Genomic DNA, 72089 nt, shown 5'->3' with positions numbered 1-72089 from the left:
CTAGGCCCGAAACGTCAGCTTTCCTGCTCCTAAGATGCTGCTTGGCCTGCTGTGTTCATCCAGCTCTACACCTTGTTATCTCAGATTCTCCAACATCTGCAGTTCCTACTGCCTCTTCCATTAGACCTTCTTTGCAGCCTGCTCCCATTACAGGCAACACCCACAACTGAGCCCTGCTGTTACCAGGATTGTTGGAAGTGCTGGCCTATCAGGTTAGCCAGCAGCTCCAGAGGGTTTGATCTCCCCTCACTGAGGGACAGAAGTCTAACTCTCCAGCATCTCAGCCCATCTGCAGCATATTTGGTTGTGGGGCAGGCTTCATTTTGGCCCATTGGCTCATTGCCGCTCTTTTCTTCCACAGTCCCTGTATTTTTAAATGTTATGAGTTTTCTGGTGTTGATTTATTCCTGCAGCCAGAGTAAAGTGAGGTGTGCCTATTAGGTGGTGACTGTCAAGTAAAAGAAAACTAGATCTGTCATAGAGGAATAGGAAATGAGAACAATCTTACTGTCTTGATCTGAGAGAAAGTTATTTCATCTGAAGGACAATAATTGTAATCAAATTTGTGCCTCTATTTTAGTTTATAAAAAGTAACATGTATTATGTTTAATGTGCGGCGATCATTTTTTAAACAATATCTTACATAATAAAATTATTGAATTAATTACGAGGGAAAGCCTATTGTAAGGAGTGGTATAAATAGATAAAAGAGACATGGTGGTGTATATGGCAGAGATATGGGCAATAAATTAGATCATAAACTCTCTACAGTATGGAAATGGGCCCTTTGGCCCAACAAGTCCACACAGACCCACAGAGCATCCCACCCAGACCCATTCCTCCATAACCCACCTAATCTACACATCCCTGAACTCTATGGGCAATTTGAAACGGCCAATTCACCTAGTCTGCACATCTTTACCCAAGTTGGATTTCAGAATTAAAAAAAGGGAATGTGGTTAGACAGCTGTTGGGTTGAGTTATTCTCCAGCTAAAGTACAGAACAGGTTTTTAATGGTTCAAAAAAGTTACCATTTACTTCTCATCAGATGGAGAATTGGATTTTGAGGACATTAGGTTAATAAATCTTTTTTTGAATTTTGCTTCCTTTCACAGTTGTCAGTGTATGGAGGACTTGTAGAAGTGTAGAGAGTAAACCATGAATAAATTAATGTTAAAAAGCTGTTAAAATGTTGTTGTTATAAGCTATTAATGTGTCAGAAAGTTATTCCATTCAAGCCATTAATGTGGCAGAAGGTTATCCCATTCAAAAGCAAAGGGGTTTACATACAAATTCCCCGGGAGAAGTAGGGGGTGTTTGATTATTTTTAGGTAGAAAGGAATAAAGCATAGAAAATCATCATTCATCTGAAGAGTTTTATTTCTTTTCAGAACAGAGTGCTTGTGATGCAAGCAGGAGTACAAAAAAGGGGATGTTAGCCATGAGTCCTCGAAAAACAAACATGATGAAAGCTTCTGCAAGTAGGTAAATAGGATTTTAAGATTTAGCTATACATTTGGCTAAGACAACTGAGGGTCCACTTAAAAACAAACAAGAGAATTTAATAGGGAATTTGTCAATGTTTTACTGCATAAGAAAAAGTATTAGAGATCCGGGTGACTAAGGAGTATGAGAAGCTGAAGGAAATTGCAACAAGGTTGTACTGGAGAAGTTAATTGGGCTGAAAATTAATAAGTCCCCAGGACCTCATTTACTGCATGGTTAGTAAGGAATATTGTCAGTGTGGAACTGCAGCCAAGACAAAGCTTTGAGTGAGTTACTGACTCTGCTGCTGGAAATTTGGCTTAAAGTCGAAATTTGGTGCAATGTTGGACAGATGTTTTAATTAGGGTTTACTGCACAAACTGAATCCTCTAGGGCAAGATCCTAAGTGGGTATGGATAATAGCCATGTCGAGAAGCCTACCTTTTGAGTGATGTCACAAGCTACAGCTAGACAGGTACAGGGAAAGAAGCTTACTACTGAGCAGAATTAATGATTGTTTCTAGTCTTTAAAGTTGGCGTTTTCCCCCAGGATAAGAATCCAAAACTAGAGGGCCTAGGTTTAAGATGAGGTGGGGGGGGGGGGGGTGCAGTGTGGGGTGTACAACATTTAAAAGGGACCTGAGGGGTGATTTTTTTCACTAAGAGAGTGGTGCATGTATGGAATTAACTGCCAGACAAAGTGGTAGAGGCTGGTACAACAACAACATTTAAAAGGCATCTGCATGGGTGTATGACTAGGAAGGATTTAGAGGGATATGGGCCAAATACTGGAAAGTTAATTTAAGATATTTGGTTGACATGGACAAGTTGGATCAAAAGCTCTGTTTCCATGCTGCATATCTCCATGACTATGACTGAAGTTATGCAGTGATACCATAGAGAACAAATAGAAGAAAGAAGACAGTGGATAGGAGAGAAATTGTGCAAAAGTTCAAAACTTTTATAAGATAGATTGCTGTTCATAATCCTTATCAAACATTCCATTCCATAGTGGGTAAACAGTAAATTTGGACAAAGAGTAGCCCAAAGCTATGGTTCAGGTAGAAACCAATTACTGTTGAGGGTAGAAGGAAGTGAAAATCAGAACAGTTGACAATTCACTACTGCCCACTTTACATGATTGCTTAAAGCCAAAACTAATAGCCAATAAATTCTATCCATATGTATTTCAGGAAGATTTTGGCACATCATACAAAGTGTCTTATGATGTACAAACGAATGAAATTGGAATCAGAATTAGATCATTAGGTTCCTCAAGCCTGCTCCACCAATCAATAAGTTCATGGCTGGTCTGTTTGTGTTTTTGAATTCCACATTCCCAACTACCCCAAGAACCCTTGATTCTCCTGCCTTACAAGAATATACCCACCTCTGTCTTAAACATTTTTGATTCTCTGCTTCCACTACCTTCTGAGCCAGAGAATTCCATAGTCCTAATTTCAACATAGTGAAGATGTAAAAAGCAGAACCATCTTAATAGAAACAATAGATCTTCTAATATAAATGAAGAAAGATTGTTTTTACCTTCTTTCTGGCATTGTATGTTTTAGGGCAGGTGCCACCTCCAGAAAGCCTTTTTCTTTCACACCAACCAATGAAAAATTGGAGAACATTTAGGCCAATCTTCGCATCAGTACTCCTTGCATCCGCAGATACTAAAACACTAAAAGATATCAACAGGACCTGTTCTGGCAACTCTGCGTGTATTCATGATATCCTAGTTACTAATGATACAAAAGTTGGATTGCAGACTAAAAATTACTACATGAAATATGAGAAATCTGCAGTGACTTTTGGTGAGTACATTATCTTATAAGTAGGTGTTATATGATGAATAAATGCTGTCACTGGCAAGATCTTTACAAAATATTCTGAACATGATTCATTTTAGACACCTTTGGCTGGCTTTTATTTTTGGAATGTATTTCAAAGTGGCAGTGAACCACTTAAGGGTTGACTGCCTGAATATGTTTATCAATTAAAATGGAATGAATAAGTAGTGAGACTATTAAAACATTTTGAAATATGAAAGCTGGTTTAATTGCATGATGTCTAGTTTAGTTCATTCAATAGGGATTTGCTATGGCTTGCACAGTATTAGAATAGCTTTCCCTTTCTAAACTATACAACATTTAAAATAAGTAAATTGTGAAATTGAAACATTAGCCATAAGCAGTGAGAAATGGACCAAGAGTAACAACGTTATTCAATTTACACATGTGATCGTTAACAAAGAGTTAAATGTTTAGAATAATGTCATTCCTTTGTGTTGTGTTTAATTGCTACTGTATCTGTTTGTTTTAGGAAACATGCCTCCAACATTTATTGGCCCATTCATAATTCAGGTTAAAGTTAATACTACAACAAAGGTTCAATTTACAGCTAAAGACCTCAACAAAGATAAAATCAATTTTGCGCTTGTACCACCCATACCTCAAGGAGCAACAATAAGCCCAGGTTGGTAATTATTCATGAAAATCTTTGCGACTCAGAACTCAAATCATTTTAATTATGTGGAAATGAGCTCCTAACTTCTCTCTCCCTTTTCCCTGTTGGTCCATTACTACTTACTGCCTTTCATTCGGTCTTTATCCCCATTTCCTATTGCTTAGCTAAAGCTCATTATTCCTAACTTCTTATCTTCAGCCACCAACTCAGTTTTCAAACTCCTTTCAATAACTCCACTGACGATCTCTATCTTTCTTAGCATTCTCCAGACAACCCATTGAGTTACTTCCCCACTACTGCTGCCATCTTAATGCAGCAAACCTAATTTTCCATTTTCTTCTCTCAAAGACCTTCAAGCTCAGAGTGCACACCAGCAATTGAGCTTACCATCCTTTATACTTTCCTACCCCTTACTGCCCTCTCAAAACCTGCAAGATCAGCAATCTTCATTCCTTTGTATTTGCCACTGCAATAACTATCCATGAACACGGTCCTTGCAACACACATCCTTATTGTAGACTATTGCATTGACACATGACAATGAGTGAGCTCAGTTAGTAACAAGTTACTAATAGTATGCTGTTCCAATAAATACAATTCCACTTATATAAAAGAAAATTTAAAAAATAGAATTTAGTCTCTTGAAATTATAGCCAAATTACTTGTCTTCCAGAATGTTCTGTGCCTTTTCCATCGAATCTGTCAGGATTGCTTTCTCTGTGAATTTTTCTGCCAAAAATCTTAGCTATGAGTGCCATGGTACTGTTGTGAATAGGTGGTGCTTCCTCTTACAGCTGAGAGCTATTATCTCTAGCAGTTAGCATTTTTCTCTCTTATCTTTGCTTAAATGCTCCTTCTTTTATATTTTTGATGACATTTCAATTTCTTACAACAGGATTGGTCCTATATTGTGAATACCATCAGATTTAAATTTAATTGTTTTTTTGGTTTATAAGTGCTTGGTTCAAATTGATTTACTAAATTCTAAACTTGTTGGCTTGGTATCAAAATAAAAGTGCAGTTTGGCTTGCTAAGTGTACTGCCTTTTGATACAAATATTTCAATTTGAGTGCTCTCTGTACTTGCAGGCCTTCAAGCTGCACAAAGACATTTCCTAAAATCTCTTAGCATGGAAAAAGCACACCATATTTTAAATGGACCATGCAATGTTTTCCACTCTAGCATTTTACAAATACCAAATTCTAACTTCCTGCCTCCCATTCCACAAGTACTCTACCCAACTTCACAACACATCTCCCCTTAGGAAAAAATGAACTGTCGTTATGAAAAGATGGCTTAATTTTTTTCTTTTAAACCCTTAACTCCATTATATTACTAGATCCATCAGTCATTAATCTAGAGTTACACATTTCACACTAATTCTATATGCATATAACATTGAACACAACCGTTTCTATCTTATATTGACATTTTTCTTTTAAACCCATGACAAAGCATTGGCAATAATATTTTCACAACCTGCAATATGTGCAATCTGTAAATTAAATGTTTGTAACATAAGACTCCAACAAAATGTAAAAGGATTGTGATCCTTATGCACAACTGCCTCTAATGCATTGTTTGCAATGTAAACATTAACATGTTGTAAGGCCAGTACCAAACTGAATAACTGTTTTTCAACAGTTAACCCTCTCTTCTAGTGTATTTTGATTCTTTTTGAAAAATAATGGATTGGCCTCTCAATTCCACAATTATCCTCTTGTAACAGCACAGCTCCAACATCAAATATATCGATGGTGATTTTAAAAGGTGTCAGGAAATTTGGCAATGGCTAAAACTAGTGCACTAGTTAACACTGCTTTTAAATTCTCAAGGTCTCCATTTGCATCTTAAGATTTTATCCTTAAGCATTCTGGAATACATTCTGATTCATTATCTGAGTTGGCTTTATGATATAAGTCCTTTACTGTCTAACATTTTTTGTAACTCCATTAATCTTTCAGAAGTAAACACCTTTGTCTGATCTGCTACATGTTTAGTTTATCCTTTACCATTTCATCAAGCGGAGAGCCAGCTAACTGGACCTCAACTCCTTCATCAGAGATAATGGGAACTGCAGATGCTGGAGAATCTCAACTCCTTCATCTTTCTGTTTTGTTTTCCCTTCTTGTTTTAACTTATGACTGTGGGATCTTGTCACCACACTGTCTGGAAAAATTCCAGGGTATTTTCCTTTTAACTCCAAAGTTTCCTCATTTTCTTTTGTCTTCTCCGCTACAGTGGGCATCACTCCCACCTGTGATCCAGCTATACTGTTTCTAAACTGTATTCCTGGAATAGCTAATTTTTCAGTCACTCCCACTATTGCTTCCCTAGTCTTGATTGGACTTTCTAGCCTAATCTTACACAGGGGAACACTAATTCTCTCTCCCTTTATTCCACAGATTATCACACTCTTGGGCAATATTTCAGAAGAAATACAAATGTTTTCATCTCTTACTTCTGTATCTTGCAATAGGTTAACTTCATCACCTACTCCCACTGTTCTACCTGAGGAAACCCTACCACACAAGTGGAGTCTTTGAAAAGATAGGGTGCTATCTTACTATCCAGCCCGTGACAGGTTGTGCACTCTCTGCAGCTCCTCAATTTCTCTTGGGATTTCCTTCACTACTTCAACTAATTCCAGTGGTTTGGCCTCTTTTATCACATCCTATTTCCCAGTGCCTTTCTTAATACACCGGCACTGGGACTTTGTGTGTCCCACCTTATTGCAGTGAAAACACCTGAGGTCTTTCACCTCTTTTCTCCCCTCTTGGGTTTCTTTTTCCACATGAGATAAACTGTTCCCATGGTGGTCTACATTTTTGTTTTTCATTTATGGATCTCCCTCTTTCCTAATTTCTATCCCTCACGGAATGAAATTGCTGTTGGAAACTAGATGTTGATTTATGCACTAATACATATTCATCCACCATCTCAGCAGCTCTTCTCACTGTTTTAACTTTCTGTTCCTCAACATGAGTTCTTATCATTCCAGGAAGTGAGTTTTTGAACTCCCCAAGCAGAATAATCTCTCTCAGATCCTCATATGTCTTTTCTACCTTTAATGCTCTCACCCATCTATCGAAGTTGCTCTGTTTAATTCTTTCAAGCTCAATATAAATCTGACCTGGTTCCTTTCTTATATTTCTGAACCGTTGTCTATATATGTCTGGCACCAACTTGTAGGCATTCAAAATAGTCTGCTTTATTTCTTCGTACTCACTTGACACCTCTTCTGACAGTACTGCAAACACCTCACCAGCCCTACCTACCAACCTGGTGTGAATTAACATTACCCACATAGTCTCTGGCCTGTTCATCTGCTTAGCCAGTTTCTCAAAGGAAATTAAAAAGGCTTCTACATCTTATTCATTGAACTTTAGTAATATTTTGACACATTTGTATATATCCCTACCAGGCCTTTGGCTCCAATGCGTTTGCTCTCCTCCTCATTAAGTCTATTTTCCACCTTCATCTCCATCCTTTTAAATTGACTTTCCTGTTTAGTATGCAACTTCCAAAGTTCAAACTTTCAACTTTTTCCTTTTCTTCTCTCTCTTTTTCTTTTTGTCTTTCCTCTGCTTGTAACCATAATTCAAGCAGTTTCAGTTCCCTTTTTGGTTCAAGCTGTTTCATCTGAAAATGAACTCTAGCCATTTCATAAGGTTCAGAAGGCCTTTCCAGCAAATTTAAAGATTGATCTCTTGCTGTAATTACCTCTACATTTCTCACAGGCAAAAACAACCCCAACTCCAGCTTGTCTGCCAATTCCAGCAGCTTTTCCTTGCTCACCTTTTGTAAAACCCCCAAAGTCACTTCTTCGACCCCCAGAAAACTCTTAGTGACTGAAAGAGCCATTACCTTACTTTTGAGTTAACCAACAACAAGCAACCAAAAGTAAACAGATTTTCCACTTCTCACCTCAAAAAACTAAAACCAAAACACCCAAGGAGGAGCATCTTGCCCTATAATCTGTAAAACAAAGTGCAAAAAAGTGGTGTAACCTGCCTTTCAACAGCTTCTGGGGGTAAAATAAAATAAATCTCTGAAACTCAGTTTACAATCAACAATTAACAATTTATCTATCTGAACCTAACAGTGAACAAATTGATTACATTATTAACAAACTGAATATATCCCTTCTAACTACTAACTAATGCTCCTCTTGCCCAATGTGGGAGCTCAGGGATGCAGCTGATGTCCCTGACTCCTACACGCACAAGAAGTGAGTCCAGCTGCAGCTCTTGTTAGACCGCATGACGGCTCTGGAGCTGCGGATAGACTCACTTTGGAGCATCTGCGATGCTGAGGAAGTCGTGGATAGCATGTTCAGCAAATTGGTCACACCGCAGATTAGGATTGCTGAGGGAGAAAGGGAATGGGTGACCAAAAGACAGAAAAAGAGCAGGAAGGCAGTGCAGGTGTCCCCTGCAGTCATCTTCCTCCAAAACAAGTATACTGTTTTGGATACTGTTGGGGGAGATGGCTCACCAGGGGCAGGCAGCAGTAGCCAGGTTCGTGGCACCGTGGCTGGCTCTGCTGCACAGAAGGTGGGAAAAAGACTGGAAGGGCTATAGCCACAGGGAACTCGATTGTAAGGGGAGTACATAGGTGGTTCTGTGGTTGAAAACGAGACTCCCAGATGGTATGTTGCCTCCCAGGTGCACGGGTCAGGTATCTCTCAGATTGACTGCAGGACATTCTAAAGGGGGAGGGCGAACAGCCAGCTGTCGTGGTGCATTTAGGCGCTGATGTTACAGGTAAAAAAACGGGATGAGGTCCTACAAGCAGAATTTAGGGAGTTAGGAGCCAAGTTAAAATGTAGGACTTCAGAGGCAGTAATCTCACGATTGCTACCAGTGCCATGTGCTAGTCAGAGTGGAAAGGAAAGAATAGGCAGGATAAATGAGTGGCTTGAGAGATAGTGCAGGAGAGAGGGGTTCAGATTGTTGTGACATTGGGACCAGTTCTGAGAGAGGTGGGACTATTACAAATCGGACGGTCTACATCTGGGCCGGACTGGAACCAATGTCCTAGGGGGTGCTTTTGCTCATGCAGCTGGGGAGGGTTTAAACTAATGTGGCAGGGGGATGGGAACCAAATGAGGAGGTTAGTGGACAGTAAGGAGCTAGTAACTAAAGCCTGTAAGGAATTAGATAATGAAGTCAGTGTGACTAAGGGAAAGCGGAGGCAGAGAGCAGATGATGAACGCAAACGGACAGGTGGTCTGAGGTGCATTTGTTTTAATGCGAGAAGTGTAGTAGGTAAGGCAGATGAACTTAGGGCTTGGATTAGTACCTGGGAGTGTGATGTTATTGCTATTACTGAGACTTGGTTGAAGGCAGGGCAAGATTGGCAACTAAATATCCCAGGATATAGATGCTTCAGGTAGGATAGAGAGGGAAGTAAAAGGGGTGGAGGAGTTGCATCACTGGTCACAGCTATGTTGAAGGAGGGCATTATGGAGGACTTGAGCAGTGAGGAAATATGGGCAGAGCTCAGAAATAGAAAGGGTGCAGTAACAATGTTGGCTATAAATGTAGCTTGATGCAGAAAAATTGGGAATTGCAGATTTTGGGAAAAAGAACAGTCAACAGAGTTATACTGTTAAAGATAATTAATAATTTAAATGGAATATTGAAATGAAAGCATCATTTTTTGCACTTCTTGAGCAAACGTTTACCTCCCAGGATCATGTTTTGGAAATTTAATTTAAACGTGATGTAAGTCTCCTTTTGCATTAATAGTGCAGTGATAATTTCTGTATACTGATCACCTATTTTTGTATATTTAATGGTTCTTATAAACATATAGCTACAGGCCTTCTGACCTGGACACCAAAAACCATCAAGCCAGTTCAATTAACTGTTCAAGTCCATGATGACTTAAGCGGATCATTTCTGAATCCCACTGTCCAGATGTGCAACTGTATGGCTGGAGGCGAATGTGATTATGATACAATACTACAGGCACATTTTCTGGGGAAATTTCAGGTTAGTCACTTTGCAGGCACCATCTGACAGGTGAGTATGGCTACATTTCTAGAAAAGGCGATTAAATAATATATTACACTGTTGAAAAGGAATTGATTATTGGTTGGAGCTAAGTTATAAGCACTGAATAGGATGTAATTTTGTACACTTGCCTTTTCCCTTTATTAAAATTCACGATGTAATCTAATGTATTGTGCTATATCACTCCTACAACTGTTGTTGTTTGTTCATTACATGTTTGTTGGTTATTTAATATATAAAAATATTGTTTGAAATACAATACTGGTGTTATTTTCTTTATATTTTGTTATTTGCACTCTAACATGTATGGGGAAGCAATTTGATTACTCTTATTTTTGGATGCTGGGCTTGAAGTCATGGGTTCTAAAGAAGAGATATATCAGGCTCGAAACATTAACTCTGTATCCCTCTCCACAAATGCACTCAGACCTGCTGAGTTTCGCCAGTACTTTCTGTTTACATATGGCATTCATGTTGCTTATCTCAATGATTTCAATGTGCAAGTCTGTACTGAACATATTGCTGACTGGGTGACTGTTCCACAGTAATTCAAATCGCATGTGTGACGAATACATGTTTCAGCTAGCCTGTTTCTCTTAAAAGCAACCAGCCCCTTTTACAAGAGAAATGCAATCATTATATTGCATACTGGTGATATGTGGAAACATTGGCTACCAAGTGAAGCACAGAAAATGAGGCATGAGGAAAGAGAAAAGGCTTCCTAATTCTACAACATGCCATTGACTGCATGGATACAGCTTTGAGGGAGCTGCACATCAACTTTGCCTTATACTGGAACCGAAAGGGTTTTCATTCCTTCATTAGTAGCTAGTGTGCAACCATAGCATAACTGACTGAAGGACCCTTTATGTGAATGTTCAGAGCATTCGAAATGAGGTGGATGAGTTGACGATGCAAATCATGGCAAATGGGTATGATTTAGTGGCCATTACAGAGACATGGTTACAGGATGGTCATGATTTGGAGTTAAATATCCAGGGGTATCAAACTGTTCAGAAGGACAGACAGGAAGGTTAGGGAGCTGGTGTTGCTCTGATCTTTAAGGATGATATCAGGGCAGTAGTGAGAGATGATATAGGTTCTACTGAACAAAACGCTGAATCCATTTGGGTGGAAATTAGGAATAGCAGGGAGAAATAGTCACTGATAGGTGTGGTCTACAGGCCACCAAATAATGACATCGTGGTGGGGCAGGCAATAAAACAGAAATAGCTAATGCATGTAAAAATAATACAGCGATTATCATGGGGGATTTTAATCTACATATCGATTGGTCAAATCATGTCGGTCATGGCAGTCTTGAGGGGCTCATAGAATGTATCTGCGATAATTTCCTTGAACGATATGTAATGGAACCTACGAGGGAGCAAGCTATCCTAGTCCTGTGTAATGAGACAGGAATAATAAATAATCTCACAGTTAGAGATCCTCTCGGAAGGAGTGATCATAGAATCGTCGAATTTAAAATACAGATGGAGCGTGAGAAGGTTAAATTCAGTACCTATGTCCTGTGCTTAAACAAAGGAGACTATGAAGGAATGAGGGAGGAGTTAGCTAAGGTAGAAAGGGAGCAAAAACTTTATGGTGGGTCAATTGAGGAACAGTGGAGGACTTTCAAAACGACTTTTCAATGTTCAGAAGTATATTCCAGTGATAAGGAAGAACTGTGGGAAAAGAGAGAGCCAACCATGGATGTCTAAGGAAATAAAGCAAAGTATCAGTAGCAAAGAGTAATGGGAAACTAGTAGACTGGGAAATCTCTAAAGGCCAACAGAAGGCCTCAAAAAATGTTATAAAGAAAAGTAAGATAGATTATGAAAGTAAACTAGCTCAGAATATAAAAACAGTCAGCAAAAGTTTCTATAAATATGTAATTCATAAAAGAGTGGCGAAGGTAAACATTGATCCTTTGGAGGATGAGAAGGCCAATTTATTAACTGAGAATGAGGAAATAGTCAAGATATTAAACAGTTATTTCACATCGGTCTTCACAGTGGAAGACACAAATAACATGCTGAAAACTAATGACAAGAAGGTTATAGCAGGATAGGACCTAGAAACTATCATTATCACTAAGGAGGTAAGCTAACGGGGCTAAAGGTAGGCCCTGATGAAATGCATCCCCGGGTACTGAAAGAGATGATGGGGAAGTAGCAAATGCACTAGTAATTATTTACCAAAATTCACTGGACTCTGGGGTGGTTCCCACAGATTGGAAAACAGTCAATTTGACACCACTGTTTAAAGAAGGAAGCAGACAAAAAGCAGGTAACTCTAGGCCAGTTATTTTAACATCGGTAGTGAGGAATATGCTTGAATCTATTATTAAAGAAGAAATAGCAAGACATCTGGATATAAATTGTCCCATTGGGAACACCCAGCATGGATTCATGAGGGTAAGTCATCTTTAACTAATTTAGTGGAATTCTTTGAGGGCGTTACTTACATGGTGGACAATGGGGAACCTGTCGATGTGGAGTATCTGGATTTCCAGAAGGCATTTGACAAGGTGCCACACTAAAGGCTGCTACATAAGGTAAAGTTGCATGTTATTACAGGTAATGTATTGGCATGGATAAAGAATTGGTTGACCAGTAGAAAGCAAAGAGTAGGGGTAAATAGGTGATTTTCTGGTTGGCGGTCAGTGGCTAGTGGTGTGCCTCAGGGATCAGTGTTGGGACGTAAATTGCTTATAATTTACATTTGCTTTGGAGTTAGGGACTAAGTGTGGTGTGTCAAAATTTGCAGATGACACTAAGGTGAGTGGTAGAGCAAAGTGTGCAGAAGACAAGGGAGTGGGTAAAGGTCTGGCAGATGGAGTACAATGTTGATAAGTGTGAGGTCATCCATTTTGGTAGGAATAACAACAAAATGGACTAAATTTAATTGGTAAGAAATGGCAGCACGCTGCTGTGCAGAGCGACTTGGGGCCCTTGTACATGAATCACTGAAGGTGGGATTGCAGGTGCAGCAGGTAATTAAAAAGACAAATGGAATTTTGTCTGCCATTGCTCGAGGGATGGAATTTAACAACAGGGAGGCTATGCTGCAGCTGTATAGGGTCCTGGTGAGGCCACACCTTGAGTACTGTGTGCAGTTTTGTTCTCCTTACTCGAGAAGAGATATACTAGCACTGGAGGGGTGCAGAGGAGATTCACTGGGTTGATTCCAGAGTTGAGAGAGTTGGATTATGAGGAGAAACTGAGTAGACTGGGATTATACTCATTGGAATTCAGAAGAATGAAGGGAGATCTTATAGAAACATATAAGATTACGAAGGGAATAGATAAAGTGGAGGCAGGGAGGTCGTTTCCGCTAGCAGGTGAAACTAGGACTAGAGGGCATCTCCTCAAAGTAGAGGGAAGCAGATGTAGGACTGAGGTCAGGAGGAACTTGTTCACCCAAAGGGCTGTGAATCTGTGGAATTCCCTGCCCAGTGAACTGGTTGAAGCTACCTCGCTGAATGTTTTTAAGGCAAGGCTAGATAAATTTTTGAACAGTAAAGGAATTAAGCGTTATGGTGAGTGGGCGGGTAAGTGGAGCTGAGTCTCAAAAAGATCAGCCGTGATCTTATTAAATGGCGGGGCAGGCTTGAGGGGCCAGATGGCCTACTCCTGCCCTCGGTCTGATGTTCTTATAGGCAGGCAACAATACAGGTCAGTGACTGGTATCCTGACAGTAATCAGTTTGGTTGCATTCCGCAGCATTTGCATTGAGCTGAGATGAGAAACTTTAAGTGGGAGAAGTTGGTTTCAAATCAACCTTCATCCACCAATGTTTATTCATATTAAGAACACATAGCCAGCATTGCTCTCCTTTCATTGCAGATTGTCGGATGTATTTGCTCAGAGCTGTTTTCCGGAGAGTTCTGCTCAGCGTATCAAGATCACTGTAAAGGGCAGCCTTGTTTCCCAGAGCTGAAATGCACAAATCAAATCAGTCCACAGCTCTTTCAATGTGACACATGTCCACCTGCAACCATTGCAAATGGGAAAGAAGGATACAAATGTTTTTTACATGGTGAGAATTGATTAAGAAAGCCTTTTACATTTAATTCATTGGATTAAAGTGAAGATATCTTAATGGAGCAAAGGTTAAATAGAAATAAAATAACATGGCCAATAATGATCCATCTCATCAAACTTATTTTACAGATCAACTTTGACCTAACATGGCACTTCCACGACTCCTATTTCTTTCTAACCTTATATCTGCACGTCTCCTATTTTCTGACTTTCTTAAGCTGCTTCTTTCTCTTGGCTTTTTTTTGTCTGTTCATTTTTGCCAAACTCTCAAATTTCCCCTGCTGTCTGTAATAAGATAAATCTGCAATTTTAGCATTCATTGTTCAAAAAGCCAGGAATGATTTCCGAGTTGATCTCTGATGCTTTTTCTCTCTCTTCTTACTACCTGTGCTGGCAGGCTTTTTCTCCATTTCCTATCTTCATAACATCTGTCTACCACTCACACTTAAAGCAAGATAAAATGGCATATTAATAATACTTGACATGGTTAATTGCGTATATGGCATTTCACTATCTCATTGTTAGCTAGAAATGCATTTGTTAAATGTAAGAAAACAGTTGTGAATTAAGTTAGTTGCCTTTTTTTGAAAGGAATGTTCTGTTAACAGTACAATTTACCACGGCACAAAGGAAAGAAAGAGACAGTCACCCAAAGTTATTGTTGACATTAGAACCAATGACACAGATAGATGTAGGTTTAAAGTTGAACAGAGGGTTAGGGTTAGCCACTAGGCATTAGAATGTAAAAGAAGGCCTCAAGTATTAATCTGTGGATTGATCTCTTTTTCTTATATTGGCACGTTAAGGAGAAGAAGTTTAGGAAGGTCAACCCTTGGCTGCAAGCAGGGAAGAGACTAGACACTTGGAAATTAGCGAATGTTCTAGTATAAACAAAGGTTCACAAAGTCACATTGAATGAAATTGACAGCACCATTACAGAGATCCTAAGTAAATCAACAGAGAAATAATGAAACTAATCTGGCAGGGGAAGGATGAGGCAAGTCTAACCAACAAGAGAATTATCAATAAAGATGTTGGATTATAAACAGAAGGTTTCACTGAAACAAATAATAAGAAAATACGATCAAAAGAGAAAGGGAAAGAAATTGGCCTCAAGAAAGTGAGAGATTAAAGCACTGCTGTGGAACTGACAAGGGCACAATCTTCCAAACATACAACCTTGGCCACCTTGAAGGATAAGTACAGCAGATGTATGAAAGCATCACAACCTGCAAGTGCCCACTGAAGCCGCACACCATCCTAATTCTAATTCATTGTTGCTGTGTTAAAATCCTGGAATTCCCTTCTGAACACCACTCTGGCTGTTGTAGCTACACTGCGTGTACTGCAAAAGTTCAAAGGTAATAAGTGTTGGTCTTGCCAACAAAACCCACATCACATGAACAAATAAGAAAAAGATATAAAAAAATTACACAATGGATTAGTTGAGTTAAATTAGGAGCATGATATGGTGGCTATAATATCAATAGGAGTTCAGTCTGGATAGGGGCCATGTTTAATATTCCCAGTTAGATAGTTTAAAAAGAAATAAAATGCCACATAATCGGCTTGCCAGCAAAATTAAACTCCATGAAATAAAAGAGACAGTGGCAACATGAATTGAATATGAAGTGGACTGGAATAAGGTATGCAGTGGGATTCCCCGAGTATTAATGCAGCTTTTTTGATATCTATTAATAATCCAGACTGAGCTGTAAACTTGAAATTTTGTGAACTGTGTTGAGTATGGTAATAAACTTCAGGAGTACAAAAATAGGCTCATGAAAAGGGTGTGCACATTCCTGATGAATTTAATGCAGAAAAAGCGAAATCATATACTTGATAAGAATGAGAAGAGACAATATAAAACAAAAAGTACATTTCTACACTCTAAAGGAAGGCTGGAACAGAGACCTGGGGTGTTTGTGCACAAATCAATGAAGGTGACTTGCAGGTTGGGAAAGTAACTACTGAACTGAAAGGATCCTGAGCTGTATATACAGAAACAGAGAGTACAAAAGCTTGGAAATCATGATGAACCTGTATATAACATTGGTTTGGCCTTGACTGGATTATTGTGGCCAATTTTGGGTACCATAATTTAGGAAGGATGTGAATTATTTAAACAGAGTCCAGAAAAAATCCTTAGAATGGTTCCAGGGTTCAGGAACTTCAGATACAAGGATAAATTGCAGAAATTGTTGTTATTCTTCTTAGAGAACAGAAGACTGATAGGAGATTGATGAAATTTTTGAAAATAATGAAGGATATAGACTAAATAGACGGGGAGAACATTCCCATTGGCAGATTGGCGGAAGGCACTTATGCTAAATAGTAAAATAGCTACAACAATATTAAGGTAAACTTTTATTACACTGCAATAATTAGTCTCTGGAATACATTGCCTGAGAGTGTGGTGCAGATAGATTCAATTGCAACTTTCAAAAGGAAACTGGGTAAAGCCTGAATGGGAAAAGTTTACAGGTCTATAAGGAAAAGCCTGGGGAGGGGGGATTGACAACATTGTTTTGCAGAGAGCTGGCAGAGACATGATGAACCAAATGACTCTTTCTGTGTGGTAATCCTTGATGATTCAATAACGAGGGGAAAAGTTAAACTGAAGTGTTAATGTCAGCAAAGGACATGATTCATAGCTAAATGCTTATCTGGAAATGTGCATGTGTAGATAGTGGCAAGCATCATTGTAGAGAGATCAGAAGTGAGGATCAAACACAATTTTCATCTTTCAAACCAATTATAGTGCTACTACCTCAAATGAGCTGAAGTTAACCACTTAAGGACAATCTAGTAGTTTTTGGACTTTGCTGGTCTGTATGTCTGAAACAAACTTCTATAAATATTATTTATAAATTCAAATCACAGCCCAACATTCATAGTTAGCATTGACACTGAAGTCTATGTTCAAGGATAGATTTCATTAATTTTCACTCCCAACATGAAGTTTCAGCCATTAGGAATGCATGTCAAGGAATGGGTCAGCAGGACTACAGAATTTATGCTCACAATGCACGGAAAATCTGTGATATCAGGGACTGAATTTCAATTTAGTACTCTTGGTTGTGACACTTAGTCTATGAATTTGTAAAGTTAGCTGATATGACTGATTTTTTTTGTCCACTTGGAGCATACTGAAAGCAGATAAGGTGTGCAGTAAAATCAATGTCTTGTATTGTGTTCTTTATCAGAAAGATGTTTATCAACATTATTGAATGATACAGCTACTTTAATTCATTGAATAACATCTGATTTTATTTTTCTGGATTAATCTTTTTTTTTCTTTTCAGATAAATGCCTTCCACCATTTCCTTTTCCCTGCCACGAATTGGCTAACTGCATCAGCACCGGTCACAGCTACCTCTGTCATTGCAAAGAAGGATTCATAGGTGATGGAAGAAACTGCACAGGTAAGCGCCAGAGCTCAAATTCACCTGGTCATCTTTTGGAGACATTCTGCAATCTACCAAATAGATCTTTTATGTGACTGGGTGAGCAGACATTTTCACATAACAATAGAAGCTGACAAAACTGAGGGCTGACCCTTTTCAATTGATGAGACCAATGTAGAACAATTGGGGAAAAAAAATTGTACCTTGGTCAGATAATCACAGAAGATGCTAAATGAAACACTGAAACTATACAAAGAATTGAGGTAGCAAGAAATGCTTTCAACAATTTAATTCCAGCAACAAAGAGGATAAGCATGTACATAAGAAAGTGTTTGCTCAAATGCTATGTCTTGTCAAAATTTCTGACTGTTGTTGGTTGACAGCCTAAATAATTGCAGATCTTACATCATTAATATGTAGCTTCCTATTTAACTACCTGCCATGATTGATCAAGACAGTAAGAAGTCTCAGCATGGAGGTCTGAGTGGGGATCTGGCAACTCCAGCTTGCTTCTTCCTCTGAAGGACCTCCATCTTGGTACCAGCATCTCAGGGCACGCTGTATGGCTAATGACTGCATGCATGCCACTTCAATGGACTCTGGCACTGGTTTTATCCAGCTCCTCCACATTGTCACAGCACATATCCAGTTCACAAAGTATGTTTCTGCACTTTAAAGCTGCACCTCAGGACCTACCGGTAACTTTCTTTGCAACTTTGCTGCCAGGCCACTTTAGTTCCAGTTCACGGATTGGAAAAGGATGCATTTCAAGTTGTTCATTTTCTTCTTTAACATTCTCTCAGCTTGAGCCCAGCTGGATGCTCACAGCATCCCTGCCTTGCCTTCTTCTTCTTTGAAGAAGAGTCTAGGCCCGAAACATCAACTTTCCTGCTCCTCTGATGCTGCTTGGCCTCCTGTGTTCATCCAGCTCTACACCTTGTTATCTCTCTTTTTGTTCTTTGTTCCCTTAGCCAGAGATATCAAGCTCACAGTACTTCAGTCTGGCGTTCAGCGTTGACACCAAGCCAGGGAGTTTGTCCTGGTTGTCAGCAGTCGTCTATCAAATCAAGGGAGACAACCTTAATTCAGGGGTTCCATAATGTGTCCTGAGGACAGCCCTGCAATATGTCCAAGCTCCTGATAGCCAGTCAGGTGCTTGGGCATTCAGGGTCAGGATCTTGTCCTTGTAAGGGGTAAGAAGTTGAATTTTGGGCAGGTCACTACATGCCCTGGCTCTTTCTGCCCTTACTGTGGGTTATTTACCCCAGAAACAAAAGGGAGGGTGTATTAAAGGGTGTGAAAGTGGCTGGCACAGCTGTTAGCGCTGGTGCAGGTGGGAGTGAACTGGTGAGTTATCCTGAAAAATTCAGTAGGCAGCACAGAAGCAATCATCTGGCAGTTCGGGTCAGGTTAGGTTTAGGGTACGGATGGGTGGGAGTGAGTGATGGAAGATGTTATATTGTAATAGTGAGAATGGTAGATCATGAGCCTTGGTGGGAGCTGGATTTGGTAGCAGAGGTAGAGTATGAGGTAGCAGACAGCAGATAGTGGGACTTGCCATGGTGAATCTGTGAAGATCATTGACTTTCACCCTATACCACTGCACATTCCTCCAGATGGTGAGACCTGACTGACTTCGTTGACAACCTTGAACAAGGCTGGCAGAGTCCAGTGTCATGGCCTTCTCCGGTGTTCCTGGGGGAAAGAGACCAACCCTTCCCTGCACTAACCCAAGCAAAAGGACCTTCGGGTGCTTGTCCACAAAGTGTAATGGCCAAATTCTCCTTCTCTACGATGTCTGGAATTAATGTGTGAACCCTACAGGGCTGTTTCAGAAGAACAGTGCTTTCAAAATGGTGCCATTAAAAGGGATACTGGTCCAATCAGACCAGTAGTTAGTCTGGCTATGGTGAGTGGCAGAATGAAGGTATCAACAGATGAGAGGGCTCCCTTGGGGCTGGATAGATAATGAGGCGAGTTATGATGCAAATAAACTGGAGCAATCTCATGGAGAGAAACCCTCCATGAAACTTGACAAAATTGACTCTTATCAAAAACATCATAAGATTCACCCCCTCAAATGTAAAACTTTTTGTTGATTTTTGTTCTTGTTATTCCCTAATTCCTGTGTGATATCAACTAAAGAAGCTGACAAGCTGCATTTTCCTAATAAAATCAATATGAGTCATGTGGAAACAAGTGAGATGGGCAAATTCTGATAAGAGAACATCTATTTATCAAAAAAAAATTAAGCTGCTGTAGTGGTAATTTTACTTGCTGAAATATTATGATATTAAATGTATAATTTTAGTCACTGGAAGCCTTCCTTCCTCGCAGTTAATTCAGGAGAGACAGGGAAGCAGCAGGTTTCCCATCCCGTACCCTTCCACTTAATCAGTTGGCCACCCACCATGCCTCAGAACTTACCCTTTCAATGGGCTTTAAGTTCCATCCAGTGTATCAGATGTCCATGTCCCCCCACAGCCCACTAATCAGGTCAATGCCCTGGCAGCCCTCTGTATTTACCTGCATCTTAGCATCGATGACAAACCAAAGGTTCATGACTCCAGTGCACACATGTGAGACACACACATATACAAAAAGCCATCTTGCTGTGCAGGATGAGATAGAGAATATTACTGAGATTAAACAACATATTTGATGCCTGGGCCACTCTGAAAATGTGCCTATTTTAAGTATTCAACTCCTCATGGGAGATCATAGAGCAATGCATTACCAATACACAGTGAAAATTTCATTTGTTGATATAGTTCAAAGGTGACACAAAAATCAAGGACATTCAGAGCAAGTTAAATACTGCTGACTACACAAGAAATATTCCAAGTTACACTATGCTCCATTGAATGTGAGCCCCACTTAAAATTTGGTCCTTTGTTGACTCATCTTTAAACCATTTAAAAATGAATCCTGAGTAACAAATACAGGGATGATAAATTGCAGGTAATCATGGGATGCTAATCAAATTGGTTGCTTTGCTCTGCTTAATGTCAAACTTCTTGAGTGTTGCTAGAGCTGCAACTCTCCAAGGCTGAGTGGTCTGTTCCTATGCTGTGTCAGTGTGGAACGCTGTGTGAGACTGAGATTACTGACCTGCCTGAGAACACTGAATACAGCCCAGACTGGTGAAAAGGTCCTTGTTGGTTTGGGTTGTGCAGTTTTACATCAGGCAGACTGATAGACAATTGAGCTGTTGGATGTTATCCCATACCAGGCCCGCATTGAAAGCGTCACGAAACAGAAAATACAAGCGGGAAATAGGCCACTCAGCCCTTCGAGCCTGCTGCACCATTTAGTATGATCATGGCTGCTCATCCTACCCAGTCGCCTGTTCCCACTTTCTCCCCCTTTGATCCCTTTAGCCCTAAGAATTATATCTAACTTCTTCTTGAAAACATTCAATTTTTAGCTCCAACTACTTTCTGTGACAGAGAATTCCACAGGCTCCCGTCTCTCTGGGTGAAGACATTTCTCCTCATCTCAGTCCTAAATAGCCTATCGCATATCCTTAGACTATGACCTCTGATTATGGACTCCCGGTCATCGGGAACATTACCCTGTCTGGTCCTGTTAGAGTTTTGCAGGTTTCTGTGGGATTCCCCCTCATTCTTCTGGACTCCGGTGGGTATGGTCCTGGCCGATCCAGTCTTTCTTCTTGTGTCGGTCCTGCCATCCCAAGAATCAGTCTGGTAAAGGTTTATTAAAGGTATTAATTTTAAGCATGGTCTTCCTATATGGTCGCCTTTTATGCCTGCTTTTGCATATGTTCTTGTGCCCCACATGGGAGGCCAGGCCTCTGCCAAGGCTACTCCATGACATCTGCAGCAGTGCCCCCTTAGGTTGACTTGCTTGGTGCTTATCTCTCACTCTTTCGAGATCCCATTCTGTCTCTGACCAACATTACATGTCTGTGATGAGGTCCCAGTCACCCAAATAACAGGCAATGATAAGTTTTACCTCATTGCACCCTGGCCCTGCAACTCTACTTCTGGTGCTTACCCTCCCATATCAGTGAGTGAGCCTGGTGAAGACAAGGAGCTTACCCTGTGAGGGATCACACTTATCCAAGGCCAGCATGGCTTCTCCCACAGTATATTTCCATCTACTCAGCCAGGCTGGGATAGCACAGGATACCACCATGCTCCTGAAAGGCAGTGAGTTTGCAGTCAGAATGAGTGGCAAAGTGGTGGCATATCCAAAAATGCATCACCCTCCTGTCCTGTTGCCAACTGAGGCCCTCAAGTGGCTAATTAGCATTCATTCAAGGGCCTCATTCCCGTTGCCACTTGATTCCAGGGCAAGACCCAGGCAGCACTACCCTTCACTGTGGGGCCCGGAAGAGGCAGTGAGGTTTGCTCAGCTGGCAGACAAGATCCTAGCACCACAAGACCCCCTCCCACAGTTCCCACTTCCCATTAGCCTCACCTCTTTGGACAAAATGGTGCCAGATAATTCCAGCAGACTGCACACCAATCTGCCACAGCCACCTTTCCCCAACTGCCGCCTTGTGCTTCACTATTTACCGGATACATACCACAGTACAGGCTGAGAACACGAAGGCAGATCCTTGATGAATGGTGTACCCGTCTATTGATGACACCCCTCATTACCGTTCATTTTGTCTCCCCTTTTGGAGCACTTACTCAGGACAAATGGCTTCAAGCCAAAATAATTCTGACTCATCTCAGTGACCAAGACAAACTGACTCTGAATGAACGAATTTCTTGGCCAGTTAGCTGGTCACTTAGCAAGCTGGATTTGTGGCCCAAAGGAAATGGCATCCTAATTTCAAAGGTAGAAGAAATCAATTTGGGTTTGAAACCTTTACATAAAGTTAGAGAATGACGCACCACAAAGGGAAGCCTTTCCTGTTTGTGCTGAGTCTTTGAAAGAACTATCCACTCCGTCCCAATCGCTTTTCTCTTGCCCCTTCAACCAGTACTTTGCTCCCTACAAATATTTATCAGACTTCCTTTTGAAAGTTACCAATGAATCTTCCATCCACTCTTGATCATGGCAACTCACCACATCAATGGTTCTCTCATCGTCTCTAGATCTTACTGCAGTGTGTCAGTAGATCCGACTTTGTCTGGAAGGTTGGAGCATAAAACTGGAAAGAGAGCTCACTGCAAAAGCAGCATTCTTCCCAATGTTGCCCATTGGGTTGGTGACAGTCGAAATGTTGCTACCGCCAGTGCCAATCACCAGCTTATCAGAACATGACGTTTCACCCAATGTCACCTGTACTGATGTTTTCCTGGCCCTCAGGTAAAATCCATAGCAACAAAGGGAAGTTGGGACCCATTATGCTCTGATAACCACTGCTTTACCGTGGTCAGGAAAGATCAGGAGCTGAATGGAAGGAGGGGGAGGCAGAACAGAATGCGTGCCCTTACATTTCAGTGCACTGAATCTTTATGGTCGCTCGACTTCATAGTAAGGAAAGAAATTTGCAGCAGAAGACACAAATTCGAACTTCGGGATTTTCGAATGTCAAGTGTCTATGATCATGCTCCTTGCACTCGTGACCTCCTTCAAGAGCTACAAAAATCCCTTCTCTCCAACATTCTTCAATGAATACCTTCAACTGCTATCCCTTTTGGATAAAAGAAACTGACTTGCATTTAGATAGTGCTTTGCAGTAAGATGATGTACTTTTCGAAACGTGATCACAGTTATAAAGTAAGAAACGCTGCAGCCAATTGGCAAACTCCCACAAAGACCTGAAAATTATAACTTTTTACTCTCTCTCTGATATTGATTGAGGCATAAACATTGGCCATGGAGATCATCTCCTGCTGTTGTTCAATATAGTGCCATGGGATCTTTGATAATCACCTGAGATGATCAATTGAGCCTCAGTTTAGCATCAACTAAGAGGTAACAATCCCACAGCACCCCTTATATCCCACTGGAGTGCCAGCACAGTTCTTGAGGCTCAAGCCCTGTGGGTGTACTTGAACCCAAAACTGTGAGCCTCGGAGGGAATTGTGTTACTAAATCAGCTGCAACTGCTATTCAACTACTGTAGGCAGACTGTATATTGAAAATAAATGGAAGAGCTTTTATTTTGATTGTCGTGACCTTCCCCTCCCATTAACCCATTTCACTTTTAATTAAATATGCATCTCCACCACTCTGCCCTCCACAAAACTAAACAAACTTGTAAATATTTGAGTCACCCTGGTTTTCCTTGTGGTTCCATCCAGTTTGGAAATAAGATCAACAAAGACAGGGTTGGGGGTGGAACTAGCAAAAACTCCAACTGTGACCAGGCTGTTGCTTGACAAGTAAACTCCTGCAGCACGGTAAATGCCTCAGTTAGTCATAACTGCATTGAACTTGTGCTCAAGGACCATTCCACTTCACCCTGGAATACACCGGCAGTGTCGTGTCGATCATGTGGACAATGTTCCCATCCCATCGCAGTTGATCAAGAGTAGTCAGTGCCTCAATACTGGGGATCAAGATGCTGGTGACATTGTGTCTGTCTTCCTGGCAGATTCGCAGAATCTTGCACAGGCAGCGTGATGGTACTGCTCCAGTGCCTTGAGGTATCTGCTGTGGACAGTTCTCGTCTCAGAACTACATAGGAGGACAGGAACCACCACAGCTCTGTATACCATGATCTGGTGATCTGATGTTGTTGCCTTCAAACACCCTTCTCCTCAGGCGGCTGAAGGCTGCGCTAGCACACTGGAGGCAATGCTGGATCTCTCCATCAACAGCTGCTTTGGCCAACAGGACAATCCTGAGATATTGGAAGCGGTCAACATTCTCTAAGGCCTTCCTGTGGACAAATTAATTATGATCTGTGCTACATGCATTGCAGGACGCAAGTGTAATTTCCATGTTGTCCTTCTCATTCAGCCACAAGTAGGCTGAAGTATCTGATCTACCCTTGATTTCATTGACCAGTCCATTAACACTGTGTGTGAATTTTCCACACTGTCAGCCAACATATACCTTGCCAGTTAAACCCTAGCTAGGGCTTCTGAAATCAGCTACCTGCACCTAGGTAGATTGACAATTAAAGTTGGGGAGGCCACCCATTCTAATTAATTAGTGATAATATTCAGACGGAATAATTTCAAGACTACCGCATTACTGCAGCCTGCTAAGTCATTCAGTCTTCAGGCTTCAAAGGTATTCACTAGATGCTGGCACATTGCAGGCTACTGTTACCTGTTTTAACATTGTGAACACAAAACTGGTTGTTGAAAAATCTCAGAGATAGTGGGAACTGCCAATGCTGGTGCGTGGGATGGCGGGGTGTGGAGCTGGATGAGCGCAGCAGGCCGGTCGGCTTTGGGGGGGGTGGTGGGGCTGAAGCTTCGGGTCTGAGGAGGGGTCCTGGCCTGGGGTGTCGGCTTTCCTGCTCCTCTGGCGCTGCCTGGCTTGTTGTGTTCGTCCAGCTCCACACCTTGTTATCTGTCGAAAAATCTACTCAATTTTTAACAAGTAGGATTAATGCCCATGCCAACAAAGCCAACCTTGTGGAGCAAGAGATTGCCTTTGTTGTGTTTGTGTGAGTTTGGCCAGAAGGAAGAGTGCCAGAAGTTTATTTATGCTGAGGAGAAAAGTACACCCAGAGTTCAAAAGGGAGTAGATTCAAAACAAGGTGAAGAGCCTGCTCTGCAATGCTGTTTGCCAATGAACAGCATGAGGTAATTTGAGGACAAAAGATGGTCTCAGGTTACACACTGAACGGTAATATTTCACACTAATTAGGATGATGTAACCACATCTCAGCAGATTCTGAGCTACTTCGGTAGAGTGCTGTCACTGCAGAACAGCCACCTTGGAGCAGTCAATCAGTTATAGCCTTGTAACTTCGAGCAACCCTCTCACACAAACTGGCAAACTGACTATGGTAAGCTTCCATCTTCTCCTGGGGCTTTTCCCATCAGACACACACGAACTGCAATCACAAGATTCGATGTGGGTCAGCTGAGCATCTGTGCCACCTGACTCGCGCTATCCATTGCTGTGGGCCTCTGCTTGGGCTTCCAAATTGCCAAGCAAGGGAGGTTATTGCTTGTTAAGCATCTTATTAACAGCCCAACTCGTTTCATGCAAAATCAGCTTCCTGTCTTACCAAATGAACCAGGCAAGCTGGTTGTCAATGTAGAACGCCAACAGGGCGCCTGGTAACGTCAGCTTGCCATCTGCGCCAAAGCATCACCATGTTGTGTACAACCGAACAGCATCTCAGGGCATGAACCTCTGGCACCAGCCACACACACCTTCTCCATGGCCAATGGCACCTGGCATTTGCCCACCACTCTGGACCCTCATGGCACCACTCCGGTGTACTTGTAAGGAGGATTGAGCCCATGACCTTTAGGATCAGGGTGAGTGCGCCATGCTGAGTCACAGCTGACGTCGGAAAGATGCAAGCATAACATATAATGCAGTCATTTCTATCAAAATAAGAAACAGTGCTAACAATCGCAGTTTGGAAGAAAGCAACTGTCAGCTGACTGCCCACAAGCATTTGCTGAAGACTATTTTGCTACCCAGCTTTTCAACTGAATGCTTGACAAAATTGCTGCACCTTTGCTAGCTACTGTGAACAGGACAAAAGCTACCTCTGCAGGATCTCAGACTGATTGGATCCATGCTTACAAACAGGGGGAGAAGATGTCATTTTTTCACTGGCCTCACTCAGCGTTAATCACAGAATGCAGACTGTCTGAGAAGACAGAAAAGTGCAGCGTGGAAGTGAGTTCTTACTTCCAGCTGGCAGAGTTTAATACGATGATAACTCAAGAGTCAACACTAGTACTCTCCATTCTGTCAGAGCAAATTACTGCCGATGCGTGAGTCTGTACTGAAGGCAAAAGGTGCTGGAAATCACAGTGGGTTGGGCAGCATCCCTGGAGAGAAATTGGTGTCAACGTTTCGGGTTGGGTGACCCCTCCTCATAACTGTTCACATTCTGATCACTTAATCTGCACTATCAACACCCTCCCTTCCCTGGCATTCCACCCCCATCCTACTATTACTTAAATGCTGCTCCCTCCAAACTTCACATCAGGTCTGATGAAGAGGCGTCTAGACTCGAAACGCTAGCTTGCTCTCTCTCCAGGGATGCTGCCAGACCTGCTAAGCTTTTCCGGCTGTTTTTGTTTTTGTTTATGATTTACAGCACCTGCAGTTTTTTTCGGTTTTTAGTTATCTTTTGTGTATGTGCATGATTGAGCTATTCTCTAGTTCCGTCTCCCCACATAATTCAATTAAGAACAGAAAGTGCTTGATCAGGGGAGCTATGCTGATTTTCCAAGCAGAAATTAAATCTCACCAGATGCTGGAGGTGGAAATGAGTGATGGTTGATAACTCTGGTCAGCTGGGGTAAGAAACAATGAAGAAATACTCATTATGTTTAAATGGAAAGACAAAGTCAGCAGTGTACTAAAAGCAAATACTTAATTTTCTTTTCATACGCACAAAATGATATGAAGTTTAATTCTCCTTCAGGTATACTTCTCTTGCAGAGATGCCTCAAGAAGTGGATCAACAATGTTGCTTGGTAGCGTGAATGCTGTGCACATTTCTCTGCTTATATTGTTGGGCAGTTTCCTGGAAAACCTAAGGAACAATTGCATACACACAGTCAAAGAAAGACTTGAAAGGATCGCTTTCTTCCTCATAGGCTTGTCTTAGCTTCTCCAAAATACATTGACACTATTTACACAGCCACTCCTTGTGGGAGTGGGTTCCACATTCTCACTACTCTCTGGGTGAAGACACTTCCTCTGAAGTTCCAATTGGATTTCTTGATGATTACTTTACATTCACAGTCTTTAATCCTGCTCTTTACCACAAGGCGAAACATTCTGTCTGTATTTATTCTATAAGAAACTATCATAATCTTAAAAAACGTTTTCTAGCATTTATTGCCCATGGTGGAGGGGGCGGTGTTGGTGGGCTGCCTTCTTGAACCATTGCAGTCTGTGTGCTGAGGGAGCACTCACGGAGTTATGAGGGAGGGATTTCCAGGGTAAAGACCCAGCAAAGGCAAAGGATAGGCATTATCGTTCCAAATTAGGAATGGTGTGTGGTTTGGAGGGGAACTTCCAGGTGGCGCTTCCATCTGTTCTGCTGCCCTTGCCCTTGTAGATGGCACAGGCTGCGGGATTGGCAGGTGCTGTTGGAGAGGTTTGGTAAGTTGCTGTGCTGAGTCAGTGTGCCAGTGGTGGACAGGATGAGTAATGAAGCTGGTGGGTGAGATATCAATCGGGCTCACGGCTTTGGGTGGTGTTGAGCTACTTGAGTGTTTTTGGAGGCGTACTCATCCAAAAAGCAGGTGCGGTATATTCCACCACACTCCTGATTCCTTGGTTAGGTCACCCAATTGTCCCCTTGTTTTCGCCCTCAAAGGAAAAGAAAAGCCCTTTCATTTCCAGACATATGAAGCTTTAAGCTATACAAAAGCCTGGTTCGGCCACATCTGGAGTATTGTGCCCAGCTCTGCTCGCCTCATTACAGGAAAGATGAGGAAGCATTGGAAAAGGTCCAGTGGAGATTTACCAGAATGCTGCCTGGAATGGAGGGAAGGTCTGACGAGGAAAGGTTGAGAGAGCTAGGGCTTTTCTGTTCATGGGAGAGGATGGCTCCAAGTTCTGTAAAAAGCCTGTAACAAGATGACGTTGAACTTCTCCATATTCTGTGACATTTACCACAGACCTTTGGGCAGGTCTGTCAACAAACAGACATTGTGTTGCACACAGGTTTCAACCCTCTTTTAGACTGAGCCATTTTCTGCAGATTGGATGCATAATCATTGTCTGGGGAGCTGATACCCGTGCTATCCCTTGTCCCCTGCTCTGGCTGCATGTCGCACATGTCCACTTTCCTCAATACGTCCACATTCCATCTGAATGGTGTCCTCAAAATATTGACAGCATCAATATCAGGGCAGCAAGAGTGATAGTGCGAAAAAGATATTTCTTCTTCAAATATATTACTACATGTTTGCATTTAATTTGTGGCTCTATCACCTTCAAATTATTTTCTGTTTACAGATATTGATGAATGCAAGAATGTGTCCTTCTGTTCTAGTGCAAAATATGAATGTTTCAATACATTTGGTGCTGCTAGATGTGCTTGTAGATATCACAGTGAAGACGGCTCTGCAACTTGTGGTGGGTATGAAGAAATAGTAAATCAATGCAATGAATCTTATAAGGGGACATAAAACTATTCATGTTTTATTCAACAAAGTGCAATTTTATTTCTCTTGATAAATTGTAATCAGAGAGTTTTCTAATCTACTCTAAAACCTTATAGAATCAGAGAGTTTTCTATGCCTTAGAGATTACAGGAGGTTCTGTCATTTTTTACAATGTAAATCGTGGAGATGAGAAATTGAAAAGCTTGAACATAAGAAAGCATTAATAAAAGCCATTGTTCCAGTCCTTTCACTGACTATGCAGTCTACACCATGATGGACTCTATCTTGCATACATAACATCGTGAGGGTGAGTTCTGTATACGCACTCCGTGATCCCTAGAAATAAGAAAATAAAATTACAGGTTATTTACCCTTTATGGCATCTTTATCATTCAGTTCTGTTTCATGGTCTTTATTAAACACTGCAGACTCGAAAAATAGGAACAAATGTTAAAAAGTAGGAACATTCAGTCTTAACCCTATTCCAACATTCATTTAGATCACGAATGACCAAGCAAAAATTTAGCAGTGTCAGTTTTAAAATTTTCAATTCATTTGAAATTAAAATTTAGTTTATTTATTGTAATTATTATATATTGTAATATTATAGACACTGAATGATTATCTGAATAATGAGCTCATTAAAGCGCTTGAAATGATAAAATAACAGGTCACAACATTTGATTCTCTTCCTGCTGTTTTTTGTGTGGTCTATGCTGCAAATCTGAAAGGAAATAGTTTGTGAAGGTCAGGAGTTAAGAAGACCATTGACTGACAATACAAATAATCAAAGTCAGGTTAACTAATAAAAATGTGGGAGATAGTGCAAATATTGTGTGTTTTATGGAAGAAGCTATATAGAAAAACATGGAAAAGAGATAGGAAAAAAGATAGAACTAGGCCGGGGTGCAATCCAAGACAATAAAATGTGAGGCTGGATGAACACAGCAGGCCCAGCAGCATCTCAGGAGCACAAAAGCTGATGTTTCGGGCCTAGACCCTTCATCAGAGAGGGGGATGGGGTGAGGGTTCTGGAATAAATAGGGAGAGACGGGGAGGCGGACCGAAGATGGAGAGAAAAGAAGATAGGTGGAGAGGAGAGTATAGCTGGGGAGGTAGGGAGGGGATAGGTCAGTCCAGGGAAGACGGACAGGTCAAGGAGGTGGGATGAGGTTAGTAGGTAGGAGATGGAGGTGCGGCTTGGGGTGGGAGGAAGGGATGGGTGAGAGGAAGTTTTGGGATGCAGTGGGTGGAGGGGAAGAGCTGGGCTGGTTGTGTGGTGCAGTGGGGGGAGGGGACGAACTGGGCTGGTTTTCCAGGGGTGCAATCCAAACTGTGTGGCTAAACCCAGTGAATCAGCAATAGGTGATATAATGTATTTGGGACAAAGAGTAACAAAAGCACTCAAAGAAAATGCAGCACTGTCTAAGTTTCTGAAAGGAAATCCCAAAGCTTTCACCTGCTGTGTTGTTTCAATTAATTAAATTTAGTAAACGTCCATTCACACGCAGAAATCCCGCTTCAGTTGATTGATTTTGCATGTTATCTTGCTTTATTATGTACTTTTGGGAAAGGCAAAAAAGAAAATCTAGAAGTAAAATATAAATCTGCTAATTAAAATGTTCATTGAATAATAGAGCCGTGAAGTTCAGCCACTAAGCTGCTCATGAAGAAGAAATATCAGAAGCATGATAGGACAATGGAATTTGACTTATCTACCATAATGATGGCATAAACATCAGTGTTATATACAAGGGCAAATCTGCTGATTTACCAAAAACAAAATCATGAAAATTCTACTAGTTATTATACATCACAAGTGTTAAGATTGCAAAAACATCAGTGTGGTTTGAAGAAAGCTTCCTGTTTGATTATTAATTTATGAATATCATAGAAATTTTAAGGTGATATGATGGTGTATCTATTGTATTGATAGCAATTGTGCCAGTGATATTTACAATGCTGTAAAAATGAATTTTTGACAGTGCGATGTGAATGCACATACCTGGGTCTTAGTGAAAATTCCAGTGGTGATTAATTCATTGCCATTTTTGTAGGAAGGGCTAGTTCTGGCGTGATGTTTTTAAAACTATCAGAAAACCCACAGAAACCTTTTTGTGTTGAATCCAATTTGCATACTGCACTGAAAAAAGCACAGTTAATTGATACCTCCAAGTCTGAAATCTTTGTCATTTACTTCTTCTAATATCATGAATACAGTGCATGTGTGTGGAAAATGCTATCTAGTTTTATACTTAATTGTAGTTGCTTAATTTTTTTTGTATCCTTCTTGAAATTCCTTTTTAACTTAATAAATAGTCCTTTTGGACCAATTTTGCATTAATCCTTTCGTTTGAAGTCACTTTTTGCTACGTAATGGAAAAAAAAGCCAATGTTTCTTGATTCTTCATAGCCACACAAAAATGTTGACAATGATGAAGGTTTTGTCCTTTACCTTGATTACTGGTATTTAAATAGAGCCATCCCTGAGCCCTTCTTGTCTCCAATTTCAGAAGTTTTCTGTTGTTAATTCAAGTGTCTGTAACATGATTATCAATTTAGTTGCCTTTCACTGTGCCCTGTCAATAGTCTTGATTGTTCTGTAATAACAGCAAATTTGAGCAAAGCAATCAGCTGAGGTTTAATCGGTGCTTTATTTAAATTACTTTCTGAAATTTATGCTACAGTCTTTTTCATAGCACAAACCAAAATTCCATTTGCTATCTTTATAACTGCCTCACATTCTGCTTATCCATTCAGAGACATATCAACCTATTTCTTCAAATCCATCTCCTGCATTTTGTCCTGTAGAATAATATCACACAACCTATTTTAGAACTCTTTATTTTTGTTTTCTAAATTGAATATTTTGCATTTATTAAAAAATACATCAATTATCATTCCTGCTTCCCAACATACCAAAATGCCTCTGTATTTCATTAGTCTGTTCTCAGCTGTTTGTGAGCCTGTTTAATTCGGTAAACTTAGAGAGTTCTGTTTCACTACCCACTTCCAAATCACTTACATATAGTGTAAACAGCAATGCATCAGGACAAATCCCTTAGGCACTTTGCTGATCATTTCCATAAAAGTACCCATTCCTTCCACTGCTTCAGCCAACCTTCAATCCATTTCTGAAGCTTCTGCTGTTTGTGCCAAGTTTGGAAACAATCTCTTCTGTTTCCTCATATTTTAAATGTATAGTACATGGGAATCAAGTTCAAACACTTTCTAAAAGATGAATTTTGATAGTTTAATTTAGGGATGGAGGATAACATCTTGGTCAGAAAAGCAAAAAACCCATTACTTTCCTTCTCAGTTCATTCAGAAAATACCCTTTATGAATCATTGATTTAACAGCATCGGTGAAGACATCTGTGGGCTGAGCTCATTTATCCCTCTCAGTTGAAGCTCATATAGGAACTTAGGGAAACTGGATGAATTTTTATTTTAATTTTCACCTCCATTTTCCATTCATAATTTCCATTGAATTGAACTGGACCGTAATAGAATGGTTAATGAAATAATAAGGGCATCCAAGTACTTTGTAGTACAAGTCTGGAAATTGCACAAATACCTTTTCTGCAATATCTGTTTATTTGTCTGTTTGAACTTCAGACGAGTCATTCCAGCTGGTCTTGAGTCAAGCAAAGATACAGATGAGAATTGTTTACTGGTACAATGGACAGTATCAAATTGGCGAGTTTGAGACGCATGCTATTATTCCCCCTGACAACTATTTCCAAAGGTGCTGAATATTAGATTACAATAGCTAACAAAAGAATTAATTCCAAACCCAGTTTAATGTAATTTTATAAGGACAAGAATTTGGCAAAGTAGAGGATGGTGACAGTGTTTTATCTATTTCATTCTTGTGAAATGAATCCTTGTCATACATTCTCCTTAGGATAGTTTTGGAAACTTTGAGATACTTTATTCGACACTAACACTTTACATTTCTGTGATATTCATGAATCTCCTAAAAACTAAATGTTGGTTTAGTTAACTGATGCATTTATACTTAGCTTGGACATACTTTTGGAACAGCAAGAAACTAAAGACACCACATTGGAACAGCCAAAAATGAGCTCTTGAGCATCTTTAAGAGACTGTCCCCCCACCCTGAAATAATGCAAGGAGTTACAGTCTGCTGACTACCACGCTTTGCCATGTTGCTGCTAATCATTTTGCAGAGCTAAGATTATCTTATTTTCATATTTTCTCTCCATGGTGGGAAATGCAGCCGTAAGTAGAACAACACTGTCAGTATAGTCCCACTTCTGTCTGAATCATAAAGCTATGTTGCTTGGTAGTAAAGAACGAAGGGGCATGCTGTAGAAGTCTTTCATCTTGCACTCATCAGAACGGATGCGAGAATACCAAATTTCCAAAGGAACATCAACTTAAGAAGCAGGGTGCTGGTTGGTTTGCAAGTGATCACTGACTGGTCGAACAGTTTGCCTTGGAGAATGAACCAGGGAATAGTTACCCCAAAGTTTTTATGTAAATTCAAAAAAGTCATCATGACCAGTCAGAGTCTGCTAGCCACCCGTTCTGCCTCTGTTTTTAATGTCGTATTTTCCTTTGAAATTTGGTATTCTTGCATCTATCATGATGAATGCAAGATGAAAAGCTTTAACAGCTTGGTTTCAGCAACAATGCTGTGCTAGAAAAGGAGAAAATAAAAGCAAGGTTCAAAATACGTTTCATTTTGCTAAATAACCTATTTATGTGGGCCTACAAAGAGATAGGTTAAACTTATTAATTTAAAAGGCCATGATAAAATACTATAACAGTTTGTGCTTGACATTAATAAATACAACACAAAAGTGAATTGTAGAAATATTTCAGAATCCAGCCTGCACTTCTGCTAGTTTGATCTAATTTTTGTCAATGAGAATTACTAACACATTTTTCTTCCAGTTTAAATTTACAACACAAATGTTTATTAGTACATTTTATATGAGAACATTTTTCACTTACCCTTCAATCGTTTAACAACATCCTCATTTGTCTGTTTTCACAGATGAACCAACAAATCCACCAGGTACGTCCAAAATAGAATTGAATTGGAGGTGGAAGAAGGATGCTGCTAAACCTCACTTTGGATAGTGTCAATACCTGCGTAGTATTTGTGACTCAGTAGCAAAGAATATTAGGTAGACACACAATGGTGGTAGCACTCAAACAATGACAAGCCTACACAAACTCTTGCAGTGGTCACCCCAATCTCATTTGTGTCATTGTAGAGAAACACCGATTGAGTTCCAGTAGTTCAAGTAGGTGTGGATGGGAAATTTGAAGCCAAAAGCATAGTTGCCTGGAGTTTCTCTTGTACATCTCTATTTGACATAGGTGAGGGTGGACCTGATAGGCATGTAATCTGACTTTTAGAATCATAGAGATGTACAGCATAAAAACAGATCCTTTGGTCCAATCTGTCAATGCAGACTGGATATCCGAAATAAATCTAGCTTAACTGACTGGCATTTGGTCCCTATCCCTCTAAACCCTTCCTACTCATATACCCATGCAGTTGCCTTTTAAATGCTGTAATTGTACCAGCATCCAACTTTTCTGCAGCTCATTCCATAGGCACACCACCCTCTGGGTGAAACATTGCCGCTTAGGTCCCTTTTAAATTTTTCCCCGCTCACCTTAGACCCAGGCCCTCTAATTTTGGACTCCCCCACCTCAGGGAAAATTACTTTGCCTGTTTACCCTATGCATATCCCTCATAATTTTATAAACCTCTATAAGATCAATTCTCAGCCTCTGACTTCCAGGGAAAACAGCCCCAGCCTATTCAGTGTGCCCATATAAGCTCAAACCCTCCAGTCCTGGCAACATCCTTGTAAATCTTTTCTGAACCCTTTCAAGTTTCACAACATCCTTCCTATAGCAGGGAGACCAGAATTGCACACAGGATTCCAAAAATGGTGTAACTAATATCCTGTATAGCTGCAACATGACCTCCCAACTCCTATATTCAATGCACTGACCAATAAAGGCAAGCATACCCGATGCCTTCTTCACTATCCTGGGACTCCACTTTCAAGGAACTATGAACCTGTACTACAAAGCCTCTTTGTTCAGCAACACAGCCCAGGACCTTACCATTAAGTGTACAGGTCTTGCCTGATTTGCCTTTCCAAAAATGCAGCACCTCATACTTGTCTAAATTAAATTTCATCTGCTACTCCTCAGCCTATTGACCAATCTGATCAAGATCCTGTTGTACTCTGAGGTAATCTTTGTCACTGTCCACTATTCCTCCAATTTTGGTGTCATCTGCAAACTTACTAACCATACCTTCTATGCTCACATCCAAATCATTTATACAAATGATGAAAAGCAGTAGACCCAACACCGATCCTTATGGCACACTGCTGGTCACAGGCCTCCAGTCTGAAGAGTAGCTCTCCACCATCACCCTCTGGCTTCTCCCTATGAACCAATTCTGTATCCAAATGGCTAGTTCTCCCTGTATTCCATGTGATATAACCTTGCTAACCAGTCTACCATGAAGAACTTTGTTGAATGCTTTGCTGCATCCTTTGCTGATGATCAAACATAACATTCAGTAAATGTGTCTTAATAGTGATTAAGAGCAGAACTGCTGACGGTATCTTATTCCCCTTTTGCTAGAAGTTAAGTGAAAGGATGGTATTTGATTGAGGTGACGGAAGCCTTGCCTGCTGTCTGGAATGCTGGTGAGAGCCCTTTATGGCCTCTTTTGGGGATGCCCTCTACATTAAATTGTCTCAGGAATTTGCGGCACTTTTTTAGCATTACCCTGGATCTTGGAGAGCTTATGGTTCCCCATTGCATTCTCTATGGCGACACTTCATCCAATCAAAGCCAACTTTCCAATAAATCAGTACCCTTTTTTACAGTATTATAAATTGATGTGATCATTTGACATCAGGCATTCTTCGATTGTCCTGACAAGCGTGAGATGAAAGACTTTAGGAACAGGTTTCTCTTTTCAACTGTAGCTGTTCCAATAAAGACCTACCAAAGATATAAAGCAATCCTTTTGTTTAATACAGTTGTCATGATAGGCAGTGCCTGAAAGTTGTGTAATGTGAATACTGTTAAATGTGTGTCAGTAGGGAAAGCTATGGAAGCAATGAGTGATCATGTAAAGAGATTGCCCTGGATTTTCCGAGGGCCAGTTAGTCAGTCTGCAGGGTAAATGAGAATTGTGCTTCAGGATCCTGTGGACTCTGGTCACAAATGTCCTGTGGAATTAACCAGAAAATTGAAGATTCCGATAACCAATTCCCCTGCAGCCAGAATCCTCCAGCAGTATTCATCTAAATCAGAGAATTTGGAAGGTTTCTCTATAGTTAAGTAAGTAGTTAATTGTTAGTTTACTTACCCAGGAATTAGACTGGGTTTTTAATCAAATTGACACCGAACTGTGTTTGTAATTTTTTAGGGTGGAATGTTTTCAACTGTACTCTCAAATGGAAAACCTTAAGGAAGTCTGCTGTGCTTTTGAATGTTAATAGTACTCAGTTCAAGGCTGAGGCCAAGAAATATACCAACAAGGTAGGATATTCTGAAGAGGGGTCACTGGACTCAAAATATTGACTCTGCTTTCTCTGCACAGATGCTGCCAGAACTGCTGAGTTTCACCAGTGATTTCTGTTGTTATTTCAGATTCCCAGTATCAGCAGTTCTTTGCCCATCATTGGAATATGGCAACTTATTTGAGTATTGCCTATTTGAACATAAATATAAAAGTGCGATATAATCATAGCATGCATTATACAATTTTGAGGCATGAATTATTCATCAACTTGGACAAATGCATTTCTTTCTTTTCTTCATACAATAGTGAGAACATCACACACTATATTAAATTCCTTTACCTTTCTTGACTAAAATGGGGTACCTTTGCTTGTGAAGCCATAATATGAAACCATTAAGTAATTCTATCCTAAGATAATAAAATGTGAGGCTGGATGAACACAGCAGGCCAAGCAGCATCTCAGGAGCACAAAAGCTGACGTTTCGGGCCCAGACCCTTCATCAGAGAGGGGGATGGGGAGAGGGAGCTGGAATAAATAGGGAGAGAGGGGGAGGCGGACCGAAGATGGAGAATAAAGAAGATAGGTGGAGAGAGTATAGGTGGGGAGGTAGGGAGGGGATAGGTCAGTCCAGGGAAGACGGACAGGTCAAGGAGGTGGGATGAGGTTAGTAGGTGGGTGGGGGTGCGGCTTGGTGTGGGAGGAAGGGATGGGTGAGAGGAAGAACCGGTTAGGGAGGCAGAGACAGGTTGGACTGGTTTTGGGATGCAGTGGGTGGGGGGGAAGAGCTGGGCTGGTTGTGTGGTGCAGTGGGGGGAGGGGACGAACTAGGCTGGTTTAGGGATGCAGTAGGGGAAGGGGAGATTTTGAAACTGGTGAAGTCCACATTGATACCATATGGCTGCAGGGTTCCCAGGCGGAATATGAGTTGCTGTTCCTGCAACCTTCGGGTGGCATCATTGTGGCAGTGCAGGAGGCCCATGATGTACATGTCATCTAGAGAATGGGAGGGGGAGTGGAAATGGTTTGCGACTGGGAGGTGCAGTTGTTTGTTGCGAACTGAGCGGAGGTGTTCTGCAAAGCGGTCTCCAAGTCTCTGAAGTAATTCTATCCTCCTGGTTCTGGAGTGAAATCCTCTCCAGTTACAATGACTTACTTGCAATAGCACACATCACCTGGGCTTGCTACTGAGTCCTATGACCAACGAAGTGTTGTGCTGATTTAAAACAAAAACAGGAAGTGCTAGAGAAACTCAGCAGGTTTGATGGTATCTATGGAGAGAAAACAGGATTAACATTTTGAGGATATGTGAAAGGTACTGATGATGCTGATACTTGTGGGAAAGGGGGAGGCAACTTTCCTCTCTTCACATCTTTGTTTCTGTTTCTGGGGATTGGCTGGCCATAGGTATACAGTACAAATCCACCGACTCAACACAGTAATGTAGACTGTACATCCCCACGCCCAGCTTCCTGCAAGGGCTCCATTCCATTCTCCCAGTTTCTCCAACTCTGTTCATCTGTTCTGATGGTGCCACTTTCCACAGGGGAGCCTCCGAAAATTCACCTTTTCCTTCAACCAAGGATTCCCTAGCACCATTGTTGACAGGGCCCAGTGCCAGGTCTGACTCATCCTCTGCATTCTGCCCTCACCCCTGTTCTCTCCATCTGAAAAAATGACCCCGAGCTTCAAATTGCACACCACTTCAATAAACTACTGTGTTCCCATGCTAACCATCTCAGGCCCGCTGCAATGCTCCAATGAAGCTCAGCACAAGATGGGCAAATAATACCTCATCCTCCACTGAGGGACTTTACAGCTTTCAGGACTCAACATTGAGTTTAACCGTTTCAAAGCATGAACATCTTCCTCCGTGATCCTTACCAACGCCCGCACTCCCAGGTTCTGTTCTGTACAGGTTGCTCACAGCCAACCTATTTTCAACTATTCACAATATAACAAAGTGTGGAGCTGGATGAACACAGCAGGCCAAGCAGCATCTTAGGAGCAGAAAAGCTGATGTTTCGGGCCTAGACCCTTCATCAGAAAAGGGGGATGGGGAGAGCGTTCTGAGATAAATAGGGAGAGGGGGGAGGCAGATCAAAGGTGGCTGGAGGAGAAGATAGGTGGAAAGGAGACAGACAAGTTAAAGGATCGGGGATGGAGCCTGTAGAGGTGAGTGTAGGTGGGGAGGTAAGGAGGGGATAGGTCAGTTCAGGGAGGACGGACAGGCCAAGGGGCCGGGATGAGGTGAGTAGGTAGGAAATGTTGGTGCGGCTTGAGGTGGGAGGAGGGGATAGGTGAGAGAAAGAACAGGTTAGGGAGGCGGGGATGAGCTGGGCTGGTTTTGGGATGCAGTTGGGGGAGGGGAGATTTTGAAGCTTGTGAAATCCACATTGATACCATTGGGCTGCAGGGTTCCCAAATGGAATATGAGTTGCTGTTCCTGCAACCGTCAGGTGGCATCATTGTGGCACTGCAGGAGGCCCAGGATGGACATGTCATCTAAGGAATGGGAGGGGGAGTTGAAATGGCTCACTACTGGGAGGTGCAGTTGTTTATTGCGAACCGAGCGGAGGTGTTCTGCAAAGCGGTCCCCAAGTCTCCGCTTGGTTTCCTCGATGTAGAGGCGGCCACAATGGGTACAGCGGATGCAATATACCACATTACCAGATGTGCATGTGAACATCTGCTTGATGTAGAAGGTCTTCTTGGGGCTTGGGATTAGGGTGAGGGGGGAGGTGTGGGGGCAAGAGTAGCACTCCCTGCGGTTGCAGGGGAAAGTGCCAGGTGTGGTGGGATTGCAGGGGAGTGTAGAGCAGACAAGGGAGTCACAGAGAGAGTGGTCCCTCCGGAAAGCAAACAAGGGTGGGGATGGAAAAATGTCTTTGGTGGTGGGGTTGGATTGTAGATGGTGGAAGTGTTGGAGGATGATGCGTTGTATCTGGAGGTCGTTGGGGTGGTATGTGAGGGCTAAGGGGATTCTGTTTTGGCGGTTAGTGCAGGGACGGGCTGTGAGAGATGAGTTGCAGGAGACACGGTCAAGGGCATTCTTGACCACTGCTGGGGGGAGCTTGAGGTCCTTGAAGAATGAAGAATCTGGGATGTACGGGAGTGGAATGCCTCATCCTGGGAGCAGATGCGGCGGAGGCAAAGGAATTGGGAACAAGCGATGGAATTTTTGCGGGAAGGTGGGTGGGAGGAGGTGTATTCTAGGTAGCTGTGGGAGTTAGTGCTGCTCTTGAAATGGATATCGGTTTGTAGGTGTTTGCCTGAGATGGAGACAGAGAGGTCCAGGAAGGTGAGGGATGTGTTGGTGATGGTCCTGGTGAACTTGAGGTTGGGGTGGAACATGTTGGTGAAGTGGATGAACTGTTCGAGCTCCTCTTGGGAGCATGAGGCGGCACTGATACAGTCATCAATGTAACGGAGGAAGACGTGGGGTTTAGGGCCAGTGTCAGTACAGAAGAGGGATTGTTCCACGTAACCTACAAAGAGGCAGGCATAGCTAGGGCCCATGTGGGTTCCCATGGCCACCCCCTTTGTCTGTAGGAAGTGGGAGGAATCAAAAGAGAATTTGTTGAGGGTGAGGGCAAGTTCGGCTAGGCAGATGAGGGTGTCGGTGGAGGGGGACTGGTTGGGCCTGCAGGACAGGAAGAAGCGGAGGGCCTTTAGCCCATCTGCATGGGGAATGCAGGTGTTTAGGGACTGATTGCCCATGATGAAGATGAAGTCTTGGGGACGGGGTAATTGGAAGTTCTAGAGGAGATGGAGGGTGTGTGTGGTGTTACGGATGTAGGTAGGGAATTTCTGCACCAAGGCAGAGAAAATGGAGTCCAGATAGGTGGAGATGAGTGCGGTGGGGCAGGAGCAGGTGGAGACAATGGGTCAACCAGGGCAGGCAGGTTTGTGGATATAGAACATAGAACATTACAGCACAATACAGGCCCTTCAGCCCTCAATGTTGTGCCAACCTGTCATACCGATCTGAAGACCATCTAACCTACACTATTCCATATACATCCATATGCTTGTCCAATGAAGACGTAAATGTACTTAAAGTTGGCGAATCTACTCCATTGCAGGCAAAGCGTTCGATAAGGTTCCCCACAGTAGGCTATTGTACAAAATGTGGAGGAATGGAATTGTGGGAGATATAGCAGTTTGGATCGGAATTAGCTTGCTGAAAGAAGACAGAGGGTGGTAATTGATGGGAAATGTTCATCCTGGAGACCAGTTACTAGTGGTGTACCGCAAGGGCCGGTGTTGGGTCCACCTGCTGTTTGTCATTTTTATAAATGACCTGGATGAGGGCGTAGAAGGATGGGTTCGTAAATTTGCAGACGACACTAAGGTCGGTGGAGTCGTGGATAGTGACGAAGGATGCTGTAGGTTGCAGAGAGACATAGATAAGCTGCAGAGCTGGGCTGAGAGGTGACAAATGGAGTTTAATGCAGACAAGTGTGAGGTGATGCATTTTGGTAGGAGTAACCAGAAGGCAAAGTACTGGGCTAATGGTAAGATTCTTGGTAGTGTAGATGAGCAGAGAGATCTCGGTGTCCATGTACACAGATCCTTGAAAGTTGCCACCCAGGTTGACAGGGCTGTTAAGAAGGCATACAGTGTTTTAGCTTTTATTAATAGAGGGATCGAGTTCCGGAACCACGAGGTTATGCTGAAGCTGTACAAAACTCTGGTGCGGCCGCACTTGGAGTATTACGTACAGTTCTGGTCACTGCATTATAAGAAGGATGTGGAAGGATGTGAGTTTGCTCGCTGAGCTGGAAGGTTAGTTTTCAGACGTTTCGTCACCATTCTAGGTAACATCATCAGTGAGCCTCCGACGAAGCGCTGGTGTTATGTCCTGCTAGCTATTTATCTGGTTAGGTTTCCTTGGATTGGTGATGTCATTTCCTGCGTTGGTGATGTCATTTTCTGTTCTTTTTCTCAGAGGATGGTAGATTGGCTCCAAATCAATGTGTTTGTTGATGGAATTCCGGTTGGAATGCCATGCTTCTAGGAATTCTCGTGCGTGTCTCTGTTTGGCTTGTCCTAGGATGGATGTGTTGTCCCAATCAAAGTGGAGTCCTTCCTCATCTGTATGTAAGGATACGAGTGATAGTGGGTCATGTTGTTTTGTGGTTAGTTGATGTTCATGTATCCTGGTGGCTAGCTTTCTGCCAGTTTGTCCAATGTAGTGTTTGTCACAGTTCTTGCAAGGTATTTTGTAGATGACGTTCGTTTTGTTTGTTGTCTGTATATGGTCTTTTAAGTTCATTAGCTGCTGTTTTAGTGTGTTGGTGTTGGTTAACACCCCGCTAGCCAAAAGAATAGCTGAGCAAAACGGCCGCAGAATGCTTCGAGAAATGATCAATGATGCTCACAACAGACTCCGTAAATACAACCGGGAAATTTCCCGCCATAAAACTTTACTCACTAACGCGACAGACCATGAATGGACAGACGCAGTACGACAAGCCATAGGTATTAGACAGCGGCAAACACAGAAGACGAAAAAACTAGACCTGCAGAAAAAACTAGACAAACTCACACAAAATAACAACACAGACAACACAGAAGCATGGATAAAAAGCTTGTCTGACTGACCATTAACAGACACTGAAAAAGCCGTCATAGTAAGAGGATTAAATTACAACTTCCGGGATGCGGACTAGAAAGATTTCTTAGCAGCATTGGAAGCAACACTGAAAGACAACAAACTCACAGAAGAAACCCAGCAAACCATCAGACAGACAGTTGCACCAACACTAAGCAGGAAAAAGGAAGAAAACACACTCAATACACAAGAAAGGAAAGCCCTAAAAGGACTCAAAAAAGATAAAAACATCGTTATCCTACCTGCTGTCAAAGGACGCTTGACAGTCATCTTAAACCGATTGAGAAAGCGAACGCACTGCTTGCAGATACTGACACTTACCAACAGGTGGCGATAGACCCGACCCCACAACTAGAGAACAGAATCACAGCCTTACTCAAAAAACTTCTAAAATCTGGAGAATTAAACAAGAGAGACTTCCAAAAAATGAAACCAGATGGATCCAACACACCATGCTTCTACGGACTACCAAAAATTCACAAACCAGAAGCCCCCCCCTCAGGCCCATAGTGTCGCTACCTGGAACACCAACCTACAGATTAGCCAAGGAACTACACCAAAGACTAAAACACCTAGTAGAAGACTCACACCACTCCATTCACTCCACCCAAGAATTCCTGAACACCATCAAAGACACCAAGATAGAAGAGGATGAAATAATGGTCTCCTTTGACGTAACAGCCCTGTTCACATCCATCAACATCACCCTGGCCAAAGAAACACGGATGACACTATTAGAAGAACAGAAGACACATACACCAGACACCACCAACCTCATCAGCAAGGACAACATCATCAAGCTAGTGGACCTATGGCTTACCACCCACTTCACTTTCAATAACAAAACCGACAGACAAACCAACGGTACACCCATGGGATCTCCGAAGTCAGGGTTCTTAGCAGAGGCAGTAATGCAGAGACTCGAACAAACAGCTCTGCCAATCATCCAACCCAAACTTTGGGTCCGCTATGTGGATGACTCATCATTAAACAAAACAAATTAGAGGAAACCTTCAAGACCATCAATAATACCCTTACTGGCATAACATTCACAAAAGAGGAGGAAAACAACAACAAACTGCCATTCCTAGATGTCACAGTAGAGTGAACAGCCAATGGGGAACTTCAAACCAGCGTCTACAGGAAAACAACACAATACGGACCAAATACTGAACTACAGGAGCAACCATCCCAACACCCACAAACGAAGCTGCATTAGAACATTATTCCAACGAGCCACCACACACTGCAGCACAGAGGAACTACGCAGAGCAGAGGAAATTCACCTATACAGCGTATTCAAAAAGAATGGGTTCCCTACGAACACAGTCCGCCGATTCCTCAGCAATAAACCCAAACAAACAGACAAAACGGGCCCAGAAACCATAAACACTCTCCCCTACATCAAAGACATTTCCGAAATGACTGCCAGACTACTCGGACCTCTTGGCATCAGGGTAGCCCACAAACCCACCAACACACTAAAACAGCAGCTAATGAACTTAAAAGACCCTATACAGACAACAAATAAAACAAACATCATCTACAAAATACCTTGCAAGAACTGTGACAAACACTGCATTGGACAAAGTGGCAGAAAGCTAGCCACCAGGATACATGAACATCAACTAGCCACAAAACGACATGACCCACTATCACTCGTATCCTTACATACAGATGAGGAAGGACACCACTTTGATTGGGACAACACATCCATCCTAGGACAAGCCAAACAGAGACACGCACGAGAATTCCTAGAAGCATGGCATTCCAACCAGAACTCCATCAACAAACACATTGATTTGGAGCCAATCTACCATCCCCTGAGAAAAAGAACAGGAAATGACATCACCAAAGCAGGAAATGACATCACCAACCCAAGGAAACCTAACCAGATAAATAGAAAGTGGGACATAACACCAGCGCTTCGTCAGAGGCTCACTGATGATGTTACCTAGAATGGTGAGGAAATGTCTGAAAACTAACCTTCTAGCTCAGCAAGCAAACGCACATCCAGAACCTCAACCTGAGCTACAAATCTTCTCAAAACTCGCAAGGATGTGGAAGCTTTGGAAAGGGTGCAGAGGAGATTTACTGGGATGTTGCCTGGTATGGAGGGAAGGTCTTTCGAGGAAAGGCTGAGGGACTTGAGGCTGTTTCCTTAGAGAGAAGAAGATTGAGAGGTGACTTAAGTGAGACATAAAAAATAATCAGAGGGTTAGATAGGGTGGATAGGGAGAGCCTTTTTGGGATTTTGGGAAGGAGATAGAAGTGGGTGGTGCGAGGTTGGGGAACGATCAGGTTGGAGGCTGTGGGTGGGAGGTCACCTGAGGTGATGAGGTTGTAGATGGTTTGGGAGATGATGGTTTGGTGCTCAGGGATGGGGTATGACCCAGGGGGCAGTAGGAGGACGTGTCGGAGAGTTGGCGTCTGGCCTCAGCAATGTAAAGGTCAGTGCGCCACACTACGACTGCGCCACCCTTGCCTGCGAGTTTGATGGTGAGGTTGGGATTGGAGTGGAGGGCTGCACATTCTGCAGGGGAGAAGTTGGAGTGGGTGAGAGGGGTGGAGAGTTTTAGGCTATTGATGTCTCGATGGCAGTTGCAGATGAAGAAGTTGAGGGAAGTTAGGAGGCCTGGCAGTGGTGTTCAGGAGGAGGACTTGTGTTGGAGGTGGGTGAAAGGGTCAGTGGAGGGAGGGTTAGGCTCTTGGTTAGAGAAGTAAGTGTGGAGGTGAAGGCGGCGGAAAAACTGTTCGATGTCTCAACATGACCGGTATTTGTTGATGTGTGGGTGGAGGGGGATAAAGGTGAGCCCCTTATTGAGGACTGACCGTTCGACCTCAGTCAGAGGGAGGTCTGGGGGATGGTGAAAATTTGGCAGGGCTCAGTTTGGCTGTCTCCTCTGGGCCTGCTGTCTGTGGAGGCTGTGGGCGGAGCGATGTCGGCATCTAGGCCTGAACTGTCAGCCTTCCTGCTCCTCTGATTCTGCTTGGGCTGCTGTGTTTATCCAGCTCCACACCTTGTTATCTCAGATTCTCCAGCATCTGCAGTTTCTACTATCTCTGAAATATCTTGCACATGATCATCATTAATTCACAAATCCTTTACGTGTGATTTACTGGGATGGAAGAATACACAGATTCCAAAGGAAAAGGGTTGAGGAAGGATGACAGTAAGTTTAATTTAAGATATAGTATTCCGGATGACCTTAAAGGGAAAGAGGGGAATGGAAAAGTAAAGGAGGCTAGTGGGAGAATTTCAGCGAGGCAGCTGAAAATGCAAAGGAAAGTGAAATACGAACATGTCAGTGAAGAGTGGGTGAGTTTAGAACAAATAAAGGTGTGTGCCATAATTGTGTGTGTGAAAAATAGACCCTATGTCTAAAAATGATATTGTTAAGCATTAGCATATGGGCGAATAAGAAAAGAGGGGGCAACAGTCGAACCAGGAATTGATGAGAGATGAGAAGAAAAGCCAATACCTGGAACTGTTCTGGCTATGTTTGAATGAGGGTTGGGGACCTATGGAGAGCAGTGCTTTACACTGGAGAAGAGATATAAAACCATTGGGCGTGGTTGTTGACCTCACGCAAGTTGAAAGTCGTGGAAAGATCTGGGAATTTCTTCCACTACACACCCTACCATGGTTACGTGGAAAGACTCTAGGCTTCATGCTTGTGCTCTCTTTGTCACTGTGAATGCAAGAAGACCTTTGTAGAAGGTCTGGATTGAGGATGGTTAGGAGTCATCATTTTAATCGTGGGGTGGAATTTAATTTATGGAAAGGGAGTGAAGTCTGGAGAATAAACAGGTACCCATGTCACTTCTGAGGTCAGACTGTTGGAATATTGAGCTTGTCAGGTAGTTCAGAAATTCTGAAGAAGGGCCCGAAACATCAGCTTTCCTGTTCCTCTGATGCTGCTTGGCCTGCTGTGTTCATCCAGATCCACACCTTGTTATCTCAGGTCTCTACTACTATCAGTGTCACTGGAACAAGGCTGCACACCCCATCTCATAGGAACCTGCAAGGAAACCCCTCAAAGATATGTTTTGCAGCAGAGCAACTCATCTAGCCACTGGCTGATGCAGCAAGATGATGCTTTTGATAGCTCATGCACAAATCTTCTTGACCTGGATGTAATCGGGCGGAAGAAGAAAGGCGTTGGGAACCTTATTCCACACTTCTGAGGAAGGTCACTGGACCCAAAGCATTAACTGTGATTTTTTCTTCACTAATGCTGCCACACCTGCTGAGCTTTTTCAGCAACTTCCGTTTTTGTTCCTCATCCCACACTTTGCTTCCTGATTATATACCTGTCTGCTGGGTGGGGGGAGCACTAAATTACACCGTAGTGTATAGTCTGTAATTTGTTAAAGCAGAGACTGTAGTTTCAGAAAAGAGGTGGGAAAATATATTAAATCTTGTCACACTTACAGTTGATTGTGTCCTGTTGCTAACCCGATAGATGTATAAAATAATGAAACCATGGATGATATGAAATAAAAACTATTTTTTGAACTTCATTCTAGTTGTTTTTGTTTATATTTACAGCTGAATAAAATTTTGATCCAAGGGTTTGAGAATAAATTTTACAATCTTAGTCTGAAGTCATTCCCAGGTGGAGGTCCATCAGCTGAATACCGAGTGAATGTTTCTAGCGATACTCCTCATTGGTTTGTACAAGATTTCTTGATTCAAGTTGCTGAATACAATGAAGCTGATCCATCAGTTTCTGTAGAAGGTATATTTTTACTTGTTTGTGAAAATGAAATAGCTTCTTTGTTTTGATTTAAATGAATGCAAAAAATGGATGTTTCCTATCAGGTAAAGTTGACTTCAGTGAATCAAGTTAAACCATAAACATGTCAGGTTATTGAACATTTTCCATATTTTGCATCAAGTTATTGAGTTAAGGCATTGCAATGAATGGATATTCCTTCTGGTTATTCCTCCATGCTTGCTTTTCTAATGCATGGCCAGCAATTGAGAAAGAAATTGTATTTCTACAGCTGATTTCATAACCTCTGGCATTCCAAGTCCAACTGGGAGGACCCATGAAACTTCTCCTTTACTCCATTTCCAGAAGCTAAGCATCAGTGTTTCCAGTACATTGGACAAGTATACTTTCATGTGCTCTTATTGGGATGGCTATTCTCTAGTCCTATGGCTCCTTATACTCCAGTGGAGGGAATGCTGGAGGGAACCACTAAGTATAATGCAGTATATTTTGGGATTAATTTGGCAATTCAACTCCTCTGGGAGAAGAAGGCTGATTTTAATGAAAGGATTACTGATTTGTATAAATGCAGCAAAGATCAGTAAGTTAGCCAAGACTTAGTGAGTCTGTCTCTTTAAATAATTATGTAGCATGAACTGGATGATCCCACTGGGGCACATGAGCAGTAGATCGCAAAAGCTGTCTTGTCTCAAAGGGGAAGGTACCATCTGAGCAGTGCAGATTTACAAAACAAAATATTGTGTGGCTGTATGGATACAAATGGATAAGGGTGGTGAAAGGTTCCCAGGAAGAAAAGGAAGATTGACTCTTTCACAGGGAGCACTTTGGTTGTATCTCGAACCAGATATGTAGTGAAAGACTGTAGACCTGGTAAGGGAACTGGCACCCCAACCTGCTTCTGGGTGCTTGCTTCCAGGTGGTTGATTTGTCCCATACTCTGAATTTAATCAGGAAATTGGTGGCCAACTGGAAAATCCCAGCCAGCATCCTTAATCCCTGCTGTAAATACCTATCTTCTCAGGAGGGTCTATCTTCCTGCGTACTGAAACCACAGCAGCCAAAATAATAAGTAGTAGGGACAGGGTTGGGAAGCCAACAAACCAGACAGAGTCTGAAAATTATGAGACTATCTTCTTCCATTCCTGCTATTAGTAGGGCCCAAAAATTCAACCCAGCATTTCTCAAACTTGTAAATGCATCACAAATCAGTTTATGTATGGAGAACATAATTTGGTAGAGAATCTTATATCCCTCTACTAGTACCATCATCACTGTCATTGTTTTTCTTTCACACCTTTAACAAACTCACTCAGAATATTGACAAAATTTACAATTATATTTACAGGAAAAGGATTTTATTTAATTTACCAAAATGTCTTGCCTGTGTCCAGAAGGTCACCATGAAGATTCAAAGTCTCCAAACCAAGCTACCAAGAAATCCAAACACATAGTATTTTGGTTTGCCCATTATTTGATGTACACGCTCTCCTTACACACATGCCTTATTTTCTGAACCAGAGAACTTCCAAGATGGATGCTAAGAACCAAAACTAGTGAACCATTGGAGATAGAATATTACTGGCATTTAACCAATCCTCTACATCTGTGCCTGTGTGAGTTGTATAGTCCTACAGCATGGAGACAGGCTCTTTGGCCCAAACTGGTCCGGGCTGAACAAAATGTCCATCCACGCTAAGCCCATTTCCCTGCACTTGGCCCATATCCTTCTAAGCCTTTCTTATCCATGCATTTGTCCAAAAACCTCTTAAATATCATTAATTTACCCACCTCAACCACTTCCGCAAGCAGCTCATTCCATATGTGTACTAGCTCTGTGTGAACAAGTTGCCCCTCAGGTTCCCATGTTTTCTTTTTGCCTCTTACCTTAAACTGATGCCTTTTAGTCCTCAATTCCCCATCCCTGGGAAAAGGACTGAGTACACTCACCCTATCAATGCCTCTCATGATCTTATATACTTCCATAAGATCCCTCCTCAGCCTCCTATGCTCTAAAGAAAAAAATCCTAGCTTGTCCAACCTCTCCCTGTAACTCAGTCCCTTGAGTCCTGGCAACATACTTGTAAATCTCTTCTGCATTCTTTCTAGTTTAATAATATCCTTCTTACAGCAAGGTGACCAAAGCTGAACACAATACTCCAAGTGTGGCCTCACCAATGACTTGTACAGCTGCATCATAACTTCCCAGCTTCTATGCTCAATACCCTAATTGATCAAGGCCAGGGTGCCAAAAGCCTTCTTCACTGCCCTGTCTACCTGTGACTCCACATTCAAAGAACTATCCACCTGAACTCCAAGGTCCCTCTCTTCCACTACACTCCTTAAGGCCCTACCATTCACCATTAAACTCCTACCTGGATTTTATTTTCCAAAATGTGACACCTCACTCATCTATATTAAACTCCATTTGCCATTTCTCAGCCTACTTCCCCAGCTGATCAAGACCCTGCTGCAATTTATGATAACCTTCCTCACTGTCCACGATATTGCCTATTTTAGTTTCATCCACAAACTTACTAATCATGCCTTGTACATTCTCATCCAAATGATCAATATAGACAACAAACAGCAATGGGCCCAGCACTGATCCCTAACGCACACCACTAGTCACAGGCCTCCATCCAGACAAACATCCTTCCAGTATTACTCTCTGCTTCCTACCATCAGGCCAAATGTTTGTATCCAATTTGCCAGCTCTCCCTTGATTCCATGTTATCTAACCTTCCAGACCAGCCTACCATACGGAACCTTATCAAAGGCCTTACTGAAATCTATATTGACTACATCTACTACACTGCCCTCATCAATATTCCTGGTCACTTCATTCAAAGACCTCTTTACAAATTTGTGAGGCAAAATCTCCCATGCACAAAGCCATGCTGACTACTCCTTTTCAAACTCTGTCTTTCCAAATGTATGTACATTTTATCCCTCAGAATCTTCTCAAGTAACTGTTCTTTGAATATGGAGTTGAATGACCCTTTAGAACTGAGATGAGGAGGAATTTCTTCAGCCAGAGTGTGATGAAGCTGTGGAACTCATTGCTGCAGAAGGCTGTGGTGGACAAGTCATTGAGTGTATTTGAGACAGAGATAGATGTGTTCTTAGTAGTAAGGAGATCAGGGGTTAAGGGGGCAAGGCAGGAGAATGGAGTTGAGAAACATATAAACCATGATCAAATGACAGAGCAGATTCAATGGGACAAATCATCTATTTCTGCTCCTAAATCTTATGGTCTTATATTATCTTATATGCTATCCAATTCTATTTCCCTACATCTTCCTAATAGCTTGTCAATTATGTCTCAGTAAGTACCTATTCAACTTCCTTTGAAAAGTTACCACTGAATCTATAGCCATCATCCTTTCAAGCAGAGATGCAGATTGTAACAACTTGCCACAATTGGAAAAAAATTCATGTTATCTCTAGTCCTTTTGCCGCACAGCCTTAAATCTGTGTCCTCTGGTTACCAAATCTTCTACGACTGGAAAAGATTTATCCTTATTTACACTATCAAAATATTTCACGATTTCTTCACAGCATGAAAGCAAAATATTGGAGATCTAAAAGTAGAACAAAAAAGACTGGAAAACCTCAGCAGGTTGGGTGGTATCTGTGGAGAGGGAAAGGGTTAATAATTTACATCAATAATCATTCATCAGAAGCGAGGAGAAATAAAGGTTTTAAACCAGTGGAACTGGAGGAGGAGCGTGAAGAATAATACAGAAACTTTGTGACAGCTCAGGGACCAGAGGAGATGAAATATTTAAAGGTTTCATACAGCCAAAAATGGTGATAATGGATTCAGTTGGGAAAGTTATGTCCTAATGAGGCGTGAATTGCTACATAGAATCCATTCAAATCCAACATGAAGATATAAAGAATGGAGAAGGACAAAGATCAACTCAGTAAAAGTGAAAGCTCATCACCATCATCATCTTCAGGGCAATTAGGGGAGGGCAGTAAAAACAAGATGGAAGTAGAGCTTGTGATTTACGATGACTTATGGTTGTGATTTTCTCCTTCTTTATCAAGTCTACTCCTAACCTTCTTTGCTATAAAGAGAACAATTCAATTTCTCCAGTTCTTTGATATAAATGAAGTTCCTCATTCCCAATGATATGATGAACAAATCTCTCCTACAGTCTCTCTCATGCTTTGAGATCCTTCCTAAACTATAGCATTCAGAATGGAGAATTTTCTTGAGTTACTTTCTTGTTTTCTTTATTAGGTAGTGGGGATTTTCACAGAGACCCCAAGCATTAGTAAAAGTTACCTTGGAACTGCGGATCTAGAAACCCTAGCCCCATTTCCAACAGCTTCTATATCACCAGAGGCAGTGGAGGTTGGGGTAAGGGAAAGGATGTGATGTATACCCAAACATAGCAGGAACGTTCAAACTCAGTGCTGAATTCAAACAGTTATTATTTTTGCTGAAGCAATGTCCAATTCCAATAGTATGTAACTTGTGATTTTTAGGAATAGACATAAATGTGCATGAAAGGATATTGAGCCCTGTGAAACTAGTACAAGAACAAAGAACAGTACGGCACAGGAACAGACCACCAAAACTGCATCTACTTGTGATGCCTTCCTAAACTGTAAACGTTTTGCTGCTACGCTGTCCAAATTGCTCTATTCCCTGCCTTTCATATATTAGTCAATGCGCTTCTTAACATTGCTGTTATATCCATCTCCACCACCTCCTCTGGTAGTGCCTTTCACCCACTTACCTCTGTGTAAAAAAAAACCTGCCTCTTACATCTCCTTTAAACTTACCCCCTTTTATTTTAAACCTGCTTCCCCTAGTAATTAACATTTCTACCCTGGGAAAAGGACTTTGGCTATCAGTTCTATCCATTGCCCTTTATCGGTTTGCCTGTCAAAGTTCAAGGGAAAACAAACCAAGTTTGTCCAATTTCTCCTCATAGCTCAAACCTGGCGACATCCTGCTAAACTGTTTCTATACCTTCTCCAAAGCTTCTACAGTAGTGTGGCAACCAGAACTGGACACAGTATTCCAAATGTGGCCTAAGTAAAGCTGTATACAGTGGCATAATGATTTGTTCAGTTAATTGTATCTCCTGCTCCTGAAATCTGAATAAGTACATCCTTCTATATCTTGAAGTTAAAAAAGTCAGTGCTTGCCATTTCAATAGGTGTATGTTGACAAGAAGGCTGACTGTTATTATTAGAGTGTTGTTACTGCTTGATGACTTCAACAATCTATCATTATCACAGTTGGAGAGATGGGGTAAGCTCACAGTTTGATTGTCAGCTCCACAAGGTTGTTAGGATATTCACTTATTTGTTGTGGGGATATCAATAAAGAAAAGATTTTTGTGTTTGAAGGAGCTTTTATCAGTGATTTCTGTGATAGATACTTGTAAATTTATTTTGCTTAGCATAGTTCCTGAGGTCTAACAATGGTAGTTACTGGGTGAGTTAGCATGGAAGATGGATGGTCAAATGGTAGTAGATGGTGGTTCGTGGATATGCATGAGCTCGCATTAAATTTGGGCTGGCTCCAAAAGAGATTATGGAGATAAAGAGGAAATAGCTTGTCATGGGGAACTTTTGGGGTCATGGGGATGAGTAGAGGGTCATAGGTTGACATAGGGGATATGAGAGATCATGGGGGTGCAAAAGGGCATGAATTGGAATGTGAAGTGGATGGGATTGAGGGAATTTGGGGAATGTGGAATAGAAGTATTAATTACTTTTATCACAATTTGGGCTAGCTCCCAGAGCACTTAGGCAGTTCTTTCAATCAGCCCAACTTAGCACTGGCTGTTTCTGAGGTGGTAGGCCCAACCCTGGCAGGTAGAAAATCAGTGAAATGAAATTCCAGAAGATTGGGATTGTTTCCCCAAAGATGCATGTGCCAGCCTGACAATTTTCCTTACTCTGCATATCAGCCTCAGGAGCAAAAACCAAGGCCTGTCCCTCTATTAAAGAAGATGATGATTACATTGGCTTGTTAAAAAACAGCCTTTTGCACTTACCCTGCTACTGTCAAAGATTTGAAGACATGCACCAAAGGTATCCCTGTTCCTTCATCTCCTTTAACATAGTATATTTAGTTTATAATGTTTCACCTCAACTTTCCCTTTAACTTGTATCACTTTACACATACCTGCATTACTTCCAATCTGCTATAAGTCTGCCCATTTTACCAGTCTACTTCAGAATCTGTTGTCATTATCTTCATAGTTTGCTACATTTCTGAATTTTTACACACCGTCTACAAACTTTGAAATTATACCTGATTTGCCCATGTCCAAGTTGTGGTATATAATCCCTCAGTCTGAAATGCAATCATTCACTACTACTCATTACTTTCTGTTCCTTACACAATTTTGTTTCAAGCTGCTACTGTCCCTTTATTCCTGTCGGCTTTATTTGTGTCTACAAGGTTCCAATGTTTACATCTTCTATTTATGTAGTGCTTTATCTCATCTCTGAAATAACATACAATATTTTTTGATTGCCATGGACTATTTTGGTGCTGTTGCTTCATTTATCTGCAAAATGACAGTAAACTGTATTCTGTACAAGATCTTAAGGAAATTTAGAAATAAGTTACTTACTAGTTAATATTTCCTTTAGGTGATGTTGGTTGAGAGGGGCATGTTGGCCAAAACCAAGGATAAAACTTACTTCTTCTTCAAATTGTGCAACAAGGAAATTAAATATTAACATGGCTACACATAATATTAAAACTGTGTTGGTTTTTCTTATGTCTTTCAGATGTAAATGAATGTATCAGTGGTGAAGCAAATTGTCATGTTACTGCCCTGTGCGAGAACACTTACGGTGGCTTCAAGTGCATTTGTAATGGAAGTACTGAAGTGGAATCCCAATCATGCTACAGTAGGAACTTAATTTATTCAAAGACAAGCAGGCCAACATTTGCTTTTTTGAATAGAATTCAGGCAACACTGCCTAGGCTAGCATTCATTGGTGCTGACTGCTAAGCCAGTACTGCTACCTGCACACTGAGATACCCATCTGCAGTATCTTGGGCTGTGGGTGGCTGCATATAAACTAACCCTGAGGCTGCTTGCTTCTTAACACGAAATAAGGATCTCTGTGCTCAGCCCCAGGCAGGCTGGAGAGGACCAAATAGAGTCAGCAATCAGGGACTTCAAAAAATTGCACAGGGAGAAACAGGAGGAGTAGACACCTAACTGTTGCCCCAAGGTTACAGCACTGCAGTGAGTCATGTGACTGGCTGTTTGCCGAGATGCATGGTTGAGGCTGTGATGTAGAGCCATGTCTAGCACCCTTTGTGGAGAGGAGCACACACCATCTCTTAGACCATCAGTCCTTAGGACCAAAGCAATGGCAATAGGACCATAGCAACATGATGTGCTCCCCAGGTTCCCCTTACTCATAAGAAGTTACATGCATGACTCAAAGATTGGTATGGGTGGAATGGCTTTCAATTTGTTGGGCACTGGCACCAAGGAAGTTGATTCTATTGGTTGGACTTCAATTGAATTGTACTGGGACCTGTGTCCTAGCAAATGAAGAACTAGAGGTATATGAAGTGTTTTAAACTAAAGGTGGTCTTGGAGTTGTTGGTGGGGGTAGGTGAGAGATGAATTGTAGGCTTACAAATCAAGAGAATATGGCAGAATTACAGGACAGCTATCTAGATAACAATACTCTGATTGGGGGACAAGAAGGCATAGAGCATACAAATATTGAAAAACAGCAATTAATAGAGTCACAAAGGGGAGTAATTGTAAAAAGGCAAAATTAATGGCTCTTTACTTGAATTGCATATGGTATTCAGAACAAAATGAATGAATTAACCATACAAATACAGTTTAATGGGTATGATCTTATAGCCATTACAGAGACATGATTACAAGGTGAGCAAAGCTGGGAACTAAATATTTAGAAATATATGACTTTCCAAAACTAAAGGCAGGAGGAAACGGTGGTGGGGCAACATTGTTTGTATAGAATGGTGTAATTTGATAGCAGTAAATGACCTTGTATCAAAAGATGTAAAATCCACACGGATGAGGGTAAGGAATAAAAAGAGAAAGAAGACACTGGTAGGAACTGGAGCTATACAGTGGGACAGAGAACAAATCAGTAGATAATAAAGGCATATAACAAGGGCAGTAGGTTAATCATGAGTGACTTTAATCATCACGTATATTGGATAGTCAGGTTGGCAGAGGCAACCACAAGGAAAAATTCATAGTGTGTTTGGGACAGTTTCCAAGAACTCAGATCACCATCACCTTTTCACAGGCACCTAGGGATGGGCAATAAATGTTGGCCAACCATTGATGCCCACATCCCATGAGTAAATAAAAATAAATGTTTCTTTTGGGGAAACAACCAGGGATCAAGCTATTTTGGATCTGGTGATGTGTAATTAGGCAGGTTTAATAAATGTTGTCAGAGAAAAAGATCCCTTTGAAAGTGGTGACCATTACATTATAAGAACTTGGATCGGAAACAACTGTGTCAAGCATATCCAAGGGAATGAAGGCAGAACTGGCTGAAGTGGACTGGAGAAGGCGTTTAACAGCAGAGAGAGTTGAGGTGTTTAGGCAATACTTCATTGCTCACAGCAAAAACATATTCCAGTAAGCAAGAAGAATACTAGGAAGGGGATAAGCCAACCATGGATAACCACAGAAGTTAAAGATAACATCAGAATGAAAGAAAAATGCATAATGTGGGAAAGATTAGTGGTAAACCAAAGGATTGTGAAAGTTTTTAAAATTGATGAAAGGCGACCAAAAAAAGGAAGAAAATAAACTTTGAGGGTAGACCTGCAGGTAATATCAAGACTGACAGCAAGAGACTACGTGAATATATAAAGAGGAGAAGAGAATCCAAGTGAACTTAGACCCCCTTAGAGAATAGGGCTGGGGGAATAATAGTAGGGGACTAGGAAATGGCAGATCAGCATTTACAGTGGAAGACATCTCAAAAAGCTAAAAATTAGTAAATAATCAAATTGCAAAAGGAAGAGAAGAAATGAATACAATAACCCACTACAGAAAAAAATTCTAGAGAAACTAATGGGCTAAAGATAGATAAGCTCCGTCTACCTGATGGAATAGGTCCTAGGGTATGAAAGGAAATAGCTCCAGAGATAGTGACAGCACTGGCAGTAAACTTCCAGGAATCCTTAGATTATGGAAGGTCCCAGATGATAGGAAAACTGCCTGCATGACACCTATTTTAAACAAAAAGGGAAGGAGACAAAAACGGGTAGAAAATGATAGATGTAATAGATGTAACAAAAAGGATGTAATAGGAGCGTATTTACAAATGCATAATACGATCAGAGTCAGCATGGCTTCATGAAGAAGAAATCATGCCTGAGAAATTTATTAAAAGTCTTTGAGGAATTAACAAACAGGATAAATAAAGGGGAAGCAGGGGATATAACACATATATGGATTTTCAAAAAGAACATTTGATAAGGAACCACACATTAGGCAATTTAATAAGATAAAAGCCATGGTGTTGGAGGTGGTATATTAGCATGAATAGAGGATTAGCAAACTAATAGAAGGCAGAGAGTTTCGGATAAGGGGGTGATTTTTAAGATGACAGCCTGAAGCTAGTGCTGTGCTGCAGTTATTTACAGTAGATATTAATTATTTGGATGAGGAAAGTGAATGTACAATCAGAAAGTTTCTGGATGACAAAAAAAGGTCGGAAGGCATATGGTGAGGATGACTCAAAGCATCTGCAGAGGGATGTATACAGGTTCCATGAGTGGGCAAAAATTTGGAAGATGGAATATAATGTGGGAAATGTGAGGAAGAATAGAGGAGCTGGATATTATTTAACCAGAGAAAGACTGCAGAAAGCTACAGAAATGAAAGGATTTTGAAATCCTTATGCATGAACTACAGAAAGGTAACATCTAAATTCAGTGAGTAACAGGGAAGGCAAATGAAATGTTCGCCTTTATTTTAAAGGGAATGAATTATAAAGGTAGGAAGGTTTTACTAGAGTGATATAAGTTCATAGTCAGACCACATTTAGAATACTGTGAATAGTTTTGGGCCTCTTATGTAAGGAAAGATGTACCGACATTGGAGTGAACAGAGGTTCACGGTACAAATACCAGGCATGAAGGAACAGTCTTAGGAGGAATGGCTGTGTAGCTTGGACTGTGCTCATTGGAATATTGAAGAAAGACAGGTGAATTTATTGAAACATATAAGATTCTTAGATGTCTTGACAAGGTAGATGCAGAATGATTGTTTCCCTTTGTGGGAGAGTTGAGGACCAGACAGAATAACTGTAGAAACAAGAACAAAATTGCTGGAAAAGCTCAACAGGTCTGGTAGCATCTGTGAAGAAAAACATCAGAGTTAACATTCCATGTCTGGTGACCCTTCCTCAGTTCCAGACCCAAAACATTAATTTTTTCTTCACAGATCTTGCCAGACCTGCTGAGCTTTTCCATCATTGTTTTTGTTCCTGATTTACAGATCTACAGCCCTTCGGTTTTTGTTAGAATAATTGTAGAACAAGGGCTCTCACATTTAACAAGAGACAGGGAGGATTTTCTTCTCTGCGGGCAGTGAGTTTGTGGAATTCTTTACCGCAGAGGAATACAGAAGTTGGGTCATTAAGTATGCTCAAGTCTGAGACAGATATTTAGTCAGGACAGGAATCAAGAGTTATGGGGAAAAGGCAGGAAAGCGGAGTTGAAGACAATCAGATCAGCCCTGATCTACTTGAATGGCGGCACAGACATGATGAGCTGAATGGCCTACTTCTGCTAAGAACTGAAAGAACTGCGGATACCACAGTGGTCGAGAACGCCCTTGACCGCGTCTCCCGCATTTCCCGCAACACATCCCTCACACCCCGCCCCCGCCTCAACCGCCCAAAGAGGATCCCCCTCGTTCTCACACACCACCCCACCAACCTCCGGATACAACACATCATCCTCCGACACTTCCGCCATCTACAATCCGACCCCACCACCCAAGACATTTTTCCATCCCCACCCTTGTCTGCTTTCCGGAGAGACCACTCTTTCCGTGACTCCCTTGTTCGCTCCACACTGCCCTCCAACCCCACCACACCCGGCACCTTCCCCTGCAACCACAGGAAATGCTACACCTGCCCCCACACCTCCTCCCTCACCCCTATCCCAGGCCCCAAGATGACTTTCCATTATTAAGCAGAGGTTCCCCTGCACATCTGCCAATGTGGTATACTGCATCCATTGTACCCGGTGTGGCTTCCTCTACATTGGGGAAACCAAGCGGAGGCTTGGGGACCGCTTTGCAGAACACCTCCGCTCGGTTCACAATAAACAACTCCACCTCCCAGTCGCAAACCATTTCCATTCCCCCCCCCATTCTTTAGATGATATGTCCATCATGGGCCTCCTGCAGTGCCACAATGATGCCACCTGAAGGTTGCAGGAACAGCAACTCATATTCCACTTGGGAACCCTGCAGCCCAATGGTATCAATGTGGACTTCACCAGCTTCAAAATCTCCTCTTCCCCCACCACATCCCAAAACCAGCCCAGTTCATCCCCTCCCCCCACTGCACCACACAACCAGCCCAGCTCGTCCCCTCCACCCACTGCATCGACAAAACCAGTCCAACCTGTCTCTGCTTCCCTAACCTGTTCATCCTCCCACCCATCCTTTCCTCCCACCCCAAGCCGCACCACCATCTCCTACCTGCTAACCTTATCCCACCTCCTTGACCTGTCCGTTTTCCCTGGACTGACCTATCCCCTCCCGACCTCCCCACCTATACTCTCCTCTCCACCTACCTTCTTTTCTCTCCATCTTCGGTCCGCCTCTCCCTCTCTCCCTATTTATTCCAGAACCCTCACCCCATCCCCATCTCTGATGAAGGGTCTAGGCCTGAAACGTCAGCTTTTGTGCTCCTGAGATGCTGCTTGGCCTGCTGTGTTCATCCAGCCTCACATTTTATTGTCTTGGATTCTCCAGCATCTGCAGTTCCCATTATCACAGTGCTTTCTAGCCTCCAGCCTCCAGCCTCCAGCCTCCAGCCTCCAGCCTCCAGCCTCCATGTCTGCCTATCAGTGGGCCTCCAAATATCCAAATTCCCTTCATTTAGATCCCATAGGCTTTGCACTTCCAAGGGCCCGACCTAACCTTTTGTTTGTATTCATTCATGGGATGTGGGCATTGCTGCCTGGCCAGCATTTATTGCCCATCCCTATTTGCCTTTGAGAATGTGGTGGTGAGCTGCCTTCTTGAACTGCTGCAGTCTACGTGTTTTACAAGTTATCCCATAATGCTTTTAGGAAGGGAATTCAGATTTTTAACCTAGCGACATATATATTTGATATATTTCAAAATCAGAATAGTGAGTGTCTTGGTTGGAAACTTGCAGATTGTGGTATTATAATGTGTCTGATACTCTTGTTCATTGAGATAGAAGTGGTCATGGGTTTGGAAGGTGAATTTAAGGATTTTTAGTGAATTTCTTTAGTGCATCTTGTAAATAGTTGCTAAAGTGTCATGGTCACTTTTACTAGTAGCAGTATTTTACATTTGTTTGTTACTGTGGAATTTATGAACTCTTGGTCTCTGAGTTCTTATTTTCATAATATAGTCACTTTGTGATGAGGTTTTATAATTGGTATAATATATAAAATCACTTAAATGAACAATGAAATAAATGATGTATGAACTGTTGTATCATTTATTACATTCGAACAATGAATTCTAAAAATCTTATGCATAGCAAAAGTTATTTCTAATATTTCATAAAAATATATTTCTGTATGCATTATTCTGATTTTCACTGGTGCCGATCTTCAAGCAAACAATCCAGAATACAACAATGAGGACAAACTGCTAATAGGCCTGATATTGGGAATAGGACTCCCACTGCTGCTACTTCTGCTTGCATTACCAATTTTCTATTATTGCATTCGAAGGAGAGTAAAAGCAGAGTAAGTATGGTCAGCTTTAACCATAAAGTGTTTTGTAGTAGAAATTATCTTCAAACTGTCAGCATTTGCTGTCACAAATCTTCTGAATAACTTGTGGAGGTCACATTTGCGTAGTTAAAGGTAAAAATCCAAAGATTGCAGTCAATGATTCTACACTATTTTAATGGGGACACTTCTGAGGTTCCATCTGAATACATTCAATTTTTTCTACATTTACACTTTTAGTCACATTGTCAAAATTCTTGATAAAATGATGCATTGTTAAAAGCAATGTAATAGGCATTTTAACTGGTTATAGTTTTATAATTGCCACTGAACAGTCTCAGCGGTCTTGAATGACCCATTTTATATTCGTTAGATGTCAAATCTTTCCGTTATGATAAATACGATAGGTTTTAAAATAATGAAACAAAGTAAACATAACATAAACAATGCTACTTAATATTTTAGCCTGTACAAAAATTTTATACATGGACACCTATCAATTTTTGTTAAATATAAAACTTTAAACTTAAAATGACTGGTTTTCTGACTGAGAATGCTTTTACTGCTTGATGTCATCACTGTCGCTGGATCCCCTTGACTAGTACCAAATTCAAACTGATGTTGGGAAAGGAAAAATCCATATTACCAGGGCGCCTACACCTTTGTAAGTGACATCCTTTGAGGTCAGCAGTAAATGCCATTGCTTTAGTACTGACTGAGAAACCCAACCTTATGTTTACAATAACTGCCTAATCAACTACTTTCCATGCTGAGCAAAAATGTCTGGTACTATAAATGGAACATAGAGATTAGGAATATTTCAACTCTGGTCTTGGGTCTGTGATGAGTTAATTTTTCACCAGTGATATAGAAATTAGCATTAAATCTGTGCGATTGAATTATTGTATGGGAAGGAAAACACATTCCTGAATACAATTCAGTGACCTCTGCTGGAATTTGTGCATGTGTGGATGTCAGGTGAGGATCAAAGAAAGATCCAGAGTTTCCTGGAAACCTACACCAGTGGAGTGGTAAATCAATGGCATTGAGTTTCTTTTACATGACAGAAGTCCTGCAAATCTTTTGCATAAATGAGTTCATTTTAATTTATTTCGTTATATATTCATGGCTTCATTTTTACCACTCTAGCAATACTTCACGTCTATTTTGTCAATCCCCTTTTGCATCTTATCACACTCAAATAGATCTCCTTTCATTCTTCTAAAGTCTAGACAGTATAGGCCTAAACTGCTCAATCTGTCTTCATAAGCTAAACCCCTCACCTATGGCATAAATCTAGTTTGTCTCATCTGAACTGCCTCCAATGCAATTGCATCTCTCAACTAAGGGCACCAAAGCTGTATGCAGTGCTCCGGTTGGAGAGGCACTAATGCCTTATACAGTTGCAGCAACACTTCTGGTATGGACTCAATGCGCTGAAGGACCTCTTTATTCTGTATGATTCTGATTCCCTACTTTTATATTTCATTCCTTTAGAAACAGTTGCCAAAATTCCATTTGCCTTCCTTATTACCTACCATACCTGCATACTAGTTTTCTGTGATTCATGTACCAGGTGACCCAGAACTTCTGCACCAAAGCAATCTGAAGTTTCCCTCCAGATAATAAGTTATCTTTCTACCTTCCGAACAAAATGTACAACCTCAGACGTATTCATTTTAAACTCGATCTACCAAATTTTGGTCTATTCACCTAATCTATCCATATTGATTTATAAATTCTTTGTACCTTTACTGCAATTTCTTCCCACCTACTTTAGTGTCACCTGAAAATTTTTCTCCAGAACCTTCTATCCCTACATTCAAGTTATTAATATAGAATGTAAATAATTGGGGTCGGCGGACGATGCCCTATGGCATCCCACTAGTTACATCCTGTCAGCCAGAAAAAGACCCATTTATCCCGGCTTTCTGTTAGTTAGCCAATCCTCTTTTCAAGCTAATATCTTACCCATAACCTTTTGTGAACTTACCACATTTATTAATTTTTCGTGCGGCCCCTTGTCTCAGGGCAGCCATGATCCTCCCCGGGTCTCTTCCTGTAGGCCAACCAGTCCACTATCATGTATGTTCCTGTAAATTGATTACAGCAGTTGTGTAAATAAGTCAAACAATTTTCTGTGATCAAGTTAAAGTAAGTGAAAGGATCTGAAATTTTGAATTATATAACGTAGTTTATGTCAAACTAATCTACTAATTGGATCATCAATACAGAAGTGTTAAGCTATAGGCTGCACCACTTCTGCACCTTGATTCACTTGGTGTGATGTATTTAAGTGATGTTTCCAGGAAATTTTGGAGCTTATTCACAGAACAAAATAATGTAATTTAATTCAGAGATTGTGCTACTCCAGATATTCTGGGCCCAAATTTACCTGTGCTGCCTCTTCTAGAATCAAATAACTTACCAGCATTCACTGTCTTCACTCACACATGTATAATTGGGTAGCTGGAGGCCATCGAGCTATATCCTGGTGTGTTAGCAAGCTCCGCAAAGGATGGGGAAATAGTTAACTGATTAAAACAAAACTAAAATTGCTGAAACTGCCACAACTAGGATTAAGGTAATTATTATTTAGCACAATTTTTAAAACAGCAACATTTGAAAATAGATAAAATTTAATGATGTCATGTGGTGTTTGTTTAACAATATACAATGCTCAAAAACATTTCAATGTACAGTTCTTAAAAGACAAAACTGTGGATCAATTTAATACTCGTTATAAACAGGAAGATATCTTAATATGATTGCTTTTTGCCATATGGGAAAAGGAGGAAACAGCATTTGGATGGGGCACTAAAGACATAATCAAAGAGGAGAGTTTTATCCAGGGATGTTGAAATCAGGAAAGGAAATCTCAAGTCAGAGTTAAGTACACAGCAAAATTAGGGGATGAGGACCTAATGACTGAAGAAATTGTCACTGAGTTGTATGCCTCTTCCAGTGCTGGCAGAGGATCAAGGGTTAGTTTGGAGTGTGAACGGGGAAAAAAAGACAAACAACTGGTTGTGGAAGCAGCTACAGTTTGGTCACCTGTGTATAGAGATGAGATAGAAGGGATAGAGCAGGTATAATATGAAGAAACCTTAAGTAACAACCCCATTATTGCCACTTACTAGGACCATAGCTCATGGACTACATACAAAATCCAACCCACCTGCCTTAAGTGGTGAGAGTGCGCAGTTAATTCTAAACTTCTTTTGTGCTGCTTCATATATTATGCAATGTGCTACAAGAAAGAACATTGTGATTTAAGAATGCTTTCAATAGTCTGTTATTGACAAACAGTATAGATTTTGTGAGCAATGTTTGAGACATGGGGAAGTGAGCATTACAATAGTGATGAGAGTAAGGAGTGCAATATGTGTGAGCAGGAGGGAAGTGTAGACTGAAATATGATGCAGTGATTGTAGAAGAGTAAATGAAAGTGGATAAGGGGAATGGTGAAAGTTATGGGCTACAGTTAGTGGAGATGTGAGTAAAGAATACTGAGATAAGAAGTAAGATTCTTAACTTAACTAAGTTGATGAGGTCATTAAACATTTTTTGACATTGTAACAATATCATGGAAGCTAAACTCTTAACATTAACATCATTTACCACTGCTTCCTACTGCTGACAGGGATGTGAGTACGTAAGAAATAGGAAGTGTAGAGTCATTCACATCTACTCTTCTACTCATTAAAGTCAGGGTTTATCAGATTGCAGCCTCAGTTCCACTTTCCTGCATAAACCTCAAAAACATTAATTTATTTGTAGATCAAAAATCTGTCCTTCAAGGCATTCAATGACCCAGCCTCCACTGTTTCCTGGAAAAGAAGGTTCAGAGATGAATGACACTTACAGAGGAGATTCCTTCTCATTTCCAATTTAAATGAGGGCTGTGCTCCACTCTTCTAGATTCCCCCTTCATCCTCCCAGTATTTATTTTGTTGGCTGATGGTTTTCTGTCCATTGGAGGGAATTGAATCTCCTACCCATTGTCCACTGGTTGAAATAAGGCTTTCAGAGTGGCACTGGAGAATCCAAGAGTACTGCAAGTCTTACAGTAATTCTCAGTTTACAAACGAGTCTTATGGTTATTCTGTTTACAAACAATCCTATCTGTCTGCAACCAGAGTACACCTCCCTTCTAAGAAATGCTACTTGTTTTTAAGTAGCAACAAGTACACTCAATTTCCCCTCCACTCCCAAGTAGGCATGCAGCTGTTAAAACCATGGGAAATGTGTTTGCTGGTCTGATTCCAAGGCACTGTACTGCCAACACCAATTTTATGTGGTCTCTATATCCGCATGAACAGATGTGTGAAACATACAACTTGCCACCAGATCATCCATTTTCACTTAATGAAATTTGTAAGCACGGTGACTCAATATGAGATGATAGCAGAGGGCCTGAATTTCTTTTTAAATTCACTCAAGCATTTTTGGTGTTGTGGCAATGAGCTGCCTTCTTAAATCTCTACAGTCCATATATTGTAGTCAGGCCCATAATGCCATTAGGGAGGGAATTCCAGGATTTTGATACAGTGACTCTGAGGAATGATATTACATTGCCAAATCAGATGGTGAGTGGCAGGTAGTGTCTTTACTGTGTATTTGCTGACCTCGTCAGTCTGAATGGTAGTGTGGGTTTAAAAGGGGCTGTCTAAGGAGACTTGGTGAATTTCTGTCATGCCCCTTGTAGAGGTAAGTATTGTTGCACTGAGAGTTGCTGGTTGAGGGAGTGGAAGTTTGTGGGTGTGGTGTTAATCAAACAGGCTACTTTGTCTTGGATGGTGCCAACTCCTTGAGTTTTGTTGGGAGCTATTGGGTTGAATGGGAGCTAAAGAGTATAAATTTGTTTTCTACAACAGTCAGCTAGTGAAAGGTTAGCTTACTCATTGTATCGACATCAAACAGGCAGTTTGCTGGGGAATGTGGTCACAGTATTTAGGTCGGTGAGAGGAGATGGAATGGTAGCCAAGATTTCATCTACATGTTGGTGGAATATGTTACCAAAGAGCGAGCAGTGTACAGGTGGTGAGTAGGAGAGGTATGGAAACCATATGAACAATGTAATACCTATGTACAATTAAATAACCAACCAGGAGTAGTTCTCAGAGATAGATTAAAGGGGAGACAGTGGAGAAAGATGAAGAAGTGAATGGTGTTGAAGGTACCTTTAAAAGTTTGCAAATCTAAAATCATTTAATATTATGTAATGTAATGCAGAATTCTGACTGTTATTATGCAATAAGAATATGCAGTCTTTCAAAATATACAATTGCATACAATCTAGTTGTTTAAAATTGGAGTTGCTAAGTATATCCAGTATAACACTATTTTCAAACTAAGCCTGTAATAACACATTTCGTGAGCGTCGTGAGCGTGTACAGTAATGTTTGATTTTCAAACTTATTCAGTGAAGCACAATTCTTAAGCATATTCAGCAACATGCAATTTTTAGTCATAAATAGGCAACAACAAGCATTTGTCAAACAACGTTCAATTCTCCAAGTTATTCAAATCAGTTCTCAAACACACTTAATAATGCACAGTTCTCAAATAAATACATCTAACAAAATAATACATTTAACAATACATCATTATTGACTATGTTCAAGAACAGAGGTCTCAAACACACTTAATATTGTAATGACCACAATCCAATACATTTCACCTGTTAATTTATCAAACTGATGCAAGTTGATTTCCTATTCTTTTTACAGCATTGCTTCAATGTCAAATGGATGCGTTCTTCAAGGGAAAGCCATTAAACATGTTGATTACCAGGTTGAAACTCTTGTCTACAACGTACATCATCTACCTTCATAGATATAAACTAAAATATCCAGCTACATCTGAAAATATTAAACAATACATTTAATGAAAAAAAACAAAGTATTGAAGAAATAAAGATTTAAGCTGATATTGTATGTAACTCAATGTATATTTATTTATAGGATGAGACAAAGAATAATTTATTAATGGCAATATTTAGATAAATAATTTTCATTTCTTCAGTTTGGAGAACTTCCAGAAAATTGTAAAGGTTTTCTAGGACCCAAGTCCAAACTTATAACTGTGTCATTGGCCACAGTATCATGGAATTTCACAACTGTGGTAAATAAGTAGCAGTTCCTTACCAGAGTGGAGTCCAACTAAAGAAATATTGATTTCTATTACTTTTGGTATTTGTAAACAAGACATTTATTGTAAATTGCCTTTTATCATTTGGATGAGAACATAGGAGGTACGGTTAGTAAGTTTGCAGATGCCACCAAAATTGGAGGTATAGTGAACAGCAAAGAAAGCTATCTCGGACTGTAGCGAGATCTTGATCAGATGGGCCAATGGGCCGAGAAGTGGCAGATGGAGCTTAACTTAGATAAATGTGAAGTGCTGCATTTTAGAAAGGCAAATCAAGGCAGGACTTATACACTTAATGGTTAGGTCCTGAGGAATGTTTCTGAACAAACAGACCTTGCAGTGCAGGCTCATATTTCCTTGCAGGTTGAGTAGCAGGTAGACAGGATAGTGAAGAAGGTGTTTTGTACGCTTGCCTTTATTGTTCAGTACATTGAGTAAAGGAGTTGGAAGCTCATGTTGCACCTGTATGGGACAATCGTTAGGCCAAGTTTGGAATACTGCATGCAATTCTGGTCTCCCTGCTATAGGAAGAATTTTGTACATCTTGAAAGGGATCAGAAAAGATTTACAGGAATGTTGCAAGGGATGGAGGGTTTGCACTTTTGGGAAAGGCTGAAAGACTGGGGCTATTTTCCCTGGAGCGTTGGATGCTGTGCGGTGACCTATAGTGTTTTATAAAATCATGAGGGACATGGATAAGGTAAATAAACAGGTCTTTTCCCTGGGCCAGTGGAGTCCAAAACCAGAGGGCATAGGTTTAAGGTAGGATGGGAAAGATTTAAAAGGGACCTAAGGAGCAACTTTTTCACTCACGAGCATGGAATAAGCTGCCAGAGGAACTGGTGGAGGAAGGTACAATTGCAACATTTAAAAAGCATCTGGATGGGTACATGAATAGGAAGGGTTTAGAGGGATATGGACCAAAGTTTGATAAAAGGGACTAGCTTTATTTAGGAGAGAGAGAGAGGATGGGAACTGCAGATGCTGGAGATTCCAAGATAATAAAATGTGAGGCTGGATGAACACAGCAGGCCAAGCAGCATCTCAGGAGCACAAAAGCTGACGTTTCGGGCCTAGACCCTTCATCAGAGAGGGGGATGGGGGGAGGGAACTGGAATAAATAGGGAGAGAGGGGGAGGCGGACCGAAGATGGAGAGTAAAGAAGATAGGTGGAGAGGGTGTAGGTGGGGAGGTAGGGAGGGGATAGGTCAGTCCAGGGAAGACGGACAGGTCAAGGAGGTGGGATGAGGTTAGTAGGTAGCTGGGGGTGCGGCTTGGGGTGGGAGGAAGGGATGGGTGAGAGGAAGAACCGGTTAGGGAGGCAGAGACAGGTTGGACTGGTTTTGGGATGCAGTGGGTGGGGGGGAAGAGCTGGGCTGGTTGTGTGGTGCAGTGGGGGGAGGGGATGAACTGGGCTGGTTGAGGGATGCAGTGGGGGAAGGGGAGATTTTGAAACTGGTGAAGTCCACATTGATACCATATGGCTGCAGGGTTCCCAGGCGGAATATGAGTTGCTGTTCCTGCAACCTTCGGGTGGCATCATTGTGGCAGTGCAGGAGGCCCATGATGGACATGTCATCAAGAGAATGGGAGGGGGAGTGGAAATGGTTTGCGACTGGGAGGTGCAGTTGTTTGTTGCGAACTGAGCGGAGGTGTTCTGCAAAGCGGTCCCCAAGCCTCCGCTTGGTTTCCCCAATGTAGAGAAAGCCGCACCGGGTACAGTGGATGCAGTATACCACATTGGCAGATGTGCAGGTGAACCTCTGCTTAATGTGGAATGTCATCTTGGGGCCTGGGATGGGGGTGAGGGAGGAGGTGTGGGGACAAGTGTAGCATTTCCTGCGGTTGCAGGGGAAGGTGCCGGGTGTGGTGGGGTTGGAGGGCAGTGTGGAGCGAACAAGGGAGTCACGGAGAGAGTGGTCTCTCCGGAAAGCAGACAGGGGTGGGGATGGAAAAATGTCTTGGGTGGTGGGGTCGGATTGTAAATGGCGGAAGTGTCGGAGGATAATGCGTTGTATCCGGAGGTTGGTAGGGTGGTGTGTGAGAACGAGGGGGATCCTCTTGGGGCGGTTGTGGCGGGGGCGGGGTGTGAGGGATGTGTCGCGGGAAATGCGGGAGACGCGGTCAAGGGCGTTCTCAATCACCGTGGGGGGGAAGTTGCGGTCCTTAAAGAACTTGGACATCTGGGATGTGCGGGAGTGGAATGTCTTATCGTGGGAGCAGATGCGGCGGAGGCGGAGGAATTGGGAATAGGGGATGGAATTTTTGCAGGAGGGTGGGTGGGAGGAGGTGTATTCTAGGTAGCTGTGGGAGTCGGTGGGCTTGTAATGGACATCAGTTACAAGCTGGTTGCCTGAGATGGAGACTGAGAGGTCCAGGAAGGTGAGGGATGTGCTGGAGATGGCCCAGGTGAACTGAAGGTTGGGGTGGAAGGTGTTGGTGAAGTGGATGAACTGTTCGAGCTCCTCTGGGGAGCAAGAGGCGGCGCCGATACAGTCATCAATGTACCGGAGGAAGAGGTGGGGTTTGGGGCCTGTGTAGGTGCGGAAGATGGACTGTTCCACGTAACCTACAAAGAGGCAGGCATAGCTGGGGCCCATGCGGGTGCCCATGGCCACCCCCTTAGTCTGTAGGAAGTGGGAGGAGTCAAAAGAGAAGTTGTTGAGTGTGAGGACGAGTTCCGCTAGGCGGATGAGAGTGTCGGTGGAGGGGGCCTGGTCGGGCCTGCGGGACAGGAAGAAGCGGAGGGCCTTGAGGCCATCTCCATGCGGAATGCAGGTGTACAGGGACTGGACGTCCATGGTGAATATGAGGTGTTGGGGGCCAGGGAATTGGAAGTCCTGGAGGAGGTGGAGGGCGTGGGTGGTGTCACGGACATAGGTGGGGAGTTCCTGGACCAAAGGGGAGAAAATGGAGTCCAGATAGGTGGAGATGAGTTCGGTGGGGCAGGAGCAGGCTGAGACGATGGGTCGACCAGGGCAGGCAGGTTTGTGGATTTTGGGAAGGAGATAGAAACGGGCCGTGCGGGGTTGGGGAACAATGAGGTTGGAGGCTGTGGGTGGGAGGTCCCCTGAGGTGATGAGGTCATGAATGGTGTTGGAGATGATGGTTTGGTGCTCGGGTGTGGGGTCATGATCGAGGAGGCGGTAGGAGGTGGTGTCGGAGAGTTGGCGTCTGGCCTCGGCGATGTAGAGGTCAGTACGCCATACTACCACTGCGCCACCCTTGTCTGCGGGTTTGATGGTGAGGTTGGGGTTGGAGCGGAGGGAGCGGAGGGCTGCCCGTTCTGCGGGGGAGAGGTTGGAGTGGGTGAGAGGGGTGGAGAGGTTGAGGCGGTTAATGTCTCGACGGCAGTTGGAGATGAAGAGGTCGAGGGAGGGTAGGAGGCCTGGGGGTGGTGTCCAGGAGGAGGACTTGTGTTGGAAGCGGGTGAAGGGGTCAGTGGAAGGAGGGTTGGGTTCCCGGTTGAAGAAGTAGGCATGCAGGCGAAGACGGCGGAAAAACTGCTATTATATTAGCTTTATTTAGGATATCTGGTTGGCATGGATGAGTTGGGCCGAAGGGTGTGTCTCCATGCTGTACATCTCTATGACTCAATGTGCATCTTCTTTCTCTTAGCTCCAGTGCACATAAGCTTATGTAATATTTTGTATCTATTCTCATCTATTTACTTATCTTAAACCTACGATCAGTGTCGTTTGGAAGCCAGTTAGCTTCACCCACAACCTATCTCCTCTCAATAATTTTTATCCCTGCTTCAATGGTCCTCACAAATCTTAAATTTCCACTTAGTAATGATGGACTGGATTTTTCAATGATATGCTAATCCCAGGATCATAAATGGAACTGTGAGGCATTTCAAAATGCCTTTTCCAGTGCAATGATAATCAGAATTCTAAATGCCAGTAGCCTCCACGCAAAACACTTTCAGTTCAGTATTTGGGGAAATTTTTCGATGGTGTAGCCCACCAGGTGGCTCTGCGTCACAACTACAAGCTTCCTGTCCAACGCCCTCGTTATTAAAGATAATGGGAACTGCAGATGCTGGAGAATCCAAGATAATAAAATGTGAGGCTGGATGAACACAGCAGGCCAAGCAGCATCTCAGGAGCACAAAAGCTGACGTTTCAGGCCTAGACCCTTCATCAGCTCTCTGATGAAGGGTCTAGGCCCGAAACGTCAGCCCTCGTTATTAAGTAAAGTGTGGCAGCCCAAAGGTAGGATTTTTGAGTCACTTCAATTTAAAGCCTATGAAATGTGTGCATAAAATTTGTAAAAATAATGAGAACATTTAAGCTGATGTAGTAAGATATTTTAATTACAGCATGATATATTCAATTAACACTTATTCATTGGAAGTCAAAAGACCAACATTGTTTGGGAATGGAAATTCACATCCTTTTTTATTTCTGTCACATTAAACAGTGTCAATCTGAAACCTGATCATTATTTTAATACATGGCAGACTTATGTACCTTTTTTATGCTAATTTTCCCAATTGTATTCTATCCAGTATTCTCAGTTTCTTGGCTTCCCTGGTACTATTCTCCACATCATGGCAGACCTATGTCTGATTATGCTGGTAAACAATTCCAGTCCCTAATGTTTCTATGTTAAATGTTAATGTTGGTGTCACTATTTTATTGGTCTATAAGAACTCACTTACTAACTGTAACAGAATATAATCATACCATTACTTCTTGGACATTGCTGTTGAAGTCTAAATGTTGTAATATTAATCTTGACTCTTCTATTGTTGTCATTTCCTCTCTAGTAGCCTCTTCAGAGAAATCGGAAGCAAATCATCCCTTAATGCTGCTCCTTTAAGGTAAAGCTTGCTCCTTTCAGTGCTGCTGCACTAGGACAATCAGAATTAAACCTGATTATTCCTTAGCTCCATTAATTTAGCAGAGTAAGTTTTGCTAATAAGGCTCTCTTCTCACCAAAGCTGTAATCAGTTCCCCTCCTCCCCCACCACCAGAGGTGTCATAACAATTTTGACAGCCCAAGCCCCAACCTGAATACAATGTTGTTTTGGCATTGGAGACAACATTTTGAAATGGCCTTGATGAAGACTGCCAATGCCAAAATCTCAGTTAGTAGAAAGATTCAGCAGGGGAATAATGAAATGGTCCTCGGAGAATTAGTTTATAACACTCCAATAATGCAGCAACAAAGTGCATGGCTCAAAGAGAGACTTAGAGGCAAGAGGTGCTCAGTGCCAATGCAAGGAATAGTCTCAGGAGAGGTGGAGCTTGCAAAGGCGAGTTTGTATTAACTCCATTTGCTGTTTCTGCAGCCCCACTTGGGATCCGAACCTGCAGTTTAGGAGCTGCTGCACTATATTAATTTGGCAAGGAACCCACATCTCACATGGGCTTATACTAAAGATCACAATGATGTATTTTACCATGTTAATCCTATTCACACTGTTCCCTGGTCTGACACTGATAGTTTATGAAGTAGATTAGCAACCACCACTCTATTTAGCTATAAATGGTCACCTATGCATCTGAGTCATGCCATTCAGAATTAAGTGCAGCTATGGGAGCCAGCAGAATCTTCACTTATTGTATTTCAAAAGTCTGATCCCAGCCCTAGTCTAGTTTAGTTCATATTTGTGAACCACATGAATAGAATTCTTTAGTGGAAAGGTACAATATTGAAACTGTACCTGTGGAGACAACAGAGATTAATCACATATGGAAGAGTACAGCACTGGCCCTGAAGCTAAAGTTCACTGTAGACAAGTGAGTGGAAGAGGAAAGACAGCAAACAAGGTTCATGATAGGCTTCTGTTCCCCACACTTGGGGAGAGGCAATGGGACATATTGGCAAGGAGAACTGAAGGGAAAGCAAAATGTTTTACTTGGATGAGTTGCAGAGCTGGTGGATACCAATCCTCAGTTTGGTAATTTGCAGTCATTTTTACAATGTCAGAAGTGTTGCTAAAAGCAGCTGGGCAAAGGATAAAGAAATTGAAAGTATGTCATGGTAAATGCACTATCAATGAATGGCATTGGTCCATTAAATTAAAGAATAATGGTTATGATATGATCAGTAAATATTTAATAAAAATCTTTGATTACATTGTGGTGTGTTCTATATTGTATATTGCATGTGCATGCATATATGAAATCTATTGAATAAATTTATGGATGAGTGTAGATTGCAAACAATTCTGAAATGTCTTTTATACAAAAACATTTGCATATTTATATAGTACGTTTGTTTCTTCTGAAATCAAGATGTGATCTGTTCTTAACTAGATCTAGCATGACATCACATAGAAACTACACAAGGGATTTTGTTTGATCCAATCCACCTGAGAGACAATGGATTCATGAATTTTAAAATCCTACTTTATATGAGTGAAATTAAAGTGGTTTATTGCTCTCCAGACATTAGAGATAATTCTTTCTACTTAAAAGAGAAGGTGTGGAGTTGGAAATACCTTGGAGTTGTTA

The sequence above is a fragment of the Stegostoma tigrinum genome, chromosome 9, assembly GCF_030684315.1.
Source record: "Stegostoma tigrinum isolate sSteTig4 chromosome 9, sSteTig4.hap1, whole genome shotgun sequence".
NCBI classification, from domain to species: Eukaryota; Metazoa; Chordata; class Chondrichthyes; order Orectolobiformes; family Stegostomatidae; genus Stegostoma; species Stegostoma tigrinum.
This window is presented reverse-complemented; position numbering follows the sequence as displayed.